A 59956-nucleotide genomic window follows, 5' to 3' on the forward strand; every position below is an offset into this window, starting at 1 on the left:
GGGTGTATGTGTTTCCTTATTATACCAGCAGCAAAAGATAATTGGGCCACTTGGCATTCTTGTATGGCACATCCAGTTAGAGTTTGAGGCTCTCCACTGTCCCTCCTGAGGGGTGGGGCAGGGCAGCACAGCTCATAATACTGAGGAAACTGGTGTAGTGCAGCAGAGAAGCCCACAACATCTACACCTATGCACAACATTGTGTGTGTGTGTGTGTGTGTGTGTGTGTGTGTGTGTGTAACCCCACTGCCCAATTGAGTGGAAAGCACCTGCATGCTCAGAATAGCAGGGAGGGCTGGTGGGCCCCATGGTACACTTGTGCAGCTCTGCACAATGCCCCTGCTGGCATGGCCTGTAAAGCATACCGCCTCCAGCCACTACAAAGTTAAATAAGTCTTCATTTTAGCACTTCTCAGAACACCTATAAAGCAGCTGCATAGTGGCTCAAAGCAGAGCAGGGACATTAACTTAAATGTGTTACAGTCTAACACAGGGATAGGCAATTATTTGGAGCCAGGGGCCACATAAGGAGTTTTGACAAGTTGTTGTGGGCCAAGCCAGCACTGCCCCCCTCAACACAACTCACCAAAACTCCGTATGGGGGATGGGCCCATGGGGGGCACGGAGTGATGGCTCAGACTTGAGGCAGGCAACTGAGGTCAGGAGCACAGGTGGGGTTATGAGGCAGGCCCTGCCCTGTGGGGGCCTGTAGGGCAGAGGGTGTGCATGCATACATGTGTGTTGCAGGGAGGAGCTGCCTGGTAATTAGTTTACTGTGGGGCATGGGGCACATACAGCAGCGCTTGCCCATGGCTGTCCTCACAGTGCTCTGCAAGTGGTTGAGCCCTGGCCACTCCTGTGCAGAGCAGACTGCACTGTGCTCTGGCCTGCACGTGCCAGCCAAACCACAGCCAGTGTGCACAGCTTCCTGCAGGACTGCTCCCAGTATGGCTGTAGTACTGCTTTGCTCCCCTTGCCTCCAGCAGCGGCTCTTCTTGTTCCTGCTGCGTTACTCCAGGCCAAGAGGAAGCTTCAGCTAAGTTGCTCCTGCCCCAGTGCACGGGGCTCTGGCTCCAATTCCTAGCTGCCTTCCAGCATTTGTTCAGAACAAGCAAAGTTGAAGTGCCTCCACCACCATTTTGAAGCACGGGGCACTGAATACACATGATGCTGCAGGTGCTTTAAGTTAGGGCAGCTTTCAGAACCACTCCAATTAAAGTGCTTTCCCCCTCCACCCCCCTACGATTCTAAACCAACGCAAACTTGCTACTTTGGTCCACTGGTAGCAGCTATAAGATGTCAACTGCTATCAACTACTTGCCTTGATTCAGGTTAATCCCATGTCCATGCAGTTCTTAGTTCTTATAAAAACAGCCAACATAACCGTTACGTGGCACCTCAAGCCATTTTAACATCAGTAAATACTAGTTATAGCTGGAAGGTTCTCTTGCCAGCTGCTTCCTAACCTAAAAGTAACAATAAAGCACTGTAAATTAGTTTAAAATGCAACAACCAAAATATAATGATTGTGGGAAATATTGCAGGCAATTAAAGAGGCACCACCTTAAATTTAGCCTTTAATTCCACAAACATTACCTGTGATACAGGTAAGGAAAAATCACATCTTTAGAGAAAGATGGGTGTCAGTGACATACTATTGACTCAATGTACAAAAATTAGCACCCTAACTTTCAGTACAGAAGTTTGCATGTTCCTTGTAACAAAAGACAAAACATGTAAGGATCGACCATCCTGGTCTTCTCAAAGCATCGCTGCACAATGCAAAAATACTTTCAGTCTTCTTTCTGTGTCTCTACACATTTGTCCATTTTGTTACACATGCTTGCGGTGGTTTATTGTACTTTGCAAGATCTTTCATTGTACATGCAACTTCAAGCAGCAGGCATTTCCAGTGATTTCCCCATACTGTAATGAACGACAGATGGACTGAAAATGAAACCTCTCTTAGTACAGTCTTAGATAAGATTGGCTGCATTTTTTCCAATGTATTTTTAAAGCCTGCATTTAAGTAGCCCAGGTTAGTGCTATTATTTTGTACTAAATTACATAAGTCAACAAAGGTTAGTATCCTACGTTACTTTCCATCATGTTTGCACCTGTAGAAGTTCCATGAAGATGATTACAAACAAGTCTTTTAAAAATTTTGCCAACATTCATCCTGGGAAGGACAAAGTGTTAAACAATAAGAAGAAAAACTGAAGAATGACCTAATTAAAAGGAAGGTCACTATATAAAAATGAAGTCAAGTGGTAATGATTTATGGTTCAAGTAGCATATTTATATATAGATTTATTATAATTATACATAACCATTGCTGTTGGCAATCCGCATTGCCATTCAAAAATAAACTAAAGTATTGTCAATTTGCACATGATCTGTCACTAAGAATGCCATTTACATACATACATAAACATTTTGCATACTTTAACACTGCTGTAAGTCTTCAAGTTTAAACACATTCCCTGTTCCATTGAGATATGTTTAAAATATGTAAACAAAACCAGTATTCCAAATATGCAACACTCAATGACTATCACCTTGTAATAAACCACACTTAACTACACCTTTTGAGCACTTAAATGTGGATAGCTGATGTACTTAGGTCAAATTGAATTCTGAATTTAAAAATGCATTTTTTGCAATGAATCCTGCATAACACCATTTAATGCTTGATAAACCCAAAACCAAACAAAATCAAGAGAAAAAAAAAAGTATTTCTGGTTTACATTGGGTAAAACTGACTTTACCAAAAACTCAACCTTTAGAATAAGTGACTCATGAGGCAGTCTAATTCCTAATTAATCATCAGGAGTCATCCTAACTGGTTATTTTACTTGAAACTAAAGATGATTAGACACGAGTAAGAGGAAGCTTTGTGTTGTTTAATTGCTCAGTAAAAAAAACATCAAATATTCTTCCAGCTCGGTTGTTTTAAGTCATTGCCTCATAAGCCTAAAGGAAGAAATTTATTTTGGAAGGTTATTGAAGATAACTTAATTTTAAAAAGTTCTTAACATTCAACGTATTTCCACCATTTAAAACAGGGTTTAATATTCTCATATTCTGTAAATGTTTTTCAATTTTCAGTTTCAATGCATAACACTCTTTCAGAAAGGAACCAGAATAGTTGTAGCAAGATTTCTCTGGCTTGGTTTGAGCCACATTAAGGATGTGGAGCAGCATAGAGAGAAGCTTTCATTAGCAACTGCCAGATATTGCCTTCAGTCAGTCTGTAACTAAAACAGATTACTTCTGTTTAAGAGTGGACTGACAGCCATTTAAACTAGAGAATTCCCTTAAGTCTCAAAAGCAGAACAAAGCACAGAATAAAGACTAGACAGGAGCCTATCACGTTCAGACACAAGTCAAAGTTTACAGAGGGATGAAGTAGAAGATCTTACTGTCAAAGGAAAAGGGCAGTAGCAATGTGTGAACAAAGAGAAAGCAAAGCTTCAAGCAGTAGAAAATTCAAACTTACTTCCTCTGAAGTATTTGTAGAAATTCAGGTAAAGGATTAATTCATTAGTGGCATTTTTGGAGGCCACCCAGAAGCCCTGATGAAGAACAGAAGTGTTACAGCAACCCTGACCATTGACTGTTGCTGTAAATGAAATTAAACAGCAACCCACTAGAAGATGCTGGTTCTCCAAAACAATCAACAAACTGCCTTTCATAAACCCTAACCCTTTTAGACAATTACAGTTAAGGCTGAGTAATCTATGAAAGAAATGGAGGCAGGACAGTGCACAAATTCAAGATTGGTAAAACTGTAAATTCATGGCATCCATGATGGGGTTGGAAAGAGGTTTGTGAATATAAATGAAGGAAGACTTTTGTACAGGGAATGGAGGGGGCAGGAAAAAGAGAGAAAATGGGTCTAAAGGCAGACCAGGCATTTATTCCAATCCAAGAGAAGAGGATATTGTTCACATGATTATCTACACAGTAGGAAAAGAGGGAGTGCAATATTGCAATAATATGCAATATTTGAGCTAGACTAGTAAATTCAAATAGAGGATATCAAGTATAACAAATAGGTGGAAAAAAGTGCTATTAAGAGAAAGAGTTTGCAGTAAGTTGTTAAGACTCATGGAAATGAGAACTAAGATTAATTGTTTAACCCAATGTTTTGCAAGAGCAATGTAAATGGCCACAGCAAGAAAGCTAAGATCCAGATTTAGAACGCCTACTTTTTAGTGAACCTAGCAAAACCCATTCTTTGCACTAAGCGGTAGCAGTGGTACCCAAGGACTTGGCAAGCCACAAATATCTGCAACTAAGCTTCAAATCTGGTGTCACAAACAGCAGCAGCATGTTTGGGTGTCTAGAGAACACAGACTCTGACTAGGCAACTTAATTCCTAATTTTATGTGGAAGATGGTAATTGAATACCCTTTGAAGGAACTGGGCCCTAGTTTCCTGCTGTAATTTACAAATATACATTGAAGGACAATATGTGTTGCCATTTAAGAGGATATGTAAAGAGGAGAAGAGGAAGGGCTCTTTAATTCTTGTTAGTCACTTGTGACTGGTGGGTGCCAAATTCAATTTAAAAAGAAAAACAGAAGGGTAGTGTATTCAGCTACCTTCTAATTAGCTTTGCCAGCTTAATTGAGTTAAAATTGATTTTAAAGAGTTAGTTTTGAACACATTTATTTATAAATGTTTCTATAAAAAGTAGTCTGCAAAACGGATTCAGTAAGCATGAAATTCTTTCATGAATGTAAAAGAGTTAAAAAAAATTTTTTTAAAGATCTTATCAGTGCAGAGCACCTTCAAAATCTGATGCACTATGAAATTTGGTAAAGAAATAAATAATTCAAAATTAAAATAATCAATTAACTAACTAACTAATCTCAGTAACTCCATAATAAGTTTTACAACAAAGCTTCTGGTTTCTTTGATCGGTTCAATACAGGACCAGGAATTCTGCCTCCCAGAATATTATAGTTTCTGCTGTTCATAGTTGGCTACAATAAAACAGCAAAAAAAGAAAACTAAGTTATTATTGTATATACCTAACTTAATACCCAAAGCTCTTTAACCAAGACCTTGACCACTGAAGGCCGCAACAGTGAAAAAGTTAGCTTTCACTGAATCTAGAAAAATCATACCATTCATAGGTAGCTACATCTGCCTCTTCCCTCAAATGAAGCACTCAAGTTTTTTTAAGAAGAGATCAGATGCATACCTGGAAGAATAAAAAAATACAAGGTGGTCATCACCCTTCTGCATTTGTGTCTTTAATATTAGAATGTAAATTAACAAATGTAACTGTTCATTCAAAAAAACCCACCACCCTAATGATGTACCACATTGTCTATGACAAGAAAGCTCTGTTCTTGTTAGGTACAATAAGCATGTTCAAGTACAAGTGCAAAGAAATCCTGAAAGAAAGAGATTTTTGTTTTAAGACTAGTCTCAGCAACATTAGTTAAACATTATCAGTATCGAAGGGAATAATGATTTTACGGGCAAAAACTAAAACTGTATTTATAGAATTGGTTTAGAAGCTTTATCAGCACAGACCGACACTGAGGGCCAGACTGTTACATTAAACTGACAGGAAAAAGTATTTGAACATTCTGCTTATCACTGAATTTGGAAAATGTCTAAGTTTTGAATGCAACTCTTCACATGTTTAAGTTGTCCTTAGATAATTCAGCCTTTATTTTTTTTGCATAAAATCTGTGTCCAATTTTAATGCTATAATGTTCAGCATTTTATCAAATATTTATGGCTAAGGCAGAAACCACCCAGGACTACTCTTACAGTAGGCATTTTTTTAAGTGAATTTATTTCCCTGATTAATTTTATTACTATAATCAAAATTAAAATGTAGTGATATATCAGGTAATAAACGTTAACAGCAATAACCAGTTTGTGATTTATGAATACTTTCTCACCGGCAATTTGGAATGCACAAACTGCTGTCACTAGTATTGTATTAAGACCATGCTGGATTTTTTATTTATTTATTTTTTTAAAGTACAGGACTGGAGTGTCTATGCAGTCAAAGATTTGCCGTCTTGAAAGCAAGAAGGATGGTAGCTCTTTCATAACCAGAACTAGCCTTTATTTTCTACTATATAAAATTCTTTCCTCAGCAAAATGATTGGGAAAATATTTTGCTGTCTAGAGCTTCATGACCAAAGTCCAAGATAGTTAACAAAATCTATTACCATCCCCCTTTAATGATGTTATGTTCCACTTCTAAGTCTGGGTCAGTTACCCTTCATAAAATATTTACATGATTCAGTTCTGTTAGTATTACCTGTTTTTAACAAACAAGACGTGTGCATCTCTGAAACACAAGCTATGTAACAGAATACAAAAAGCTGAATTTATCAACATTTATTACGGATCCAAATTTAGCAGATGGTATACATATTAATATTTTTTAGCTTGGAGATTGTTCTTTTGCTCTGTTCAACATTTAGTCTGAGCAGAGTCAATATTTATAGGATTTTTAGTTCCCCTGAAAGAGAACTACACTCAGTTACATAGTATAGCAAATCTTGGTGTCCATAATTCATTATCCCAAGGAATGTAAGAACTAGGAAATTAGAACTGCAGCCATGACATTCATTTACATCTTTGCCAGTAGCCAATCCACAACAACTGGCAGAATAAAAAGTGCCATAATTTAATTTTTGGAATTCAGGATGAAACAATGGGATGAGGTGGCAAAGAGTTGGGTCAAAGTAACACATGTCTGATCTTAGTCGTTAATGGAATTACAACCTCTCTGCGTAGAGGCAGCTCAGTACTGAGACAGCAAGGATTTGGAAGTCCAGAGAATTTAATGCTCCTTATGGAAAACTCCTTCTACTGGTACTGGTTTAGGAAGTGCTACATAAACCTCAGGTTCCATGAACATTTAACTACCACAAACAGCAGTGACTACGTAGTAACGTCACGAACTGGACCCAAGTTACAGCTGGAATTTTAACAATTTAAGGGGACGGATTCAAGTGTTGATAAAAAACATATTACTTCTATTTTCACTTACAATACTTTTGAAACTAAGTTAGGAATTTAATATAAGAGATCTATTTACTAAAGTCTAGAGAACAAACTTTCAAAGCTAAAGAATTGATTGCCCTAATTTAACAGGCACGGTTTCTCTCATTATTACAAGTGTTTTGTTTGATTCCATATTGTTTGCATTTTTTTTTTAAATAGTCATCCTCTCACATTTGCCTTTTACTAGTATATGACAAGGGGGTAGTTTGACTAGTTAAGTACATTTACATACCTTGCTTTTATGTCAAACAGGTATTTTGTAGCATGTCATGTTACCTCATTACTTGTACAGCCGATAGGATATGCCAGAAGCTACAGCACTTGTACAGTTTGTGTGGAGTCTTTGCCTGTTTAAAAAGGTTTCAAATCCCAAACCATAAACTTTAAACCTGACCTCAGTATTAGGTAAACTGAAGGCCAGTTTGTTCCCATATTCTATTTTCATAATTTCTCTGCTGAAAGTGTGAAAGGTGTGTTGGTTGATAAGAAACAAGTTTAGGTTTCATTCAGTATGAAACAAGCCAGTAAAATCAGGAGGAACGTGCAATAAAGAGACGTTTGGAAGGGAGACCCATCTAAACAGTCCTCAAAAACTTTACCTTCTCGTACTACAGTAACTTTCGCAGCAGTTTATCATGAGAACAGGCATGTTATGTACAAGACAAGTGTGAAGAAACCATTAGTTTGAATTTTAGCAAATGGCAAAGCCATTTGACTAGTATTGATTACAACTAAAATTATGTTTGTGATAAGAGTCTAAAAATTAAGAAATATTTTCTAATTTTATATGCTTTGTTTATAGAAAGACTGAACAGTTCTCATGGTACATCAACAAGACAGACTAGTATGCCAGCTAAACTCTAATTTAATATTTAAATTATAACAGTACAATAACTAGAAAAAGGTCAGTGCTTTAAGTGACAATGTTTATGCCACTTCAATTCCAATATTTTTCCAAAATAAAGATGCAATTAGATCTACACTTCAGCATCAATAGTGCAATACAGTGTCCTTTCCTGAATAAAGGAGCTGAGGTTTATCCACAATAAAAGCTTTAAATAAGGTAGATCGTTGCCATATATATCAATTCTGTATGTTTGATATAAAATATATTGGGAAAGCTTAAACTGACATACAATCTACATTCAGCTAAAGCCCCACATAAGCAGCATCAATGGAAATGAACATTGGAGGTGTAATCAATATAAAACACTTTCAAAACTACTGCAAGAACAAATGACAGAAAATTGGCTAAGAATAACTGAGCATCTGTAAGGTTAACAGACAAAAGAAGAATGGACCCTCTGGTTACTTGCACTATTTTAATTAAGTGAAAGAGAAATGTAAAATTTAGTCCACTTCCATTTCCCCAGATGGTTTGGTCGGCTGAAAATTGTCCTTTGCTGGATCCGGTTTTGTTTCAGCACCACTCTGCCCATTCACTGGTCCATTGTGTTCACCATTAGCTTTTGCTTGGCCTTCAGAAGGAGGCTCCACCTTCGGTTTGGGTTTGTATACAATAGGGTTACAGAAACTATCCAATTCCTAATTTTACAAAAATTAAGAAAATAAAAATTAGTAGTCTGCCTTGGTAGAGAAACAGACTAAACTTGAACTCCTTGTTCAAATTTAGTCTTGCTAGAGACATTTCAACATTTTTCTATGAGAGGCTTCAGATGGAGTTTCTTTTCACTATTGCAGTGTCTAATTCTACTTGAAGCCTTTGCAATGCAAGTTTATTGCCCAATTTTCATTTGCTGAAACACTCTGGACTGATTTCATTTAGTCTAGCCATCAGTTTTCTAGAACAGATGACTCAGTGAAGTGACTACAGTAATTTGAGATGTGTAACAGTGAAGGCAATTCAGAAATATTTAATAGAACATCATAAAAAGGAAAATATGCATGTGAACACACACGCTCTCCATTTCCCCCATTATGTCTTTCCACAAAAGTGAAAAATTCCTGCAGATTTTACACTAACACAAGGAAAAGGGTTTGCTAGCTGCATGAAAGAAATAGCCAGGCTACCTATCCCCTACCTTGTTAGGCTTCAGCCCAGGTCTGTATTCTCTTCAGAACATGACTGATATAAATATTTGTTTCCAAGTTATATTAAGGATTTTGTACATATTGTTATGCGTCTTTACCTTTGATTTTCCTAGTATTTCTGCAACTTTTACAACTGGGTCCTGAGTTGGACCTAGTTTGTTTTGAGCATTCATCTTGGTGTTCAACCAACTCATAGCATCACTGATGCATTTTTCAACTTTTTCAATCTCGGCAGGATCCAAGTGATCATATTTTTCATCCTGAAGAAAAACATTTTTTTAGAAAAGAAACAGCACAGTGAATTAATGGCACTAACCCACATAAGAATTCCATCTGTAACAGACAACACTGCCGTAGTTTGTGTGATAAATCAAGGGCAAGCAGTTTTTAAGGTATACATATACCTTACATTTGATTTCTTTATGATTGAGAAGGGACCAACAATTTGTATTAGTTTAAGCCAACTCTGATCTTTACAAGGAAAAAATTAAATGAGATTTCATAAAAGTGGTTACAGAGCCTGGATTCCTGGAATAATGCATTTATTTTAATTCAAAATGGTATAAGACTGTATTAAACAAGAGCAAAATGTTATTACACAAGGAAAAACTTTTTATAAGGCTAAAGAGCAGTATTTTTAAAGGCACTTGTATGATGGACTCAAGTGCCATTTTCAAAGGACTTAATGGCCACTGGATATTTTACACTTAGTTAAGAGCATTTAAAAGGTATCCCCATCTTGCAAATAGGGTTTTTCTACCTTATTTTTGAATGCCTCTACTGCTTTCATAAGAAGTTGGATCTTCTTTCCCAATTCATTTAAAGCTTTTGGTCTCTCTTCATGTTCCATGTACCTTTCCTGAATAGGCTGACCAAATTTCTGTAAAACAAAAAGATCTTACACAAATACTTCACAAACTGGGAAGGTGGTTAGCTGTGTTAGTCTGAATTCAGACTAGAGGTAGTTTCTCAGGTGCCACCCTGCCCTAACTCGGAGAGACGAGCTTTCATAGGCAATAACCTACTTCATCATCTGCTAGCATCTAACAAAATGTTTATTGCCTCCAGAAGCTCATGCTTCTCTGAACCACTTGATTTCGACCGTGCCACCATGCCCTACCTTCTTCAAAAATTGGGGAAAACTAAGTTCTGAAAAACTCTGAAGCCTATGATGAATTAAGATGTTTTCCCTATTTGTCACTTACTCAGTGCAAGATGGCATCTTAACTACATTCACCCTTGCTACAAGATATTTATCCAGCCCATCTCCAACAAAACCATTTGTCAACAGGTAGACAGACATAAGAAACTTGTCAAACTTCATTGGGGGCACCTGATATGATTTTTAGCTTATTTCAAGTAGCTATTTCTGCAACACCTTGGTTTGTGACCAGCAGCTGTAAAGCCAATTTTTTATTTTTTTTATTTTTTTACAGATTCTCTTTTCTTTTTTTCATTAAACACACACATCATTTAAAGAGGTTACATTAAAAGGTCTTGATTTTTCCAGTTGAGACACAACAGCCACACACTACTTCTATCTGGTTTCCTAGTAAATGCAACACAAACTCAATGCCACAGGCATTTCTCAGAATTCACTATCTGCCTGTAAGACTTCCATGAGTTAAGTACTTAGTTTTATTTTTATGAAAGTTACACAATTTGCTTAGTGTTAGAAATACAGAGGTTTCTACCCCCGCTGGCACCATTAGTTAAGATTTCAATTATAGCCCTTTACTCTTAAGTAATTAAAAGGCTGACATCTGAAAACAAGGCATTATCGATTCAAACATAAATAATGAAATCCTTGTTTTTGAGAAAACCTTTTAAAACATACATTCCATCCAATAATTCATAGAAAGCAGTATTCCTGTGGCAAAAACCTTGCCCTGATTTACTGTTACAACAAGTGGCAAAGTGACCTGACAATCAAGGAACAAAACACTTTTCAAATACAGCTAGAACTAGCATTAGACAGCTGCTAAATCTAGACTCAATATTTTAGTCTTGTCCTTTGTGCATGACTACAGGAACCATTCAGATGCAAATAGTGAGCATCTAGTTCAAGATCTCATCAAGACTTTCAGTCACTAATAGTGTTAGCAAGTCTGCTATAGTTAATATACATACCGTTTCACCATTAGTAATCAAGCTGTTTTTTACATTATATTCTAGAAAAAGAAAATCTTACTTTTAATTCCTGAAGTTTATCCATATACACTTGTTTTGGTTGGTCTTCTCCATCTTCATAAAGCCAGCTTTCTGTATCTTCGAGCATTAAGGTTAGTCTGTTTGAATCCTAAAAAACAAGTGAGGAATAGTTCAGAGAAGACCACTCTATGGAGCTAGCAGAGTAAGTATGTGCCTTATGCAACACTTATATTCATTTTGCAACTCTGAGGCTAATTTTTTCATTTCTAGTGATCACTTATTCTTGGTGTATAAGAAAACTATCAAAATCTCTTGACAGCATACATAGACTTAATTTTAAAAGAGATCAGCAAGAATTTAGACTACAGATAATTATGCAGCTAACAGCCTTCAACTGTAGAATACGGGCTTTCCAACAATATGGTTATAACAAAACGCAGGCCAGCAACATTTGGTTTCATATGTCTTCCTCCAAAAATTAGATACTTGCGCTTTTATTTGGTAGGGAAAGCAAGCCTTAAATCCCATTTACTTTATACCTTAAAGGGTTTTTGTGCCTCAAGGAGTTTCTTTACAGCACAATACAGAGTTCATGGGGTTGGCTGTTACATAACTAAGTAACAAATGGAACAGGCTTTACCAAACAACAGATATTAAAAGATTAGTCCAAATAGCTGGCCTGGGAGTTATAGACAACTTGTGTAATTAGCTACTGGACAGTAGCCACACTAAGTCAAGAAGCACTTTAAGTGTTGTTTCCAAGGGAATGGCTTAAAAATCCAGATGTGTCAAAATCTAGCCTGCAGTGCTATTCCATCTGAACCACTAGCCAGATTCAGCCCACAGTGCCTTTCTACCCTGGCAGAGAGAGTAGCTGGAAATCAAGGAGAGACAAAGAAACACTGATCCTGATAATATATTTGGACTCCAGCCCTGATACCTTAGTTTTAGCCCTCTGGAAATTTTTTCTTAGCTGGACTATTTCTATTTGTCAAGAGAGGATCAAATAATTTACTGAACTGGACAACATATCAGTGATCTAAAGGCTAATGCAAGAAATTAATCTGAAACAGTCATTAAGTAGCAGTACTTCTGCATCTCCCACAGACACTAGTGTTCAATACAGATTTAGTTAAAAAGGCACATCTAGGCTCTTACTTCTTCAGTGATGAATTTTTCGAAGACTCCACACAGCTTGTCCCTAAAATCATACACATATTCTTCAACAGCATTCTTGGCATCATTTCTTTCTTTTTCTAGCTTATCTTGCATCATCATCTTCCCCTAAAAAGGATAGAAAGGCTAGGTTAAGTCTTATGCATAGTAAAGCGGTCATATTTAAAATATAATTATTATACTTTTATTACACTGGAGGAAATATCATCTGTGAATATTTCTCCACCCCACCTTTTTTTTTTTATTTATTTTTTAAATATAGGCATCTATGAACGCAGTTTCAGTTTAATTGCAGTTTGTAGCGTTTTTGAAAACATTCTAAAACTGGGGTTGGCAACCTGTTTGGCTGAACTACCAAACACATCCCTAACCCTGACCCACGCTTCAACTTGGGAGTGCCAGGGGCAGACTGCAGGGGGGCTGCAAGGGGCCCAATTCCTGTTGCTGGTGGCAGCTGTGTGCACGTCTCCGAGTGGATGGCAGAGGAGGGGCCGGAGTTGCGCTGCCCTGACCCTTTCTCCGCCCTACACCCCAAGGCATGCGTGTAGTTACCACTGGCAGGAAGCCAGTGCCTGGGGTCTGGAGCCTGCTGCAGCTTTTTTCAGCCTGCTGTGGCTAGGCATCTGCAGGCCAGCTGTTTGCAGCTGGGAGACTCCATATAGCTGTACCAGGCTCCAGAGCCCCAGCTGGACTGTGGCAACAGCAGGTACATGTGTGCCTTCAGGTGGACAGTGGGGCAGGGGCCTGAGGCAGCACAAACATGGTCCCACCCCACCATCCACCTGGAGATGTGCATGCAGCCACTGCCACAGAGGACAACTAGAGCCTGGTACAGCTGTTTGCAGTCTCCTGGCCAGGCCCCTCCAGGCCTTCTAAGCTCAGTGCAGTTGTTTGTGGCCTTGCAGCTGTAGCTGGCCTGAGCTCAGGGTAGCTGCTGCCAGCCAGAGCCCAGGCTACTTACAACAGGGCTTGCAGCTACCCAGCCACCTGCTGCAAGCAGCCTGAGCTCTGTGGCAGTTACCCAGAGCCTGGGCCGGCTGTGGAATGCCCAGCAAAATGGCTCAAGGATTTACATGGCTATGTAATAACCACTAGAAGTCAATTAATGAACAACAGAAGAAGGAAGACACTACTTACATCCTGGTACTCCCCATTTTGAATAATTATTGGCAAGAATATATGGCCCTTGAAAACACAAAAGCTTTAAACAAATCTGTAATGGCACTGATTCATTTTTTGAGTAGTTAATTTTTATTTGAATAATAAATGAGGTTATAGTGATTTTAAAGTTGCCTAAATCTAAAATAATTTAATTAATAGAAAAAACAGGTTATGGATGCAACTGTTTTTAGACAGGGGGAATTCACTGCAGAAATCTGAATGCAATTAATAATAGTCAACTTAAGGTACAATGTACTTACCTCATTTTCTATGTAGCTATTAATAATATCCTGTCCCAATTGTCTATACAGACTAGCCTGTATAGGTAAATCAATGCTCTTGACCTTTGCTTTAGCTTTAGCTGTCTGTGCTGGATTATCATGTTTGTCTCCTGATGCTGTCTGCAGAAAAAAAGGCTTACTTTAATAGAAAGGCTGCAAATGCTGTCTAGTTTGTTATAATTGGATCTGTACATATCATTTAAAAAGAGAGCCTGATAAAATGAACAGCCAAGAATCTATCACATTTAAATGAGTATGTCAAATGTTTCTACTGTTCAGAGACTGCTACATTAGCTTTGTACTAGCTTATCACTGATATCTATTTAAAACCCTGCCTGCTGGAAAAGAAGAATATCAGTAACAAACTTTAAATTAAAAATAATGAGATAAATACTACAACTGGGATTCAAAAAAAATTCAACAATTCTCTGGCTTGCAGCTGTCAATATCACACAGTACTTGTGGGAACTCAGCTCATATTTTAAATTAGCAGTATAAAACTTGCTCTGGCATGTCCCTATACTGTAATATTTAAATAAACTTGTTTCTGCAGTTTAATACAAGTTACCACTTCTGATACAGTGAAAGAGCTGAAAAATTATTATTTTTAACTATACCATATTGGTACAATTACTTAGTTTTGTTCTTTTCCAAGCTTGCCTTTGTAACTGGTGTAATAAGAAAAAGTAAGTGGTCAATAAAAAAGTGGGGCAGGGAGAAGTGATGGCTACATAGGTTTTTGCCTGTGCACTAGCCTTCACTTTCCATTTCCCTTGATACAAACCTTTGTTTCAGCCCCTGCTTGTTCAGTTTCTTCCTCTGCCTGGTTCTGCTGGTCAGCCTGGTTTTTGTGATTGCCTTCCTCTTGGTCAATCTGCATGTTATCCTAAAAAGAAGTTTAATCACTGAAACAAGCTGTGCTGCAAGACATTTTTCAACTGCAGATAACTACTATAATCAAGAATTCATTAAGGGATATTCTTAAAAGACTCATAATGCAAGTCCCATGCATTGATACAGCTATCTCCTTTATTTAATTTCAGAAAAGCCTACAAAGTTCATAGGTGAAAGTATTCTGAAACTGGTAGTTATCAGACTGGTGTTTGATATGCCTTGTGACAGTTATAGCAGGTACACTACTTGCTACATAGTCTATTTTAAAGACAGTATGTGATGTATGGCTAGTTCCATTCTAGATGCACAACACTGACACTGACAGGAGGAACATATCCTGTTTGGAAGTCAGAGCTACAGTCAAATATAATACACCATCACAAATATGAAATCTAACTGCAAGAGATTTCCACTGACTTGTGCCTAATCCAGAATTCTGGAAACCAGTTTCCCGTGTCATCAGTCCCCTATTGGAACTTTTAGGTGTATGAAAAGTCACAGCATGGTAAGTCCATGGTATGATATAAAAAATATGTCTTACATTCCATAAATTATTTTGATAATTTTTAAAATATATTACAGCTATTTTTAGACAAGATTATAAAAAGTTACTGACATCTTGCTGGAAGTTTGGGAGTGGGGCAGTCTAGCTGAAAATATACTGTTATTTTAATTTTTAAAAAATGGAATTAGTCTAGGGTAACAGGCTTATGTTTAGTTCACCTAGTCCTTACTTTAAGTGTTAAGACTTAGAAATAGACAACCATTTGTCATCACTTAAGTCTATTTGGAGAGGGTCCAAAGAAGAGCCAATCATCTGATTGGAGACCTGCAGGGAAGGCCCTATGAGGAAAGGCTAAGGGACCTTACTTAACCTTCTCAGCCTCTCCAAGAGAAGTCTGAGAGGGGACCTTGTGGCAGTGTACTAATTCATAAGGGGGAGACCAACACAAAGTAGGCGATGATCCGTTTACCAGGGCACCCCCTGGAACAACAAGGAACAATGGCCATAAGCTATTGGAGAGTAGGTTTAGACGACATTAGAAAAAAATTCTTCATGATCACGATTGCTAGGATCTGGAATGGGCTTCCAAGGGAGGTGGTGCTCACCCCATCCTTGGGGGTCTTCAAGAGGAGACTGGATAGGCACCGGGCTGGGATCACATGATCCTAGGTTTGGTGACCCTTTTTCTTGCCTGCCGGGGGGGGTGGGCGGTGTCGGACTAGATGGCCCACTGAGGTCCCTTCCAACCCTAGAATCTATGAATCTATTAAACCAGTATCTGGCTGGTCTGTCTGAAAGCTTGTGGCGGTTGAGATTTATATTTCCTGCTTCTGAGCTGCCAGGAACCTCACCCATTTTCAAGGAAAGGAAGAAGGAGGATTCAGGGAATTGTAGAGCAATCAGTGTGATCTCACTACATAGACATATTATAGAACAGGTCATCAAGGGATGTTTCTGAGCACTTCAGTGATAACACAATCAGAAACAGCCACGCTAATGATATTCTCGTTAGTCTAAGAAAATACAATCTACATTCTCTTCCCAACCAGTGTGCTGCAATATCCATTTAAGGGTGTTGCAAGCTGCCACAATATTTGCTCTAAGTATGGTTAGGGTACTTCTGGAGAGGCTGGACGTGTTCAAGTCCGCTGGTCCGGACGATCTTCACCCTAGGGTTCTACAGGAACTGGCCGAGGTCATTGCGGGACCCCTGGCGCGGCTCTATGAGCACTCGTGGTGCTCTGGCGAGGTGCCGGAGGACTGGAAGAGGGCCAATGTGGTCCCTATCTTCAAAAAGGGAAAAAAAGAGGACCCAGGAAATTACAGGCCAGTTAGTCTTACCTCAATCCCGGGTAAGCTCTTTGAAAAAATTATCCTGGCACACATCCAGGAGGGCCTTGCGGGGGAATGCATGCTCAGGGGCAACCAACATGGGTTCATCAGTGGCAGGTCTTGTCAGACCAACCTGGTGGCCTTTTACGATCAGGTCACCAAATCATTAGACACAGGGGTTGCTGTGGATGTAGTCTTTCTGGACTTCCGGAAGGCTTTCGACACTGTCTCTCACCCTGCCCTCATCAAAAAGCTGGGAGACTGTGGTGTCGATGCCCACACAGTCAAATGGGTCGCTAACTGGTTGGAGGGCCGCACCCAGAGGGTGGTAGTGGATGGGTTCTTCTCGACCTGGAAGGACGTGGGCAGTGGGGTTCCGCAGGGCTCGGTCCTCGGGCCCGCACTGTTCAACACATCTTCATCAGTGACTTGGATGAGGGGGTAGAAAGCACCCTGTTCAAGTTTGCTGATGACACTAAGATGTGGGGGGATGTGGGTGCACTAGAAGGGTGCAATAGGCTACAAGCTGACCTTGACAGGTTGCAACGGTGGGCGGATGAGAATAGGATGGGGTTTAACACTGATAAGTGCAAGGTGTTGCACATGGGGAGGAAGAACCGGCACCACACTTACAGGTTGGGGAACTCCCCTCTTGCCAGCACGGAGACGGAAAAGGATCTTGGAGTCGTCATTGACTCCACGATGAACGTGGGCCGGCAGTGTGGGGAGGCAGTCAAGAAGGCCAACCGCACCCTGTCATGCATCCACAGATGCATCTCGAGCAGGTCCAGGGAGGTGATCCTCCCCCTCTATGCGGCACTGGTCAGGGCGCAGCTGGAGTACTGCGTCCAGTTCTGGGCGCCACACTTCAAGAGGGATGTGGACGATATGGAAAGAGTCCAGAGGAGGGCCACTCGTATGATCAGGGGTCAGCAGGGCAGGCCTTATGAGGAGAGGCTACGGGACCTGAACCTGTTTAGCCTCCACAAGAGAAGGTTAAGGGGGGACCTTGTGGCCTGCTACAAACTGGTCAGGGGGGATCAGCAGGTATTGGGGGAGTCCCTGTTCCCCCGTGCGCTGCCAGGAGTGACCAGGAATAATGGTCACAAGCTGGCGGAGGGTAGGTTTAGATTAGATATTAGGAGGCGCTACTTCACAGTCAGGGCGGCTAGGGCCTGGAACCGGCTTCCAGGGGAAGTGGTGCAGGCTCCTAGCCTAGGGATTTTTAAAAGGAAGTTAGATGAGCACCTTGCCAGGGTCATCTGACCCCGGTGCTCTTTCCTGCCAAGGCAGGGGGTCGGACTAGATGATCTACCTAGGTCCCTTCCGACTCTAGCTACTATGAAACTATGAAACTATGCAAACATGCACATGTGATTCAAAAAAAATATAAACTCAGAGATTTCAAATAGGAATCCAGTGTCAAAAACATGCTGACCTGTTGTGGTTTTTCTGGGTTCTCTTCAACAGAATAACTATTTTTCCCCACAGTCAAAAAAAAAAAAAAAAAAAGATTGAAAGTAAAAGTTAGCATTTTCTGAGGGGTGCCTTGGGTCTAAGAAGTTTGAGAACCACAGGTCTAGATATACAGGAAAGCCTCCTTAGTTTGATCATGGATAGTTTAAATTATTGGATACTTCAAAGTTATTGTCACTCCCCAGCTAAAAGGATAGGGGTTTTTTGTATTGCTTTACAATATGGACAATTTGTAATATGTCTGCTTTGAAATTCAGTGCCTTTTTCGATTCCCTAGTACGGGAAAACCTTGTTAATTCAAAACACAAGACCAAAAAATACCAACTTTGAAATATACATATCCATAATAATGTGCATATATACAATTTAACATCACAGACATAGTTCATCCACTTGAAGACCTTACTAAATGATAAGAAAAAAAGTGAAGCATTATCCCAGTGACTAAGCAAGCAGGTTTCATGGTATGTAGCAAAAGTAGTTCCTAATCTAGAGCCAAAGCAATGATCTACAGGCCCTTTTTCCTCTTGTTAGGTCCATCCAAGTGCCAAAATGTCCTGCCAATCAACCCCAACCCTGATCCTGCCAAAGTCCACTGCAGAACCACCGTCCTTGGTCCTGTCAAACTGCCTTGAATCAGGGCCAGTTTAGCAGGATCTGGGGTTGACTCTTTATCCCACCAGCCAATGCCATCAATCCCCAACTGCAACAAGCTACTCTCAATCCTGACTGGGGGGGATCAGGGCCAGTTTAGCAGGATCTGGGGTTGACTCTTTATCCCACCAGCCAATGCCATCAATACCCAACTGCAACAAGCTACTCCCAATCCTGACTGGGGGTGGTTTCGCAGGACAGTTTGGCACTTAGATTGCCCTAACAAGACAAAAAAGGGCCCCTAAATCATTTTAAAACTTATTTATTTTGAATTCAGTATTTTTGGTGCCATTTTTTTTTTTAATTAACAACCTTTTTCTTTAAGTACCGTAAGGTGGTTATACAGCCATTTAGATCATCAGCTTAGTCACCAGTGGCCTGATATCTAATTAGAAGCAGAACCCAATAATCCAAAAGCTAATAATAATAATAAATAATAATAATAATAATAATAATAATAATTATTACTGTGGAAGAAATCAAAACTATTTAGGTTAGAAGTCCCTTCTAAACTAGTTAGAACCTTATCCTGTAGAATTTAAACTCCAATAAGTTCAAAAGTAAGGGTAAAAAAATATGAAGAAGGCCATAGCGATATATGTTGTGAAAAACTAAAGTTCCAGGGAGGATTAAATGAAGTTGGCAAATGAGGTGTTTGTTTTCCCAATAGTTGATTATATCAGTAGAAAACTCATAGGGATTTAAGGCAGTAAAAGGAAGAATTAGTCTAAGGTAATACAGAAAAAAGTATAAAAACTCTCTATTGTATGCTTCCTGGCATCCATTGGAGACTCTTTTTGAGGACAGATCAGTGATTCTCAGCCAGGGTGCCCCAGCAGATCCTTTCAAGGGTAACAGATCTACATGATAAACCTACAGAATCCAGTGTTAAAAACATATTCCCCTGTTGTGGTCTTACTGAATTCTTTCCAACAGACAAATTGCTTTTTATTTTTGTGTAGTCGAAAAAAAGTGAAAACTAAGAGCTGGCATTCCACAGGATGCCTCAAGTCTATCAAGAGATGCCTTAAGTATAAAAAGGCTGAGAACCGCTGGATCAAAAGATATGTTTGCAAAGGCTGACTGTAGATTGCCAAAAACAAAAAAGGCAAACAATGAAATAGGAGTTATTTCAAGATAACACAAATAGTTTGTGGGACACCTTCTCCAAGTAACCATAGCAGAAGTAAGGGGCTGTCCACTAGGGGCATGCAAAGCAGGCCCTATTCAATTTGGATTCGGCCCAAACCAGGGAGAGTGATTTGATTAGTTGGTTCAGATCACCTGTCCCTGATTCAATTCAGCTGAATCCCAATCTGAAGATTTGATGCCGATTCGAAGAATCAGTGATTTAGACACAGACACAGCTTTAAAAATTTTTTCTACGCACCCTGAGATGCCAGCACACGGCTTGTGATCGCTGCAATGCTGGGGCACATGACGCATCCCACAGGAGTGTAGGGGACCCTCCATGTGCTCAGCAGCAAACCTGGAAGAGGACTGGAAGTACTTCCAATCCACTTCCAGGTCTGCCAGGGAGCACGCTGGAGTGCCCCCCTGCACCTTGACAATCAGCTGCAGGGGGACCCCAGATGCCACCCAGAGCCAGAAGACAATAGTCACTGAGTCAGGGGAGCATGGGGGGACCCTTCTGCACGCTCCCCAGTGGACCTGGAAGTGGACCGGAAGTGCTTCTGGTCCACTTCTGGGTCTGCTGCCATGCGCACTGGGGAGCACCCCGTATTTCTGTGGAACACTCCATGTGCCCCAGCATCACAGGACTCACGAGCCCCTGCTACCTAGAGGTATGTAGAAAAAACACTGAAAGCTGTCTCCGCATCCGAATCTTTCCAAATTGATTTGGACAGTTCCAATTCGATTCGGCCGCCAAATCTCCATTGAATCGAATCAGGGAATGAAGCTTCACACAGCCCTACTGTCCACCGTTGCATAATGGCACCATGATACCAAAATATATCCAGTATCATAACAATCCTCCCTTTCTCTTTGAGTTGTCATGCAGGGTGGTATACCCATAAGGGGAAAAGCTGAGGTGGAAACTGCTGTGAGCTGACAACAGAGTATTATAGGGAAGTTATCAGTAAAGCCAGGTATTTACAATTTAAATTCTCGGGATCAAAGTTTTGCAGTTTTACATACCAGTTCATCTTCTTTGCGTTGATTCTTACATGTTGATTCTGTGTCCATGGGTACATCATTGGGGTCCCCTTCTATGCTTTGCTTCTCTATGATAGATGCGTTAGCCACACTGAAGATGCCATGGATATTGACACGTACTTTAACCTTCACTTTGGAATTGTCACCATCATGCTGGGGACCAACATTCTGAATAGTGAAACGCCCTAGGCAAGCAACATAAGAATCTAAGGTTAAGTTTAAAAGGCCAGTCATTCCACAGAAGATTCTGCCAGTCAACAACTGGAACAGTTTTTGGATTTGTACATTTCAAATTAATGGCAGGGAATAAAAGTCTGACTGTTGGACACACAAATATTATCAACGATGCATCATATATTGCATTAAACATGTAACAGCTTAATGATCCAATTCACTGTGTGCAGAACAGTTAATACTGCAATAATTTTAGAGAGAAAAGAATGAAGAGCTGCATTCCTATGCGACTGTAAAGTCACAGTGTTCTGACCTCTATTTTCATATTGTTGCTCAGCTGTGTTTTCTGAAATGTAATAGATTGATTATACACATCTGTAATTCTATACTTCCAGTCTTTACCATGTTACAACTCCAGTCAATAGCACAGCATATTGAAACATTAGTTTTTAGTAGCTTATTTTGTATTATTTTCTCTTTTCATAAATGCCACAATAACCCATGGGAAGTTTAATATCAGCTGCTTTATTTGTGCACTAGTACTCTGAATTAATATTTCTGATCTCAATCTACCCTACCAAAAGGCTAAGCAGATTTTTTCTCAGACTTTCACACCCATTGTTTATATTAGATTTACAAAATCAGTTTAAATGCTCTCTATTACACATGGATATAGTTGCTTCAAGTAGTTCCAATGACTGCAATTATGCCAAAAAGGGTCATCAACCACAAATGAACAGAACTGGATCTTACAGCTGCTGGGATTAATACTATCTGTATGAGACAAATGCTACTTATTTTCAGGACATTATCTGTTTGCCTGTTTTGTTTTTTTTTCTTCTCTTGGAGTGAATGTTTGACAGGGTATGCATTCACAGCTCTGAGAGAGTGATTTACTTTAGGTGGGATTGGTTTATCTAAGTGAACAGTAGAGCTATAGAATCTGCTGTATGAGGGAGCTAGAGAGTAGGACACCATCATGTGTCTGTGGATGCACAGGTTTAAATGGTCAGTGGGTTTTCTTCTTCCCCACCCTCTTTTTTAAAGTCCAGGTATCCTGTAGGGAACAAAGGACGCATAACTGGAAACTGGGTCAGCAGTTGTGATCTGTGTGAGATGTGCCATGTTTGTGTTCCTCCCCAAAGGTCAAAACCATTTAATCTGTATCAAGTGTAGGCTGATATGTACCTTGAAGGAAAAGACTGAATGGGTTGGAAGTACAGATAGCCAGTGTGCCATCAAGGAAAATGAAGATTTCTTAGACAGTAGTTATTAAGAAGCTGGCACTGGAGAGACCAAAAGGAAAAGAGAAGTGGCAGCATATGATTACTAAAAAGAGGGTCCCCAGATTTCAAGAGAAGCAGACTGAAGTCAGCAGCCACTTTCAAGAGCTCTGTGGTGGAACAGCTGAAGACATCAGCAGGCAAGACCTAGAGGGCAGAGCAGTCTAAATTAGAGGTACTCAACCTCTAGCCTGTGGGCCAAATCTGGCACACAAAGTCATGACACCCAGCTTGAAGGGATCCCACAGATTGGATGAAATTGGCAGCTGGAAAGCAGGGAAGTGCCACGCTACATGGTCTGGTCCAGCCCAGGCCAGGCCATTGCCATGCAGCAAAACAGGCTAGGCCCGCCCCCCTGCATATCCAGGTGGGGCTGGGCTGCTCTCTCTGCCCTCCAAACATCTGGATAGGGGCTGCCCCACCCTGCCCATCCCCCGGCATCTGAACCAGGGTTGCTCTGTTCCCCCTGCTCTCTTCCATCTCAGGTCTGGATCGAATCTGCTCCACCCTCTCCCACACGTCCAGATCAGGGCTATGCTGCTCCTCACCCTGGCGCATCCAGATTGGAGCCATCCATCCCCCACCCCTGTATCAGGATTGGGGTCCTCCCCCCGCAACGTATCTGGATCAGAACCAAGCTGCTCCCCTCCCTCAGCAGACTGATCAGGGTCCAGTTGTGCTCTCCCCGGCAGCAAGATGGGGCTCCTGCACCAGTCCTGAGTACTGGCTGGATCAAGCCTGCCAGCCAGATCCAGCATGCTGAACCCGACGCTACCCATCCTCAGACCACTACCCTTTCCTGCTCCTCTATGGAGGCATACTGCCAGAAATGACTCTGAGCAGATCAGAAGAGACTACAAGGGTCTTAGCAGGAGGATTAAGTATGGAGCATAAGTGGTGTTCTCATAAATCCTCTCCACATAAGGGGTACCCAGGCAGAAACCACTGTATCACAAAAGTAAACAAATGGCTGAGATTATGGTGTCAAAGTTGATGAATCCAAAGACTACAATGGATGTCCTGGGAAGGAAGAGTGCTATGGAGAGACAAGAGCCACCTAGCCAGACATGGACAGAGCATCTTTGGCCATCTGGCCAACCTAGCAAGGAAGGCTTTAAAACTAGGTTCAACAGGTGATGGTGAACAACACACTCCAGTAACAGAACAAACAATCCAGATGGGAAAGGACTGGAAGCAGCAGCTCATCTCTGGGAAATGGCCAGAGAGCCACAGGACAGCAACAAGTGACACAAAAGGGAAACACGCAAGGCAGAACACAAAATAAATCAAATGTTTGTATACACTTTTGAAAGAGGTATGCAGACAAGCAAGCATGCAAATATGTAAACAAGATGAGCTGCAAGTCAGCCTGTGAAAAGAACTATGATTTGACTGGTATCACAGAGACCTAATGGGCAGTTTTTATTACTGGAATGTCAACATTGGAGATCTACACATGGTTTTGGAAGGACAGGGTTGAGAGAAAAAAGTGGTAGTGTTGCCTTGCATGTCAAAAATGTATACACATGTGTTCTTTGGCTCAGGAGGAAGACAGTAGCAACACTGGAATGTGTGTGTGTGAATCTAAAAAAGTAAAAGACACAGCACAGATATGATCTGTGTGGAAGACACCCTTGCTGCTCCAGAAGACTGAGGATCTAAGTAGGGGATCAGCTATTTTACATCTTGTCCTGACAAACAGGGAAAAGTTGGTGGAAGATGTGAAGGTGATGGGAAAACTCGGGAGGAAACTATCATGATACAGCTTTTTCCATTTCAGTTCCACTGATACTGGTTCAGATCCCATAAAGTGCAGGAATCAAAACTAGTCAGTAACTTTATTAACAAGCTATTCTAACTAAGGCACTGAGGCTTGATGGGGGTGGGTCAGGAACCATAAGACCTCTTAAGCATGCACTGCCACAAGAAGGTTCTACCTGCAGTAGCATAATTCGAACACCTGCTTTAAGTGAAAATATCCAATCTCTCTCTCAGAACTACAAATTTCATCTTATGTGACGTACGTCTTATGGATACCAAAACATCTGGCTCAGTGACTCTCATCTTACAAAATGGAGAGTGTGCGTTTTCCCAGCCTGCTACTCACTCACTCACTCTCTGGTGCTTGCAGCCCTGGGATTAGCGGAGGGATTTTGCAGAGCCCACTACCACTTTGCCTTACACAGCCCCCGGCTGGGAGAGGACTATACCTCGGTTGCTCGGGGCTGTAGGGGGCGGTCAGGAAGGCCAAGGCAGAGATGGAACTGAGACTAGCTACCCAGACCGAGGACAACAAGAAGTCCTTTTTTTATATACATAGAGGGTAAAAAGAAGGTACTGGGTAACATGGGGCCTCTGCAGGACACACTAGGAAACCTGGTCGTCGCACCAGACAGCAAAGCTAATCTATTTAAACAATTTCTTTGCCTCTGTTTTTCTGAGCAGGGACGGGGTCACCTCACCCATGGGGACCCCCACAGATCCCAGGGGAAGTGCACCCAGGCCTAGGGTCAGTGACGACCTAGTCACGGAACTTCTGGAGGGATTGGACGTATTGAGAAAAAAAATCAGCAGGTCGCGACGATCTCCACCCCAGAGTGCTGAGAGAATTAGCAGAGGTCATTGCAAGACCTCTGGCACAGCTTTACAAGCAGTCATGGTGCTCTAATGTGGTGCCAGAGGACTGGAAAAGGGTGAATGTGGTTCCCATTTTCAAAAAAGGGAGGAAGGAGGACCCAGGAAACTATAGGCCAGTCAGTCTTACCTCGGTCCTGGGTAACCTTTTTGAGAGCGTTATCCTGGCGCATGTCCACAAGGGGCCAGCAGGGGAGATTACGCTTAGGGGCAACCAACACAAGGTCATTAGAGGTAAAATCCTTAGATGCAGGGGTAGCAGTGGATGTAGTCTTTTTGGACTTTAGGAAGGCCTTCGACACTGTCTTTCACCCCATTCTCATTAAAAAAAGTAGGGGACTGTGGCATTGACACCTACATGGTCAAATGGGTCACTAGTTGGCTGGAGGGCTGCATCCAGAGAGTGGTGGTGGATGGGTCATTTTCGACCTGGAGGGATGTGGGCAGTGGGGTTCCGCAGGGCTCAGTCCTTGGGCCCACACTGTTCAACATCTCCATCAGCGAGTTGGACAGGGGTGTAAAAAGCACCCTGTTCAAATTCACAGATGACACTAAGATGTGGGGAGAAATGGGCATGCGAGAAGGGAGGAATAGGCTGCAATCAGACCTAGACAGGTTACAGGGGTGGGCGGAAGAGAACAGGATGGGATTCAACACAGACAAGTGCAAGGTGATGCACCTGGGGAGGAAGAACCAGTACCATACCTATAGGCTGGGGAACTCCCTTCTCGTCAGTGCAGAGGCAGAAAAGGATCTTGGAGTCATTATTGATGCCAAGATGAACATGGGCCGGCAGTGTGGGGAAGCAGTCAGGAAGGCCAACGATATCTCATCATGCATCCACAGATGCATCTCAAGCAGGTCCAAGGAGGTGATCCTCCCCCTCTATGTGACAGTTTGAGTACTGCGTCCAGTTCTGGGCGCCGCACTTCAAGAGGGATGTGGACAACATGGAGAGGGTCCAGAGGAGGGCCACTCACATGATCAGGTGTCAGCAGGGCAGGTCCTACGAGGAGAGGTTAAGGAATCTGAACCTGTTCAGCCTCCACAAGAGAAGGCTGGGGGGGGAGGGGGGGGAAATCTAGTGACTGTTTACAAACTAGTCAGGGAGACCAGCAGGCACTGGGGGAGTCCCCGTTCCCCTGAGCACTACCAGGACTGACTAGAAATAATGGTCACAAGTTGGCAGAGGGTAGATTCATACTAGATATCAGAAGGTGCTACTTCACAGTCAGGACAGCTAGATTCTGGAACCAACTTCCAAGCAAAGTGGTGCTGGTTTCTACCCTGGGGGTCTTTAAGAGAAGGCTAGATGCACACCTCACTGGGGTCGTTTGACCCCAGTACTCTTTCCTGCCATGGCAGGTGGTCAGACTTGACGATCTGCTCAGGTCCCTTCCGACCCTAGGAACTATGAGATAATTAAAAAAAAATTCATGAAATATTATGAAAAATATTTTCCTATAGTGTAACCTTACCTATCCTGGTATCAGGATAAGGCACTTCATGTGGGTTAGTATAATATGCCTCCAGATCAAATGGTTCTTTCTTGTGGAACGTAATCACTTTTGAGAATGGAGCAGCATGATTCTTACTAAAGACTTCACATTCCCTAAGACAAAAAAAAAAAAAAAAAGGAAAGCAAAGGAGTGTTAAGTCAACCTGAGCCCACTGAGTTTATTACAACAAATATATTAGTTGGGGGCACATACAACTCAACAAATGAAATGAACTATTTCAAGAATTTGCTTCGACTCAGAAATTACTAAATAGAATTAAGACTGGATTTGAAGATTTAATACTAAAGCTGGACCACAACTGGATGGTCATGAATGTACACTAACAACATACATTAAAAAGGTTTTGAAGTTATGTCATTAAGGAAAAAGGAAACAATTTTGTGAGTAAATGAGATTGCTAGTAAGTAAAGATACTTGGAAATATGCAGTGCATTAGTCAGTCAAACTTGCAAAGGAAAAGATTCATGAAGGTTAGAACACAAAAGACAGGCTGGATAGATTAAGTTTAAATTACTTTCAGCATCAGGGTACAGAATTTTCATAGGCTTTTACTTTCAAAGTAAACTTACCCTGTTCCTTCCTCATAAGACGACTTCCATCTTAAAGTTATTGAATAAGGAACAACATCTGTGATGGAAAACTCACGCACTTTAAATGCTGGGGAAAGAATCGCACACTGGAAAAAGATCAGAATTTGATTACATATATAGCTTAGCATGAAAGTACATTGTGTTTTATAGAAGAACAGCAAGCCTATAGTGTGGTGACTTTGGTTACTAAAGAACATATTTTAATTAATTACAGACAAACCCTGAAAGTAACTTTTATTAAGCATTATCAATTATGTTGAACTGCTACAAAAGCCCTAAAAACAGGGGTGTCAAACGTATGGTCTAGACTGCATCTGGGCTACAGAGCTATTGGACCCAGCCTGTCAGGCTAATGGAAGTTGGTGGGTGGGACTTGTGGGTGTTGCTTGCCGCAGAATTTGGGGCCCCTGGGTCCCAATGGACATGTCTCTCTGTTGTAAGGGTGCAAATGAGGGCTATACAAATACAGCTGGACACGTGCTTGACCCTACTGCTGCCAGACCTATGGATCCAGTTTGGACAGAGCCCTAAGGTCCAGATCCAGCCCCAAGTCTGACACCTCTGCTCTAGAGTATTGGGTTAAATCTGTTTTGTAATAGTAATGCTTAGCATTTCCTTGGTGATTGCTAAACAATGATCAATATGTATCTTAAACACTGATGATGCTTTTGAACCACTACGTAAGGCCCATCCTCCAAGTTTAGAGCAACTAGTACAACAAAGCTATAGCTAAGTCACTTGGTTATCAAAGAAGTTTGTTACAGAGCTCACATGAAAGAGCAACCCAAATCTAAAAGACCATCCATTACTGCTCAGATAGCAAAAAACGAAACAAAAACACCCCCACACACCAAGCTTGTGATAACTGGCATGCTATTTCCCTTACTAATCACTGAGAGCCAAGTGTGAATTCTTAATACAAATACCATAACCCTGGCATAAGAGACTAATTTAAAATGTAACATTCCTTGGTTTTGATTAGTGAACAGCTTCCAGCGGTGTTGTAATGAACAATAAGATTGTAAATGACCATACCTGCAGTGCACAACCTCTTGCGACAGCTTCATCGGCATTTAATGTGGTGCTTATATCTTTACAGAAGTACTTAGAGATTTGTTCCTTCACTGCAGGGATTCTAGTAGCTCCACCTACAATTTCTATACCATATATGTCTTCACGTTGCAGTTCTAGAAAAGATATTGCAGCCGTAAGTTAAAATGTTAACCTCAGTTATCAGAAGCTGACCTTTTTCGCCATGCAGTTTTAATACAGCAGGATTATTTGTATTTGTATTGGGCTGTTTCACAGCCTATTTACTTCATCACAATCTGTAGAAAAAAGGACAAGCCTGTAGCTGTTTGCTCCAGCTCTAACTTCAAAGGGCATAATTTCTTCACTCAACATCAGCAGTCCCATATAGCTGAATGAGGAAGTGGCACCCTTTGAAATAAAGCTGCCCTAATCAACCAGAACTTTAGCAGTTCTGCACAACTGTTTGCTGTGGTTTTATATACCCTGGCAGCTCACAAGCCCTCATCTTTGCAGAAGGCTTCAGAACCTAACCCTATAAAGCAGTGGTCACCCCCAGTTAAAGCAGTGGGCACCCTGGGGAACTGGTTGATCCCTGTTGACTGGCTGATCGTGGAGACTCTGATCAACTGTCAGAGGCTCTGGATCAGGAGTGGTGGGACACGTGTGGGGTGGCTGGGACAGTCAGGAGCGGCAGGACATGTGGCTGGACTGAGCTGCGCCCCCTGCCACTGGGGCTGGGCCAGGCAACTGGGGTGATCCCCCTCCATACCTGCAGTGAGGGAGAGACTGGGGCAGGGTTGGAGCCTGAGCAGCTTGTCCAGGGGCACGGCGGAGCTCCCATGCTGCACACGCCCCAGCACACACCCCAGCAGAGGCCCGAGGCCCTCATGCCCTCCCGATCTGTGTGTAAGGCAAGAGGCAGCTGCCACTGCACACTGAGCTTTGCGCCCCAAGCCCCACGCACAGATCAGGGTGCATATGCAGCGGAAGGGGAAGCTAATGAGGCTTAGCCACTGCCCCCACCCCAAATGCAGAGCAGGGGTAGGGCTACAAGAGAGCCTGGCCACAGCCTTCCAGCAGCTGCAGCAGGGGTGGGGAAGGGTGCGTGCGCAGCAGTGACAAGCAGAGTGAGGCAGGAGCAGGCCCTGCACAGCTGGGGCAGATGCAGGACAGAGCCCAAGCGGCTTGTTCGGAGGGTGCTTGAAGCCAGGGAGGGCACGAGGGGAGGTGTGTGCCCCTAAATCTGTACCCGGGACAGCCTGGCACCGCCTTAGCCCTTCTCCAACACAGCTCTTTGGCCACTCAGTGGCAGAGCTGCGAGTGGGGCTACAGGCACCTGAAAATTTGCTGTAGCCCCCCCAACCCCCGTCTCAGCACTGCTGCTGCCGCCACCAATGCCCGGCCAAAGAGCCGTGCTAGGAAGAGCCTGGTGCCGCCCCAGCCCACACCGCGCGTAGATCCAGAGGTATGCACCCCCCACCAGGCTGTGTGCCCCCACCTCTCTGCATCCCCCAGACAAGCTGCTTGTGACTGTCCTGCGCCACCCTGCCCGTGCAGGGCCTGTCCCTGCTCCACTCCCTCACTCACCGCCAAGAAGAGGGCCATGGGGAGGGAAGGGGTACAGGGAAGGCAGATCAAAGCCCCAGTGGTGAGGAAGGGAGCAGGATACAGGTAAGAGCAGGGGCTGGGGGGAGTGGGGGACCTCCCCCAGCCCCTGCTCCTGCCTGCGTCCCGCTCCTTCCCTCACTGATAGGGCTTCAATCTGCCTCCACCCCACCCCATGGTCCTTTCTCCTCCCCACACTTGCTGGGGAGGGGCAAGCCTCCAAATAATTTTTCTCCCTCCACCTCAATCTGCACCCCCGCTCCTTTCCTACCACCCCCCCCCAGGTCAGACTGTGGGAAGAGACGGATGGACGGGAAGGAAGGACAGACAGTGTAGGGTAGATCTTGGGTTGCTTTTTAATTCAAAAAGTGATCTACCCAAAAAGGTTGGAGACCACTGCTATAAAGTATCCAGGTTCTACTGTATTATACACCTTGGAATTCCCACCTCTTGGTAAATGAAGTAGCTTTTTAGAGAACCTTTTCAAACCAAACACCTAAAATATTGTGATTAGCAATGAAAAGCAAAATCACTAAACAAAAACCCCACCTTTATTACTTATCCCGTCCTCTTCTGAACAGCCACTACTCTAATTTTACATAGCAGGTTGGAATGAACTGAAATACCAAACAAAACCTTTGGCCCTTCCTCAGGTTAAAGGAGTTCAGGGTTGTTACTCTAGAGGTGTAAAGCCAAGACTAAGCCAAGATAGTTACTTTACAGTAGCGAAATAAAATAAATCAACAAATTCCACCTCTACTGTGTTTATGTGCATATGTAAAAATCAAGTTATTCTGACCAGTAGTGCCTGCTGGACCCACGTTTTCACCTTGGATGCCCCTCATCCATCCCACCCCAGGGCACAAAGTAGAACTTGTATGGATAATCACTTGAAGGAGGATTTTAAAGGAATGGCTTCTTTAATGAAGTTACTTCCAATTTCTGGCTGAAACACAGGAATACATATAAGCCAATTAAGATATAAGCAATTAATAATCTATATTTCTGCTATCAGTGTAGCAGTTCTAGATCATACTGATACAAAGTGAAGCTAGGCAAGTCATTCCTTTTATAGCTTATTATAGTATATGCTTTGCCTTTTAATTTTTTTGCTTCAGCTATGTAGTCCAGGGGCACTCAACCTCCAGCCAGCAGGGCTCCCTGTGTGTCTAGAAATATGGCAGTGGGGAGCAGTGGCACAGCTCCCCTACTGCCAAACCTCTGGATCCACAAGGAGCCCGGGACTGCATATTACACTGGCACCTGATCCCAGCGTGCAGGGCTGGGCAGTGCAGGGTCATGGTGCCCCAGGACCCAATCCCAGCAAGAAGTGGAGGCAGGGAATAGTACTGACACCCCTGGGACCCAATCCTGGTACATGAGGATAGGAGGGAGCAGTACCTGGCCCTCAGAGCCCTCTCTCCGTGCATGAGACAGAGGGTGTGGTGCTGGGTCCCAGGGCCTGATCTAACCTGCAGATAGGCCCCATGCCACACATCTGGTCTGCTGGGCCAAAAGGTTGTGTACCACTGATCTAGTCCAAATTCAAGACATTTCATTTTTTTAATTCCTTCTATTTACTATGTTGACATTTGAAGTAGGTCAGAGAAGGAGCGTTTGCTGACCCTTGCAAAAATTTATCTAGTTCTACACATAGCCCCAGAAAAAAATGCCATCTGCATATTCACGGTAAGACCAGGCTCTCCTCCCCAGGTCTCAGACTGCTTGCTTTTCACTGAGCACATTCCCATTATAACCAAGCAAATCGTATGCAACCCCTGCTCCACAAATACCCATACATCATTTACTGAGTAGGATGAAAAGTTCTCAGTAAATCAGAGTTGTGCAGTGCAATGAATAAAGGCAGACATCTGATCAAGAATGCTATAGTTTCTAATATGACTCCACATAACATATGCAAAAAACTAAATTCAAGTGACATTTTAGCTGTCAGTACTTCTATTTGTAACTTTGATGGTAATCTTTTAAATCATTTTTAATTTCAACATCTAGGATATTTACAGCAGCAGTTTTTGTATTAAGCCAAGCAATAAACATAGCACTTGATGCAACAACTTGTACTTACTAGCTTGATCCATTGCTGCTCTTAAGGGAGGCTCCACTCTAGCTAGAAGAGGAGCACATAACTGCTCAAACTGAGTTCTGTGGAAGAAAAGATATATTACAAGCAGAACTAGGGAGCACTCTATTTCACTCAGAGCAAAAGTAAGGCACAGTACCTATTCATTTTGCTGGAGACATCCAGGTCATTCATAAAGCATTCAATGTTGAGTGGAAGGTCAGAAGCATTAGCACTCATAAGTTTCCTTAGTTTTTCACATTCTTGATACAATCGTAGAACAGCACGAGCATTTTCTTTTACGTTCAATCTATATTTTGTCCTGAATTCCTCAGAGAAGTAATCTACTAAAACTTCATCAAAGTTTTTGCCTCCCAAGAAAGGGTCAAAGGCAGCAGCCAAGACCTACGTAAGAGTGAAGTGACAGACAGTCTTATTGTACTAACTCTTATTTAAACACACTGCACATGTAATTTGATATTATACACACAGTCCCAAATTAGGAAAACAAATATAAAAACTTAAAATTGCTGATTTAATCCCAACTTAAATTCCCTACTTAAAGAGTTCAAGTCAGTTGCCCTCCCCTTCCCATCTATGGAGGGAAAAAAGGATCAGGTCAGATGGAGGAGATGATTCTGCAACTTTTCTGTTTATGGGACAGAAGTGAACACGGGTAATTCTAATGTAGAAAACACAGGATGTTAAGGCTCATTAACAACAACTACTTAGAGAGATTCCTTTGCTGTGTAACTAGACCTGCTCCTTCTACAGTTAACTGAAGGAACAATGCCATGAAGAATAGTTATTTAACTATTTAATTTAATTAAGTTTAATTTAAACTATTTAATTCTAGCTAGAGCAGCAACCAGCAATGTTTTCAGTTGCAGCAGCACAGGGTAAGCCCCCCACTGCTGGACCACATATGATGTTGCCACTGGCCACAGGTTGCTGGTCCCCAAGCAAGAGGCTTTTTTAAAATTTTTGCCTACCATGATTTCAAAACCATTTATAGAAGAGAGAAGATTATCTAGAAAGTTTTGTATTAAAGCCATCACCCTGCAGCTGGGTTTTGCTTGCGAGTGAGACTGAGTTATTTCCTAGTGTTTTGAGAGTCTAAAGCATTACACAGTGTCATACATTTTTCTTTTTTTCTATGTTTGTTGCATAGCACAGTAGGTAAAAGCAGTTTTAAACACTTCATACTGTGGAGTTGGATTATCCAGAAAATTGAGCAACCAAAATGATGGTTATAACAACTACTCCGAATAATCAATGTTCCACTGTACAGTTTTGTACACGTCACATAGCACATTTATCCAGAAAATGCATTTCTGAATGAACAGCTTCCAAAGCAATGACTCAATTAACCAAAAATATCATTACAGCAGCAAGATGGAATTTCACTATGTAGTGCTTTATATTTACCTTCAGTTTTCCTTTGTTAAAAGCACAGACTGAAACTTGATATGCAGAATGTCCCATATCTACAAAGACTACATTTCTTGGTTTTTCCTCCAAGGCAGGTAGATCCTGTTTATATATTCCATATGCCAGTGCAACTGTAAGAATCAGGTATCACAGGCAACTTGAGAGCATTTCCTTAAATGTTTTCTTATATTTAAATAATAGCATTGACAAAATATAATTGACTATTTTCTTGCTCCCAAAAATACCTCCTCTATCTGAATATACTTCAATTACGTTAACTCGGCTCAAGTGACCCATCAGGATTTGTAAAAATCAATTTAAGTTCATTGTTTTCATATTTGTTAAAACATTTTAAATAAAATAAGCTGGTTGAGTTCTTCCTGTTTTGTAATCATGAATTGCTACAGAGCATTTTTTCACTTTTCCTCTTCAATTAATTCCCTGTTAGTAGACTTTAAAATATTACACAAAAATTCTCTACTAGAGAATTCTGAAACGTGCTCACTTCAGATGACAAGAACCCATTGTCTGACTGACAGCCTTACTGCAAAGCATGCAGACTATAGGGGGCCTTTAATGATAGGACAGTATAGAGTTACTTGTATTTGCTTGACGACAGTTTTGCTAAGAACAAAAAAAGGAAATCAGCATGCGAGAGAATGTCAAAGTGTAAACCATTTTAGGGATTTCAAGTAAAACGTATGGATCAAAATTGGGATAAAGGTCGGAGGTTGCCTGAAGTACATTTAGTGATTTCATGACAAGATTAATTATAGGCAAGATTAGGCATAGATAGGCAATAAGAACAGGCATATGAATATTAAAAGTAGCACCTAGAAGGAACACTTTTATACTTTTCCCTCCAGATCTATTAAATTTTCTTTCTTTTGTATTTTAGCTAAGCAACAGAGTATAAAAACTGGGTCCACTTTGGGGTTCTTACTCTTCAAGTTAAACTATTTCTTGCTGAATTGTCCACTCACAAGTGTATCTGGCATTCACTATTTAGCAACTTAAGTTTTTGAAACCTAGGTAAAAACAATTTTTTTTCCCCTAACAGATTGGCTACCTGTTAGAGGTTTAAGATTTAGGACTTAGCAACTCTTTAAACCTAGGTACAGACATTACAGTTAAATATGCGTTACGTACACAGAAAATGCTCTAAAGCCATAACACAACAGACATGCATGACACTTAAAGCACTTTAAAAATGGTGGATCCCACTCTAAGTTAACCCTTGATGGATGTGGTCGACATAGCACTTTAGGTTTCAGTGATTTTTTGAATGTTTGCATCAAATCCATCATGCTTCAATGCAGGTTGCGTTCTGCCGCCATCCCAGGGATCCCTCACTGGTTGGGTGGCCTGCTAGCCTCAGCTGGTGCTCACCTATTTCAGCTGCTTCACCTTTAATTAGAGGACCCAGCACAGGGAGTAGTTATTTTAACAGAGGTAATATCGTTTGGTTTTCAGGAGATGAAAAACAGATACAAGTAACTTATGAATGATTTGACAGGTTAAAAAAACCCGCTAACCTTTTATTGTAACATCACTTATTTAATACAAGCATTGAAGAGTCAGCCTTACAACTTAAGGTCTTATGCTGTTAAGACAATATTTAAACTTATTTTCAGTTCCCTGAGGAAGTAGCAAATTTACCTGCTGTAGTCTCATTCATCAGTCTCAGACAGTTTAACCCTGCCACCTGTGCAGCTGCCATTACAGACCTCCTTTCAGCATCAGTGAAGAAACTGGGGACCTGTTTCAACAAAATTGTAGTACATTATGCTAATCTCATAGCACACCAATTTTGACCCAAAGGATTAAACATATCCATAAAACAAATGAAAAAACAAGACAGTCCTGTAAATTGTGAATGCTGGGGAAAGTTTATAGAAGCTATTTAAGTTAATGCAGTAGGCTGGTTCCACCTGTTCAAACTTTTACAAAACAAGTTTCACAATTACTCTCAAGAGAGAAAAAGAGAGAATCAGTACCATAAAATTGTGTATGTTAACATACAGTGTTAACAGCCAGACTCAAGATGACCACGGATTTTAGGTACAAACTAGATTTAAAAATTTGTAACATTAAAAATCATTAATAAGTTGTTTCTTGAATTCTTACATTAAAGCTTAGATGTTAGAAAGCAGTTAAGCTGATTTAGCTTTTAAGAAGGTATTGCAACAGTTACACAGCTCTGCAAATCACTACACCAGGCTTGCTTTTTAGAGGTGCACCAATAGAGATTTTGGGGGCCAATACTGATGGCTGATTTTTAAGGAGGCATATCAGTTAATCCTGATCCGATTTCCAATACAGCTGCATGTAGCTGGTAAGTCTGTTGTGGTGGGAGGGGCAGGAAGGGGCATGGGGGGGGGGGCAGATCAACACCCCCCATGGTGAGGGAGGAAGTGGGGGTGGGGTAGGTGCTGCCCAACTGGGGCAGGGCATGGGACGGAACACAGATCTACATGGACAAGGGCAGGCTGCAGCTGCAGACTGGGGCCGCACCAGGCTCTTCCTGGCGCGTCGTGGGGCTGGGCCATGCTGCACTGTGCTTGGAGCAGGTGGAACTGCGGGGGCAGGGGGTGCTACGTGGGAGCTACAGCAAAATGGATGGTGCCCCCCACAGTAGTCCCTCTTTCAGAGCCTCCACCACCTGCCCTGAATGCAGCGCAGCACAGCACAGTCCCTGCCCCCTCTCCTGGGAAAAGCCCGGCATGTCCCCCGGCCCCAGCTGCAGCCCCCTCTGCCCTATGCAGACACGGGGGCACCCCCCCCAAAGTGCATGCAGAGATGGAAGCCACTCCCCCTTCCTGCCCCCCGAATGATGTCTCCATCTTGTCCCGCGCCTCGCCTGGGCAGCACCTACTCCAGCCCCAGCCCCAGCCCCAGCCCCACTCCCTCACCATGGCGGGGTGTTGATCTGCCCCCCAATGCCCCTTCACTCCCCCCTCCTTTTCCACCACACCATACTTACCAGCTTCACGCAGCTCTCCAAGCTTCCAGGCTGTGCTCCTCACTGCCTGTGTGCTGTGCATGCACACATAGACATTTACTGGCCAAATTATTGGCCACTTCAGGCTGATTTCCAATATAGTCAATTTTCTTTATACCAGTGCCGATCTGATATCAGACCGATGTATCGGTACACCTCTAATTTTTTTTTAAAGGATTATTCAATGAAGACTCTCTTCAACAAGAAAAACACTTTAGCAAAGACCTCATTTTTTTGTGAATGAGTAGCAAAAAATAAGTATTTTGTGCACTGCAGTATTTTTCAGTTAACGTGCAACAAAGGGTGTCCTAATCTATGTTTACGTATCTATAAGTACAACCTTTGGTAAAATGACAGAACTTACTGAAATCACACAGTCTGCCACTGGCTTTTTAAGAGCATTTTCTGAAGTTTCTTTAAGTTTGGCCAGCAGCATTCCTGCAATCTGTTCAATTGCAAATGGTCTCTCCTCATCCAAGTATCGCACCTAAAACAAAGTTAAACATTTTCAGGACAGACTTGAATTTCACACTTAAAAGCTACAATTTATAGGCTAAATCTTCTCAAAGTTTTGTCATCATTAAACCTTAAGTGAAACCAGATTCTCATTGTGTATCAATTAAAAAGCTTCTGCTAATTTTAGCCTACATTTTTCTTGGTAGGCTTCTTCCAAAATCTTACACAGGAGCTAAAAATAATCTCACCTATTCAGAGATGGGAGGGAGTCAAATACACCACATGTATACAAGTCATGAAATAAACCAGACTGTCCCTAAGGAATGGAAGTGGAATCTTTAATAAGTCACAAATTGTTTCCAGGTTTCAGCACACGTAAATTTCAAGTCTGCTAGGCAGTAACATCTATGTTTTGTACTATGCTGTGAGCACAGGTGACTTTCAGTATCAGCTAATACAATGGTTGCGTGCTACACACACTAGTGAGAAGCACTAGCTTCAATCAAACTAGAGAAAACCTGTGGGTCGCAACCTGAAAGTGGGTCACAAGAATATTTGAAAGGGTCACAGATTCATAAATTAATTCCAGCCTGCAAGGAACTGTCTGGGGAGAATGGAGGTAGCAGGTGCACATGCATCTGTGCGCATACATGCATGTAGCTGGCACGCAGCCAGGCAGGGTGGTGGGAGCAGGCCCAGCAGCTGGATGTATACAAGTGTATGGGGAGTGGGGGTTGGAGGCGTGTGGGTGTGCAGATGCGGATGGAATGGGTGCCTGCTGTCACTAGGGGAAGGTGGCCAGATGCCGAGACTGCGTCAGGGCACAGGCGGGTGGGGGTATGTGCTTGCCCCTCCAGCAGAAGAGCCCTTCGGGGGCAATGGCATCGGGGCTGGTACCTGTATTTGCAGGGGTGGGGCAGCCAGATGCTAACTGGGATGGGGGAAGGGACTGTGACCAGGTTGCCTGGCACATGCAGAAGGCCCAGCCTAGAGTAAGGGGGGGTGCCCCAGGCTTCCCTTCCTCCCTCCAGTCAGTGCCAGGGCTGGACTCACTCTGCTGTCCCCCACATGAGCCAGAGCAGCTGCAGCCACCACACTGCAGCAGGGCTGGGGGGGAAAACATGGGGCTGTGGGTTGGGAGTGATGGACACCAGCAGGGCTGGGAGGGACAAGGAGCTATGGATTGGGAGTGAAGGACACCAGCATGGTGAGGGGAGGTGGGCAGGGGACTGTGGCTTAGAAGTGAGGGGCACCAGCAGGGCCCAGGAGGCTGTGGGTGGGGAGTGAGGGGCATGTGCAGGGCCAAGAAGCTGTGGGTCAGGACTTGTCAATGTTTACAAATGGGTCCTGGTTCAAAAAAGGTTGAGAACCACTGAACTAGAGGGTTTCAATTCTTGCTGAATGTTTATAACAGGGGTGACCAACTTGTGGCATGTGTGTTACAAGTAACACAGGCAACCTGTGTGGCATATGGATGACTGGGGAGGGAGCAGGTAATGGTGGAAGATAGGACAAGAAGCAAAAAGAAGAACAGCAGATCGGGGGGGAGCATACAGATGAAAGCAGAGCAGCAGACTGGGCAAGGGAAAAGGATCAGAGTGGCACTCAGGGAGGTCCCAGGGCTAATTTGGGTCATGCCTGACAAAAAGATGGGCACCCACTGGTTTATAACAAATGGTCATGCTAGTGTTTCTTGAACTTGGGTTCCATAGATCCAAGACTTTAAAAAAGTCAGATACTTTAAAAGACGCACACTATTTTATTCAAAGATATAAACAAAATTCATTGCTATGGACAAACCAAGTGAAACAACAAAGATCCTAATATCGTCGATTCTTAACTAGGGCACCATAAGATCCTTTTAAGGGTGATATGGAACGTCATACAGTATTAGCATTAAGTGTGCAAACAACTAAACAGGAGTCACAGAATAAACCCAGAAATTTCAAATAGGAATTTGTGTATCAAAACCCTTCTGATCTATTGTTGTCTTAGAGCAATTCTTGTGTTGCAAAGAACTCAATTTTTCCACAGTCAAAAGAAAAAAATAAAAGCCTAGACCTGGCATTTTCCAAGGGGGGCTTGAATCTAATGAGGGATAGCTTGAGTCTAGAAACAGTGAAAACCATTGCTATATATAAATAAAATCTATTAGGGAAAAAGAATGATTTTATCATCTTCCTCGTGACATAGCAAGCTTATGCGGAATTAAGTCCTGGAACAACCTTCCAGAGTATCAGGTGCAAAACACGTAATTATCTTTAAAATGATTATATTTATAAGAAGGGATTAGACAAGGTATCTGTGACAGCAACAGCGTGGACTCTGACCCATGAGGTTCCCATTAGTCCCGTTTTTCTCATACACAAGTTGCCACAGATATGGAGGCTCTGGAAAACCCTAGATAATTCTTCTGCATCTAATCTATTTAGTTCATTACAGCACTGGTGCAGTTAACTAGCTTTTCTTCATCAACCCAGAGAAGTTCAGAATTGAGACCACGTAAAGAAGTGGCCCTCTCTACATGACATATACAAACACTAAGAAAATTCTGGCAGCAGAGTTCTCTTGGTAATAGGTGGCTGTTTTATTCCTGTAGTTAAGGTGCTGGGATAGAGGGGCCCTTTTAGGTATCAAACAGAGGGCAGCATGATACAAGTGAAACAGTGCATTGTATGCACTAAATCCTAACCTACAAATACGTAGACAGAAAGCTAAACACTTGAGGACTTAACCAACATAAGGAAACTATATTTAACGCTGGAAAACTAAGATTCAAATCTATGAGCAGCAACAGGAATGCCAACTACACAGAACTACATTCAACCTTGTCTCGGACCATCACCTCAGGACAGGTAGCAGGTATTACATAACAGTTGAAAGAGTATGAGATAAGATGCACACATTTCGGAAGGAAAAAGGATGACCCAATTCCTTATTTTTTTCTGTTGATTATACCTAGATATAGTCTTGATATTTTTTGAAAGTGGACATGGGTTAAGTTTATTTGCTCTTAACCTCATTTTCAAGACTACTTTGATTTTGTTACCAAACAGTAAGAGAGCACAAACTCATCTATTTACTTTCTCCCCCCTAGCACAGGATGCATATGCTAATATCTAGTGCTCTTTACAATTTTAAGAAACAGAATAGGAAGTCTGATGAAGGGCCATATTTTGCCACAAATGGAAAAGTGCTTATATGATAACCACAGTTGAAGGTACTGCACAGAAGCTGTAAAACTTACCCTTACTCCTACACTCCCATTTGGCATCCTCTGAAGCTCATAGGGAAGTTTGATCTTTTCAGTTTGTACATAAGGATCATCAAATGCTCTTCCATGCAATTTTTTGAAGCCATGTATTGTATTTTTAGTATTTGTGACAATCTGCAGAAGATAAATTTGTTTTCATTTACCGATATGAGATGTATGCTAGAAGACCACCTGGAAAAAAAAGCCATCTACTTAGCTCAGGCTTAAAGCACAGAATTAGAACTGATGGCTTGAGTTCAAATTGTTCAGGACTGGTACCTTTTTCCTCATTTCCCAATGAAACGTTTGTTAAGCATGGTGTTTTTATTATACATGTCACTTCAAGACTCAAAATCATTTGTTTTAAACCAAGAAGCAGGATACTAACAAAATTAATATAGTCTGCCACTATGAAACACCATTATTTGGACACAGACACTAAACATGCCCAAACACAGTACTCCAATAACTAACTGCAACACTACACAAAGCTACTTTAAAATGATTATTTAAAAATCAAGCTATTATTTCTAGTAAGTTCCAAAGCTAGAAGCTGCATTTGAGGGCAAATCCAACTTAGGAAGGACACTCCCTTTAGCCAGTCTCTAGCCCCATATTTCAACCTAGTTAATCTGAAATATAGATTTTAAAGAAGAATGGATTCATCTGGTTTTCCTGGAATCAAGTTTTAGGCCAGCTGAAGTGCCCTATTACAAAGCTTGATAAATCTGACTTTCCTTTTACTACCAACGTTTTACAGATGTAAATGAATATAAAAGAGAGGGCCCTTCTCTCCAGCAGAGACCAAGAGCTGAGTTCTGCTAAGTTTTGTAAAACTGATCTGAGCAAAGCAGCCACTTCTATTAGAATATTTCTCACTCCTATATGAACTCTAATTTTTTGGCTCCTAGAAACAGAAGTGCCTGTTAAGCTTTCATAGATAGCTCACTTTCCAGGAAAAGAAAGGATAAGAATCTCTCCTCCTTGTCCTGGAGCTTTCTAGTATCATTATTTCCATTTCCTACATTATTAGTTGCTTAAAGGGGCTCTTCTCTGCCTTTTGGTGGTTAGGGGAGAGGAGGGGAGAAAAGCAGAGTGCGCTTCTTCCTCAGTGATTAGCTCCAGGGAAGATTTTCTCTTGCTCACCGGATCAGCCACAAACATCACAAAAAATGTTAGTTTTACTGCTGTTCAGAATTCTGACCAACAGTATTAAACCTGATGAGTCTTGTCCACTTCATTCTACTGCCTAGAAAAGCCATGAGCAGCACCACAAGACATTAGAGTGGTGCATATGCTCAAAGATAGCACTATTTCAGTTTTACTTCAAAGGTTGTGTTTGCAACTGGAAGGGGCAGAAACTTCTCTAAATGAAAACTTAACACCTTTCTGAATTTGAGGACTTCAACTTATACTCATTCCCAAGGGCAGAGGTGGGCAAAACACAGTGTGCGGGCCAAATCCAGCCCACAAGGCCATTCTATCCAGCCTGCAAGGCCCCTAAAAAATTTAGAAAATTAATATTGATCTGTCCTTGTTTCTTGTCAAATGCAACAGAAACCAGGGGCAGCAGAACCCAGGGGAAGCCCAGTGGGCTCCTGCAACAGCAGGGCCTGCCTGGCCCCGCCCCCCCAGCTGGAAGCCCCAGCAGGAGCTTCTGGCCTGGGACCACATGGCTACCCCAGCACTGCTGGAATCTCAGGTAAGGGGTGGCAGAGGACCCCGGGCAGGCAAGGGGCCCGGGGAAAAGCTGAGCCCGGGGAAAAGCAGCCCCTCAACTGCCCTGTGGCTGGTGCGCTCTGCTGCAGCCGCTTGCAGCCCACACAGGGCTGTCCTGAGCAGGCACAGGCAGACCCATGCGGGATGTGAGCAGCTGCAGCGTGGGGTGCCAGCCATGGGGCGGATGAGATGCTGCTTTTCCCTGTGTTCCACACCAACTTGTAACCTGTACCCGCTGCCAGCCTGGGCCCCATGCTGGCTCTGGGATCACCAGTCACAGCTGTGCACGGCGGCGGCAGCTGTGACCCTCCCACTTGCTACTCTGGGCAGCACTTGCTGCTGCTGCCTGCCAGGAGCTCACACACTGGGCAGCACAAAGATGGCAGTAGCAAACACTGCCCAGCACAGCAAGCAGGGGGGTCAGGGCTGTGCGCTGCCCCCCGCCTGTACCGCGGGGCTGCGAAGCACTAGGAGTGAGCAGGTACACAGGGCCCACACTGGTGTCCCAGGGCCCGCACCGGCAGGGCCCAGAACAGGGTGGCAGGGGTACGGGGTCCCGGCTGGCAGGGGCTCTACAGAGCTGGGCCAGCTCCCCCTTCTCCCTGTTGGTGCAGCTCAGCCCAGCTCCAAAGACCCCTGCCAGCCTGCGCCCTGCTTGGGCCCCATGTAGGGCACTGACCCTTGGACATTGGTCCCAAGATGGTGAACAGGGGGCAGGGCACCTGTCAAGGGGCAGGGCTACCCATGCAGCCCTCAACAGCTTGCCAAAACTGGGTAAGTGGCCCTCCGCCTGAAATAATTGCCTGCCCTAGGAGTGGATGAGGAGTGCAGGACAGCAACCTGCTTGTTTCCTGTATTATTCTCCTTTCAAGAGGGAATGGAGATCCATTAACCCAAGACAATGTTATGATTAATTTTAAACAGAAATGAATTAACTATTTACTAACTCTTAAAAAAACCAAGTGAAAAGGAGTTACTTTATATATTTAAAGCCCAGTTAGAATGTAAAATGGAATAAGGTTTGTCAAATTTTACTTTTCTTAATTCAAAAAGAGGAGTCATTTGACAAAATAGATTTTAGATGCATTTACCTGGCTCTTTGCTGCATTGCCAATGGCTCGGGTTTTTGATCCTAGACATATGCAAGCTCTAAATAAGAAAAGAAAGAAATTTAGCTGCAACAAAAAGTAGTATCAGGGATAAAAAAAAGAATATTTATTTTGTAGCACTCCGTAAATAGTTTGAAAACACTTCAGTTCATTTCTATGATACTGCTCTTTTATATTTAAAAATATGTTCCATTTAAGCATGACGCATGAAAATTTACAATGGATTTTTTTGGCACTTTACAATTCAGTGAGGTTGCAAACAGGTAGACCATCTGCTTCTCCTTAAAATTACTTTTAAAAAGAGTTTTTCAAAAGTCAGTCTATTCCATATTTCCCCTCCTTTGTAGTAGACTATCAGTTTTATTCTGGATGCTAATTTAGATTCAGGATGATTACATATGTTCAAAATAAAACCTTATAACCTGACTGGTAAAGTTAATTTTTCATGGTGTATAAAGGCATTAGCAGCGCTTACTGAATTTATATGTTGTTTCTGACAAGAACCATAATAAACATACTTCAAAGTCAATCAGCCAAAATCAAGAAAAAACACATAGGGACCTTGAAAAGATAGCCAGTAATACACTACTTACAAGGAAGCTGACATGTAGTAATCTAAAAGTCGTGTTTCCTTTTCTGCTTCCTAAGAAAGGCTTTGTAGCAGCCTAAAAGATTTAACACCCAATCAACCTAAAAGATTTAATGTTCCAGTAACAAAATATATTCTTTAAGATGCGATGCATTTGTTATGTATTTTTTAGCAAATATTTGGCTCTAACACTTGCCAGTAGACCTCAAATACTTCATGAAGAAGGATGGTATCATTATGCCCCATTTACAGATACGGAAACATTGGCACAGGGAGAGAGAATGACTTGGACCAAGCAGCTAGGAACAAAACTCAGGTGTCATGTAACTCAGTCCACTGCTTTACCAATAACAATACTGTGGCTGTTCTCCTGCCTTCTCGCTTCTTCTCAGGAGAAAGCTGTATGCCACTGTGATGTCATCTGGCAGTCTCCTCTGATGGATTGTATTAAACCATGTGATAATTAAGCTTAACAAAAATTCTGCAGACAACCTACATACATACGTACCATTAACATTTATTATTTTAAACCATGAAAAATGGTTTATCTGTTTGAACTAGGACTGAACTAGTCAACATGCCTTGAAGATGTTTATGATTAGTATACAAATGTTTGAGGCATATTTGAATATGGAAAAGAAAGAACTTGTAAGAGAATACTTAGGGTGGTTGTGAACTGGCCACATGGGTATTAGTTATCATTTACTCTTAGTATTATAGCATTTATACTTAAGAAATGATTGCCATTTTTCTGTTAAAAGGCAGTATTAAATTCTGTGCATGAGCTTGAAAGCAGTGGTTCTCAACCTTTTTTGTACCAGGACCCATTTGTAAATGTTGATGACTAATCCTGACCTAGTGCACCTCGCTGCCTCCCACTCCCAGGCCCCAGCCCTTCAGTTTGTGGGGCAGGAGGTGGGTGTGTGGGCCGGGGAAGAGGGGCCTGCAAGTAGCCCCATGCAAGCTGGAACTCTGACATCTTGCAAGGGAAAAGCCACAGTTTCCCATGTTTTTCTCTTTTAAAGGAGAAAACATTTTTAAAATTTGCTCGCAACCCTTTCATATATTCTTGAGTCTCATTTTCGGGTTGCAACCCATAGGCTATGAAACACTGCTTTAAAGTTGCAAATCAGAAGGTACTGAGCAGGTATAAGAGTTGCTCATTGTGAGTGGTTACACGCGAGCATGGAGGCTGCTCTGATGCATTGCAATTAGCGCGACAAAGCAGACTTGATTAATCAAGTCTACTAGAGCATGGTAATTACCATGCTCCAGCCAGCCTCTGCCTCCCCTGTATCAGCGTCCCCATGTTTCAAAATAGAGGCAGGGGCGCCTCTAGTTCAAGTGCCCCTGATACCATTTTGAAGAGCGGGGATGCTGGTATACGAGACCCTGTGGCGCTGATACACGAGACCCCACAAAGCGGTTTGGAGGGAGTGTCAGCAATATGGAAAAACACACAAATTACTGGATCAATGTCAGGGGAAGTCCCCCACTCCCCAACTACAAACACTGTGGCTATGCATTCAAGGTACATGCGTGTGCAGGCGTGCGTGCATTTCCCACCTACCAAGCATTCAGTTCAGAACTCGGGGTGCACCAACAAAGATTTTTTGGGCCTACACCAATGACCAATAACAAGCCATATCAGCCAATACCAATTCAATTGTTAATACGCAGCCTGGCAGCTTGGAGAGCAGTATCCAGCTGTTAAGTATGGTGGGAGGGAAAGAGCATGAGGGGGGGCAGATCGAGACGACCCCGACAGCGAGGGAGAGAGTGGAGCTGGGACAGGGGCAGGGAACAGGATGGAGCCGCAAGCAGCTTGTTGGGGGGGGGGGGGGGCGTGGTGCAGCTGCTCCTGCCACTGCACATACCCACAGGGGAGGGATGAGGGGGGAGTGTGCCCCCCCCGGATCTGTGCACGGGCAAGGGTGGGCTGCTGCTGCAGACACCACCAGGCTCTTCCCAGGGCTCTGCATGGGGCAGACAGTGACAGAACTAAGAGTGGGGGCTACAGCCCACCCTGTAGCCCCTGCTCCCAGCACCACCACTGCCCGCCCCGGGCAACCCCAGCCCAACCACCCCACCAGGAAGAACCCAATGTAGCCAGCAGCCCACCCTCACCCCGCATACAGATCTGGGAGGCACATGCTCCCCCATGTCTCCCCTGGGGGTGCATGCAGTGGCAGGAGCACCCCTCACACCGGAAAAAGCCACTCCATCCTGCACCTTGCCCCAGCTGGGCAGTCCCCGCCTCAGCCCCACCCCACTTACTCCCTCTCTGTGGGGGCCTTGATCTGCCCCCCCACACCTCTTCCCCCCAACTGACTGATGCTGCTCTCCAAGCTGGCCATGTGCATGCTGCAACTGTGCATATGCAGGTAGCAATTATTGGCGACATTACTGGCCAAAAAAAAGCCAATTGCCAATAATGTCGATTTTCGTTTTATCAGTGCCGATACAATATAGATTGATATACAGATGCACCTCTGTTCAGAACGTTTTCAAGATGAGCAAGAAAACTCCAAGAGGTGCCAGTCCCACTAAGACTTAATGCTGCAGAAACTGTTGAGCTAATGACAGCCCTGCTTTACATATCACTGGTAAGCACATTATTTTCAATCCTTGTTTCTATTCTGTATGTGCTGAAGGTTTGCATACATATTAGTAACTCCAATAAAGTCATGGCTGGAATGCTAATGAACCACATTCCTCAGTTATAACATAAAATTTGAGACAGGCTGGTAAAGAATATTTGTCCCAACTGTAGTCTAAAGCAGTGGTCTCCAAAGTAGGGTGCACAAGACAATCCATTGGGGTGCGGGAAGAAAATATTAGAACTTCTATTTACATTTGTTTTTTATCTAAAAAAATAAGAAAGAAATTAAGTTTTACTAATATTTAATATACTGATTGACACTGGCGCCCTCACTCGGTCCACATGTCAGATGGTCACGTCACGTATGGTACACGAGGTATCCTGAGGAAAGAGTGGGAGTTCCACAACACGGAGGTACTGCGTACAGTGGTCTCCAAACTTTGTACAGTGTTACGCTGAGTATTACATGTATATAATTTATAAATAAATAAATATACATCTATTGGGGGTGCGTGCTCAAAAATTTTTTTACTGATAGGGGTGCGCGATCAAAACAGTTTGGAGACCACTGGTCAAAGCAGAGGTTTTCAACCTTTTTTGTTCCAGGACCCATTTTTAAACATCGATGGCCAGTCCCAACCCAGTACCCCTTGCTTCTGACCCACTGCCCCCTACCCCCCTGTATGTGGGGCAGGGGGTGGGTGTGTGAGGCATGGGAAGCTGAACAGCAGCTTCTGGCCAGTAAGTTGGTTGGGGGGAAGGGACATGGGGGCAGATCAAGGCCCCCACAGTGAGGGAGGAAGTGGGGTGGGGCTGAGGCACCCTGCCCCAGGGAAGAGCCAGGATGGAAAACCCTGCCTCAGCCCTTTCATATATTTTTGTGACCCACTTTCAGGTCGTGACCCACAGGTTGAAAAACACTGGTATAAAGAACTTACTCCTTCACATCTTCAAAACTAGGGCTTTACCTCCACTGAGATATAAAGGCAAGCCTGCGCTGCCTTGCTTACATTAGAATTTAAACCCCTTTAGCACTTGCTAAGCCGTGAAGTAAAGCACAAAGGCCACGGTTTTGGAACATCCATTTGGGAACTGATGCTGACGTACCTTAAGGAAGTGTTTAGTTAGTATGTGTTACCTAACACCCTACCTTTCAATCCTCCTTAGAAGCAGCCAAGGCACTGAGGGCTTCTAAATTCACAGGGCCCTTTTCTCGGCAAGCTATACTCCAAAAGCTGTAGTCTAAAACAAGGTCAATTGACCCAGTGAGTTTTTGGGCTAGCTATGGAAAGCCTCCACACATTGAGACTTGCCCCTTTACGGAACTTGCTTTCCCTTCAGAGCAAAATAGTAGAAAGCATTTCTCCCAAACCTTTACTGTGCTACTTCTGAAGCATGGCAAGAATCAGCACAAACATACTAACACCGTACCTCAGGGATTGTAACCTCTACAAAAAGCAGCTCACCAAGTTCAGGTTATAGGAAGCATCTCCATGTGCCTCAGTAAGAGGCACCTGCTGGACACCCCCTCCCTCTCTAACGCGGCCTCAGCTGGGACCGAGCGAATTCTCCACGCTAGGACTACATTTGCCTTCACCCCCTCAGATGCCCGTACAAGTAGGGCAGTGCCAAGGCGCTCACAGCACCCCCAAAGCGCTCTGCAAGGAGAAGTCATTTCAGCACAAGCCAGGGCTGGCTGTACGGGGTTACACGAAGCCATCCCTAGGCGAGAGCTACTTCTTAAGTACGTCTCTTACACCGCGTTTGAAGTGCTGCTTGTACCCCCCCAACCCAACCCAACCCAACCCAAAAACCCTGGCTGCAGACAAAGAGCCGCAATTCACGCCGGCTCCGCGCCCCAGGCGGGCGCTCTGGCGAAAGGCAGCCGAGCCTAGCATCGCCCCCACCCGGGCGCCTCGCGGATGCCGGGGGCCGCGGGCGGCCGAGGCGCGGGGACACTCACGGGGTGCAGCGGTCGCTATACTCGTTGGCGACGGTCTCGATGCCGCCGCTGCGCGCCACGGCGATGTAGCAGTTGAGGAAGCCCAGGTCGATTCCGACCACGGACATGGCTGCGGGAGGCGCTGGTGCTGGTGGTGCTGGTACCGGCCCGGCTCTACCCGCGCCGCTCCCCCACTGCGGAGCAGCAGGCACCAACCGGCGGTGTCTGTGCACGGCGCATGCGCTGTGAGGCGCCGGGCAGGGAGGCCGCTCGGCCTGGCTCCGGCTTCGGCTATTTCCGGAGCTGCTCGGGCTGCCTTCGAGAAAGATCTGGAAAGGGGCGGGGGGAGGAGCGGTAGGCGGCTCGCACAGCGACACGTCGCGGCCGCCGCCGCCGCTGCCACTGGTCCTTCACAGCGCCCGGGACTCGGCCCGGCTTCTGCCGCCCCTTTCCTGCTGCAGCGGCGCTCCCGCGGCTCAGGTGTGTGGGAGCCACGGTACTGCTGAGGCATCCCGGCTTGCCCAGTGGGACCTTGACCTTGTACACCTGTACCCTACATTTACACACTTACAGACACTTACACACATACACCTGTATGCATATACCCATACACACATACATTTAAACACACACACATATACATGCTTACCCACATACATTTAAACACACACTTACGCACTTATACACACTTACAAAGCCCTGACTTCGCTTTTGGCCAGCAGGTGCTTTTATTTGCAGGGGGGCGAGCACTGCACACCCCCAGAAAAAGCAGGGTGTTGCTTCAACCTGGCTCACCTGGTGTCTGTAAAGATCCGGGGCTTTAGTGGAGCTTTTTGGGCAGTTTTACTGATAGCTGATTGAATCAGCTTTAGCTAAAAGTGCCGGAAAGCACTGCTGAAGCGCCTGATCTATACAGATGCTGCAGAGCCAGGTTGAAGTAACGCGCTATTTTTTCTGGTAAAGCATGGTTTTGTTCGGTTTTTTTTTTAATGGCTGCAAGCAGCCACAGACATGTTTACATGTTTGGTTTCTAATGTGAAACCAAGACAGCTGTGGCTTGCGAGCACCTGCTAATTTTTTTCTGTAGGTGGTTGAGCCCCAGAGCACCCATGGGGTTGGCACCTATGTTTGTGCGTCTGAGAAGCTCCTGTCTACCCACCCCGCAGCGTTTTGCAAAGAAAACACTGAGGATAGAGTCATTGAGTCCTAAAGAAGTCAAGCTGGGACCTGCAGAGATCATCTAGTCCAACACCCTGCCTGAGGCAGGATCAAACCATCCCTAGAAACCATAAACTAACTCTACATGAGCCCACCATCAACCCTGCCACAACATAGACCTAATCCCCCCTAACCTGCCACAGGTAAAGCGGGAGCTGCAGCTGGTAAAGTGGGTCCTGCTTCTATGAAATGTTGATTTGATATACACTCGAGGTCTCTGGTAGAGGGCCATGCCCCGCGGTTCAGCAGAAAGCAAATCCCCCACAGCGTTTACCAATCTAACCAGGACTCCCTAATGCCAAATCTATGGACCTGAGTGATGCTGCCTACCTACACAGGGAGACTCATCCCCTTTGTTTTTGCATCTAACATTTGTAATACTCAATAGCAGAGATCCTCTGTAGACTATGCAGTGTGGATCCCAGTGAGAGGACAGTGACTTGGATGACTATGCATTATATAATATGAAACCCAGTGATATGTAAGCTGGCTATTTTTAATAAAAATAATTATTTATGGCAACATAATATAATTTGCTGTAATTACAGCGATCCTGTATAATTACTGCTGGGTGACGGTGGCTAAGTAAAGTGTGATTAATATAATTTTGTATGTCATCATTAATTACGAGTAATGTATAGGTTCAGGTTACACAGCCGCTTTTCATCTGAGATTTCCAAGTGCGTACACAATGTCAGTTCTGTTTATATGCACAGCACCTTTGCAGAGTGTAGGAGGTAAATATTAATTTCCTATTTTACTGTGGGACACAGAGCTGGGTCACAAACCAAAATCTACAAAGTACTGGGCAGGTTCTGTAGATTTTAAGCACCCTCCCAACAATTCCAATGAGAGTTGGTTTAGGACTAAGAGCCACATCCAGGAAACAGCTTAGAAAACAACCACCAGATTTCTGTGGCATGTAGATGCCAAAGTCCAAAAAAAACTAAGCTCCTGCTAATCTGCTTAATTGCATCCCAGCCCTGGGAGTGCCTAAACCTGGCTTTTTACTTTTACGTTTCCTAGACTCCTAAAATCACATCTCTTCACATGCCCAGAATTGTCCAAACCTTGGCAGGGCTGAGCAGTTTAGTACCTAGTTCACATTTAAGCCCAATTGGCATCTAGCAACTATAAGCGTCATTCCATTATTCCTATGGGTTTTATTTGATAGGCGTTCTCAGAGCGCACCTCACACAACAACAGGATTTGACTTCCTCTGATATGCAATCATGGCCACTGCTTTCTTCTGAAGGATGGCTGGAGGAGTAGGTGGTGGCGGCATCCCTTTTTTATAACAGCCTGTGATTAGAGCTCTCATATCCAGGTGTGTGAGTCCCAGCTTCCATTCATAATAAGCCCTGTAAAATAAAAATCTGAAAGCCAACTACTTGGAAGCAATGTCTAGTTCAAGAAATTAATATGAAGCGTGCTGTACATTGCGTACATTGTCATTCTAGATGTGTTACAATGACCCATCACATAGATGTTTTTTTATATGTATGTGTCTGTGTCTGAAATGTGCTTCAGCTTTGAGAAATTCCTGTGCTCTAAGGGTGAATGGGCTTCCATAAATAGCAACTTATTTCATTCTTCTGAGACTTCAAACAAAAGCATCAGTCAATGCCACCTTTATTGATGCTTTTGTGATATCTCTGCACTTGCCTGTGCACTAAATTCCTATCACATTTTGGCTGCAGAACAGCACTCACATAGTAAAACATTTTGATCACAGTGCATGAAATTATGTAAAGCTAAGTGCAATCTGGAAACATTTCAGTGCCAAAAAGTTCCATCTTTCTTTGCTATGTTCCTTTTTTTTTAAGATAGGGAGTGACTGGCAACCTGCATAACACTATTATAAATCCCATTTATACTTTTTATGTGATACTTTCCATAAAAGGATCAAGACCACATTTTCCAAAGCTTACTTGTGAGACAGCAAAGCTTCATAAATATCTTTCAGTTCTCTTTCTGACATAGCAACTTGATTGTCTGACATAACTCGATATTTCAATGTGGTGTTGTGAAGTGTTATTGCATCACTGGAAAAACTCCACGTAACAACAATATAAGTTGATGTTCCTGCCAGAGTTGTGATTCTCTCCTGATTTCTCTCTGCTTTCTATCCTCCCTATTACTACAGCACAGCCAGGATCCTTCTGGCCGTGAAACAATGGGTACCTCTTCCTTCAGAATTATTCAGTACTCCTCTGTTTGCAACCATAAGGTTCATTGTTTAGCAGTGCCACAAGGGTTGGCTTTAAGCCCAAACAAAACAAGCTGCTGCTTACAGTTAGCTACAGCAATTCACAGCCTATTTCCTATTCTAGCATGATGATCACAGAGAGTAACCAGGTCAAATCCTGTCTCTAGCAACCAGACCATAAGGGGAAACTACTCACAATTTAGTTTTCTACTCTGGCAGCTTTAGGCATTAAAAATTGTAAGACTGGACCTGAGTGACTCCAGGCATTGCAGCTACGCATAATGTTTTTGCAGTACTCCCAATTCATGAAATGGCAACCTGGGGGAAGAAATCAAACCCAAGTCTTCTGTGAAGTAATCCAGAATGGTATTACCACGCCAAGCCCAGAGGGAACCATATAGCTATGCAAAGGAGGCATAGCCATCACCGTAGAAGTGTTGTCATATTACGCTTCTCAGCAGAGTAAATTAGCTCATGCTGAGCTGTGTAATGTCAGGGTTAGATTGTTCCCACTAGCCAAGCTAGTTCATTTAACGCTATGTTGGGTATCCTTACAATGGGCGCTGCAGCGTAAGTGTCATAGAATCATAGAAGTAGGGTCGGAAGGGACCTTGTAGATCTTCAAGTCCGACCCCCCGCCTGGGCGGGAGAAAAGACTGGACTCAAATGAGTCCAGCCAGGTAGTCATCAAGCCTCTTCTTAAAGATCCCCAGGGCAGGAGCCAGCACCACCTCCCTAGGAAGCTGGTTCCAGCTCCCAGCCTCCCTAACTGTGAAGTAGTTCTTGCGGCTGTCTTATCTAAACCTACTGTCTAATAATTTGTGTCCATTGTTCCTTGTCATGCCAGGGGGGCACTAGGGGAAATAGCGTCTCGCCTAAACCTTTCTGGTCCCCCCAAGTGAGTTTATAGACAGTTACCAGGTCCCCCCTCAGCCTTCTCTTGTGAAGGCTGAACAGGTTTAGGTCCCGCAGTCTTTCATTGTAGGGTCTGCCCTGTTGTCCCCAGATCATGTGGATGGCCCTCCTCTGGACCCTTTCAATGTTGTCTACATCCCTCCTGAAATGGGGCGCGCAGAACCGGACACAGTACTCCAGCTGTGGCCTGACCAGCGTCGCATAGAGAGGGAGGATCACCTCCCTGGCTCTACTTAAGATGCACCTGTGGATGCACAAGGTCCAGTTAGCCCTGCCAACCGTGACCTCGCATTGTCGGCCCATGTTCATCTTGGAGTCAATAATGACTCCAAGATCCCTTTCTGCCTCCGTGCTCTCAAGAAAGGAGTTTCCCATTCTGTAAGTGTGCTGCTGGTTTCTATTGCCTAAGCGCAGCACCCTGCAATTGTCAGTATTGAAATGCATTCTGCTTATGTCAGCCCACTCCTGTAACCTATTCAGATCTTGCTGCAATCTTTCCCTCCCTACTAGCGTGCTCACCTCAGCCCAAATTTTGGTATCATCAGTGAATTTAAACAGGCTGCATTTCACCCCGTTGTCCAAATCGCTGATGAAGAAATTGAACACTGCAGGCCCAAGGACCGAGCCCTGGGGGACTCGGCTGCCCACTTCCCCCAGGTTGAATATGACCCGTCTACCACCACCCTCTGAGTACGACCCTTGAGCCAATCTGCAATCCATCTGACTGTGTAGGCATCAATGCCACAGTCGCCTAGTTTTTTAATGAGGATCGGGTGGGAGACGGTGTCAAAGGCCTTGCTGAAGTCTAGAAAGACTACGTCTACGGCGACACCTGCATCCATTGCCTTTGTGACCTGATCATAAAAGGCAATCAGGTTGGTCTGACATGACCTGCCCCTAATGAAACCGTGCTGGATGCTCTTGAGCATCATCCCTGAAGCCGGCCCATCACAGATGTGCTCCTTGAGGATCTTCTCAAAGAGTTTCCCAAGGATAGAGATAAGACTGATAGGCCTATAGTTGCACGGGTCCTCTCTCTTCCCTTTTTTGAAGATGGGGACCACGTTAGCTATCGTCCAGTCATCTCGCACCTGGCCCGAGCACCATGAGCGCTCGTAAAGCCATGCCAAGGGTCCTGCAATAACCACAGCTAGCTCCCTCAACACCCTGGGGTGGAGAGCATCTGGACCCGCTAACTTGAACATGTCCAGCACCTCCAGAAGCTCTCTAAGCCGGTCCTCCCCAACCTGAGGTCTGGAGGCGTTCCTCTCGAGTCTGTCTGGCATCACAGCAGGGAAGTCCCGGTCCCTGCACAAGAAAACGGAGGTGAAGAATTGCCCAGCATACTTTGCAGGGGCCCCACATTACCTGGTGCCTTCTTCATCCTCCCTATATATTTGAAAAAGGACTTTTTATTATCCTTGATCTTGGACTCTAGTCCTAGCTCTATGTCCATAGTTTCGTAGTTTCTAGGGTTGGAAGGGACTTGAGTAGATCATCTAGTGCAACCCCCCGCCATGGCAGGAAATAATACTGGGGTCAAATGACCCCAGCAAGATGTTCATCCAACCTCCTCTTAAAAACCCCTAGGGTAGGAGCCAGCACCACTTCTCTTGGAAGTTGGTTCCAGATCCTAGCCACCCTGACTGTGAAGTAGCACCTCCTGATATGTAGCCTAAACCTGCCCTCTGCCAGCTTGTGACCGTTATTCCTGGTCACTCCTGGCAGTGCACGGGGGAATAGTGATTCCCTCAATGCCTGCTGATCCCCCCTGACTAGTTTATAACAGGCCACTAGATCCCCCCTCAGCCTTCTCTTTTGGAGGCTGAACAGGTTCAGGTCCCGTAGCCTCTCCTCATAGGGCCTGCCCTGCTGCCCCCTGATCATGTGAGTGGCCCTCCTCTGGACCCTCCCCATGCTGTCCACATCCCTCTTGAAGTGCGGCGCCCAGAACTGGATGCAGTACTCCAGTTGCGGCCTGACCAGTGCCGCATAGAGGGGGAGGATCACCTCTTTGGACCTGCTCGAGATGCATCTGTGAATGCATGACAAGGTGCGGTTGGCCTTCCTGACTGCCTCTCCACACTGCCGGCCCATGTTTATCTTGGAGTCAATTATGACTCCAAGATCCTTTTCCGCCTCCATGCTGACAAGAGGGGAGTTCCCTAACCTGTAGGTATGGTGCCGGTTGTTCCTCCCCAGATGCATCACCTTGCACTTGTCTGTGTTGAATCCCATCCTATTCACATCCGCCCACCCTTGTAACCTGTCTAGGTCTGATTGAAGCCTGATGCTTCCTTCTAGTGTGCCCACATCCCCCCACATCTTAGTGTCATCAGCAAATTTGAACAGGGTGCTTTTTACCCCCTCATCCAAATCACTGATGAAGATGTTGAACAGTGCGGGCCCGAGGACCGAGCCCTGCGGAACCCCACTGCCCACGTGCTTCCAGGTTGAGAAGGACCCATCCACCACCACCCTCTGGGTGCAGCCCTCCAGCCAGTTGGCGACCCAATTGACTGTGTGGGCGTCGACACCACAGTCCCCCAGTTGAGAACAGGGTGAGAGACACTGTCAAATGCCTTCCGGAAGTCCAGGAAGACTATGTCCACTGCTACCCCTGCATCTAATGATCTGGTAATCTGATCATAGAAGGCCACCAGGTTAGTCTGACAGGACCTGCCACTGATGAACCCGTGTTGGTTGCCCCTAAGCATGCAGTCCCCTGCTGGCCCCTCATGGATGTGTGCCAGCATAATTTTCTCAAACAGCTTGCCTAGGATCGAGGTAAAACTAACCAGCCTATAGTTTCCTGGGTCCTCCTTCCTCCCTTTTGAAGATGGGAACCATGTTGGCCCTCTTCCAGTCCTCTGGGACCACACCAGAGCACCACGAGTGCTCATAAAGCCATGCCAGGAGTCCTGCAATGACCTCAGCCAATTCCTTTAGGACTCTAGGGTGGAGATCGTCTGGGCCGGCAGATTTGAACATGTCCAGCCCCTCCAGAAGCCCCCTAACTAGTTCCTCACTAACCTTTGGCACAGGTGTGCCTCCCCTGGGGCCCGAGGTGGGCCCAGCAGGGAGGTAGCTGTTCTGGTCCCTACTTAGGAAGACAGAGGCAAAGAAATCGTTAAACATGTTAGCTTTGTCATCTGGTGTGACGACCAAATTTCCCAACGCGTCCTGCAATGCCCCCACGTTACCAAGGACCTTCTTTTTGCCCCCTATGTATTTAAAAAGGACTTCTTATTGTCCTTAATCTGAGAAGCTAGTCCTAATTCCATTTTAGCTTAGTCCTAATTCCGCTTTAGCTTTCCTGACAGCCCCCCTACAGGCCCGAGCAGAGGAGTTATACGCCTGTTTGGAGATAGCACCCCCCTTCCACTGGGCATACGCTGCCTTTTTGGTAAGCAGGCATGCCCTTGGTAAGCCAGGGGGGCTTTCGGACACTCTTTCCCCCTTTGCTTCTTGTTGGGATGGTCACCCCTTGGGCCCTGAGTATCGTTTCCTTAAGGAACGACCACTCATCCTGGACACTGAGTTCCCCTGCCCTCAAGGACCCCAGCACCTCTCCTAATAGTCTCAACTTGTTGAAGTTGGCCCTCCTAAAGTCTAGGGCTACCGCCTTGCTGCAGGCCCTTGACAGCCTGTGCTGGATGGTGAATCCCAGCAAGCGATGATCACTATCACCCAGGTGGTCAAGAACCTGGAGGCCCCTTACCAGGTCATTGCCTGTGGCCAGGACCAGGTCCAACAGGGCATTTCCTCTGGTGGGACTGTGCACTTCCTGGATTAAGTGGAGGTCCTGCATCTCAGCTAGGAACCTCCTAGAATGGTCCGTCCTGGCTGACTGTTCCTTCCAGCAGATGTCCAGGTAATTAAAATCACCCATGACAACTACATCCCTTGCCTTAAGTGCCACTGCAAGCTGGACCGAAAATTCCTGGTCCAGCTCCTCCCCTTGGTTGGGGGGTCTGTAGTAGACCCCCACCATCAAATCGCTCTCCCCACGGTCCCCTTGAATCTTAACCCAGAGCACTTCAACCTGCCCTTCCTCTGACCCCATTCTGCTGGCAGAGGATGTGTAGTGCTCCTTAACATAGAGTGCCACACCCCCACCTTTCCTTCTCTATCGTGCCTGTAAAGCCTATAGCCCCTAATGCTAACTGCCCGATCATGGGACAAATCCCACCTGTGTTTGTAGGCATTCATGGTACTGACAAGAAAATGCCAAAGGAGTTTCATGGTAATAATTGCTGTGACTAGAGAAGGGGTGCCACAGGTTGGACACTGGAAACTGAGTAGAATGAGCCAATCTTCTGAAGTAGTTTAGTGAAGCCTTGCAGGTACCCAGTAGGTTTGTTTTGCTCACATGCTAACAATCATACTGGGAATGTCTACACGTGCATTAATGTGCCGTAGTTACTGCACAGATGTGATTGCACATCTTTTTAGTGATGCTAATGCACAGGAGACTGATTCTACCATGCGTTAGCACAGTAGTGCAGCTTTTGCTGTGATAAGCTAATGCACAGTAGAATTAGTCCACTGTGCATTTAGCGCCTCGTGTAGACATGCCTACAGATTTCCAGATCTGAGGATAGGAAGAAACTTTCCCCCAAGTCAGACTAACTGGGAACAGAGAAGGGGTTGTATTTCCTCCACAGCTTGGGCTGCCATATACCTGCTGGGATCATGTGGGATCATCTCACCTAATCCTTCCCTGCCATTCTGGGGGCATTTGGGGATGATTTTATAGATTTCATAGACAGTAGGGCTGGAAGGGACCTTGGAAGATAATCGAGTCCAGCCCCCTGCCCAAGGAGCAGGAAGTCAGCTGGGGTGATAGGATCCCAGCAAGACAAGCATCCAAATTTGTCTTGAAGGCATTCAAAGTAGGTGCTTGAACCACCTCTGATGGCAGGCTATTCCAGACCTTGGGGGCTCAGACAGTAAAGAAATTCTTACTTATGTCCAGCCTGAAACGGTCTTGCTGGAGTTTATAACTGTTTGACCTCGTCATCCCTTGGGGCACTCTGGTGAAGAGACGTTCCCCCAGATCCTGATGAGCACCCCTGATAAATTTATAAGTGGCCATCAGATCACCCCTGAGCCTGTGCTTTTCCAGGCTAAAGAGCCCCGTAGCTCTCAGCCTGTCATCATAAGGTCTGTTTTCCTGACCTCTGATCATGCACGTGGCTCTTCTCTGGACTGTCTCAGGCTTCTCCACATCCCTTTTGAATTGTGGAGCCCAAAACTGGATGCAGTACTCCAGTACTCACCAAGCCGGGTACAACAGGAGAATGACGTCCCAGGATTTGCTTGAGAAGCATCTATGGATCCAAGCCAGCGTTTTGGTCGCTTTACTAGCTGCAGCATCACATTGAAGGTTCATGTGGTCAATCATGTCCCCCAAGTCCTTTTCATTCATAGTGCTAGCCAGCGTAGCACTGCTGAGCCTGTAAGGATGCTGCAGATTTTTCCTCCCAGGGTGGAGAACCTTGCATTTTTTGGTATTAAATACTATCAGGTTCTCGCCCACCCATTTGCTGAGCCTGTCAAGGTCAGCCTGGATCTCCCTCCTCTCCTCAAGTGTGGATGTTTTACCCCAGAGTTTGGTATCATCAGCAAACTTGGCCAGTCTGCTTCTGGCTCCAATATCCACATCATTAATGACCATGTTGAACAATACAGGTCCAAGGACAGAGCCTTGGGGGACCCCACTGGTCAAAGGGCACCATGATGATTGACTTCCGTCAACCACCACCCTTTGGGTCCGACCACGGAGCCAATTCCCCAGCCTTGATCTCTCCTGTTACCTGCCAGTAGCATGCATCCACTGCATTAATTTGTATTCAAATATTTGGCTTAACTCAAATCCTTGCTCCTGATATACAGTACTTGAATGAAACATAATTATCTGTAATACATGGGAATCAGACTATAGATGATCTGTTAGTCCCTTCTATCCTTAATCTCCATTAAACTAATAACCTAAATTAATACTACTCAAGTGTCATTTATTTTGGTGGGTTGTTCCTTTTTGTCCCAAAGTTGTCATAGCTCCACACAAATCTGGTATAATTTCTGAAAATCATTTACATCAAAATATTTAAAAAGTCAAATGAAGAGTATCACATTTCTGTACATTGAAAATTGTACATTTCCTACATGAATAATGCATTAGGTTTCTCATTGTAGGTCTTGTTATAAGCTTGACTTGTATTCTAAATAAGCATTAAGATCCTAAATAGGTTCCATTTTTACTTTTGTTCTGCATTCAAATATATGAATTAGACACCAACACAAATGTTCAAGTTTCATTATTAAAAGTACTCCCTAAAACTGTTGCTTTTTCTTTTTGAAATAAGCAATATAAAATCTCATGTTGTGAGATATTTGCCAGTCACAAATGCATCTAATCTTATTTTGATATGTTGCTAGGTTATTTTCTTTATCCCTTCCTGCTCAGGACAGGTCAACCATTCTTATATTTGCAAGGGAAATGTTTTAGCATCAGGATTTCAGCAGGCACTCAGCTCTGTATGGGATTATCACTGTGATAATGTGGATGGTTTGATTGTACCATTTCCAATAATACACATGAGCACATTTCACTTCATGCTACTATTAACAGCTCTTAATTCACTGTCTCTGGATCAGGTTTATTTGCCTGGTAGGAATTCCACTGGTTAGAATTGGTTGCATCTTTTAATTTACAATATGGGATCATACCAAGTATTAGGTTATATTAGATACTATTGTCATGTTATTTGAAGTATGTCACAAGGAGCAATATTGCAACACCAACAAGCAAACATATCTTGTCCAGCTGATTTGCCTGTGTACATATGAACTAATGTCACCGTCATCCACTTATGAGCGAAGGTACCACTCCAGACTTATCAATAACTTCCATGTTGACTGTCATCCTTGCATCAAGTTGCTTCTGCTGCTGCCACCAGCCACTTTCTATGCTACCAGGGAAACTCACTTGGAAGGGGGATGGCAGATTGGTCTCTTATGACTGTTCTTCCCAAAGACTTTCTCTAAGGGAAGGCTGGCTTTAAATTCCCTCTCAGACTTTGCAAACAGCCCAAGAGATAACATGAATAAGCACTTTACCTGCATATCAGTTATGTCCTTTCTTAGAAGGTCCTGTCCATTTCATTAGTTATCCCAGCCACCTCTGGCCTCTTCAAAAATTATCACAGGCTGATCTATTTGCACTACTGCAAACCATTCCTCTAGCTGAAGATTGTCCCTCTTTCCTGAGAGGGGATTCCCTCTCAGGATCCCCAGATTGCTGGTAAAGCCCAGAGAGGGAGGTTACATTTTTCAATGTAACGTTTAGTGTCAGAAGAGCACCCTAATATATGTCACCCAACCTTTTGGCCCCAGGGGCTGGATGAGTGGTGTAGAATCAATCTGTGGGCTCGATCTAGTATGCAGGGATTGCCAATGGTCTGGCATGTGGGGCTGACCAGCCAAGAGTTGGGTTCTGACACGTGACCAGAGCCCAACCCAGTGTGTGAAGCTGACCCAGTTGGGGCCCAGTTTGGTCCATGGGGCTGACCTATCTAGGATCTGATCTAGTACCTGGGGCTGGCCCAGTGTGAAGCTCCACCCCTGTGCTCCAGCTCCAGTCCTGTATAAGGCCACGTGCCAGATCACACCCATGGCCTTG

The 59956-nt window shown here is 43.9% G+C and overlaps 1 protein-coding gene across 1 annotated transcript; it reads right to left on the bottom strand.

The window, feature by feature from the left end:
- Window positions 1–5246: 5246 nt before the first annotated feature.
- Window positions 5247–48174, bottom strand: HSPA4L (heat shock protein family A (Hsp70) member 4 like). Its single transcript, XM_090036573.1, has 19 exons — window positions 47949–48174; window positions 42777–42834; window positions 39961–40101; window positions 36622–36744; window positions 34916–35015; window positions 33254–33387; window positions 31986–32230; window positions 31832–31908; window positions 28144–28295; window positions 27088–27194; window positions 26477–26610; window positions 20890–21092; window positions 14653–14754; window positions 13848–13988; window positions 12409–12534; window positions 11291–11398; window positions 9860–9979; window positions 9198–9359; window positions 5247–8592 (listed from the first exon to the last, which is right to left on the bottom strand). Exons 1-19 carry the CDS (start codon window positions 48053–48055, stop codon window positions 8398–8400), a joined length of 2535 nt encoding a protein of 844 aa, XP_089892699.1. The 5' UTR covers window positions 48056–48174; the 3' UTR covers window positions 5247–8397.
- Window positions 48175–59956: the final 11782 nt, after the last annotated feature.

This window comes from Crocodylus siamensis, chromosome 2, assembly GCF_052110815.1.
Source record: "Crocodylus siamensis isolate JL-2025a chromosome 2, ASM5211081v1, whole genome shotgun sequence".
Lineage (NCBI taxonomy): Eukaryota > Metazoa > Chordata > Crocodylia > Crocodylidae > Crocodylus > Crocodylus siamensis.

Coding starts and splice junctions, on each gene's coding strand:
- HSPA4L (XM_090036573.1), bottom strand. CDS start 48,055: ATGTCCGTGGTCGGAATCGACCTGGGCTTCCTCAACTGCTACATCGCC. Junction 28,296..31,831: donor AGCAGCAATGGATCAAGCTA/GTAAGTACAAGT, acceptor TATCTTTTCTAG/AACTGCAACGTGAAGACATA. Junction 9,360..9,859: donor TAGAGGCATTCAAAAATAAG/GTAGAAAAACCC, acceptor GTTTTTCTTCAG/GATGAAAAATATGATCACTT.